Source organism: Myxocyprinus asiaticus, chromosome 38 (genome assembly GCF_019703515.2).
Source record: "Myxocyprinus asiaticus isolate MX2 ecotype Aquarium Trade chromosome 38, UBuf_Myxa_2, whole genome shotgun sequence".
Lineage (NCBI taxonomy): Eukaryota > Metazoa > Chordata > Actinopteri > Cypriniformes > Catostomidae > Myxocyprinus > Myxocyprinus asiaticus.
Window position 1 is genome coordinate 29,818,789 of NC_059381.1, and position 64,717 is coordinate 29,883,505.

Sequence of the window (64,717 nt, forward strand, 5' to 3'; positions counted from 1 at the left end):
GCACTTACTTTACATGCACGCACACCATATCCCAAGGGTAAACTCAAAAGTACTGTCAAAAGAACAGTCATTAAACTAACTAAACTAGAATGAAGTTAGCGAACTGTTCACTCTCACTTGTTAAGTTGCATCTGCTCAACGCTCTTGTTCTGTTTTCACTTCAGGCACATGAGGCTGCAGTAACATCAAACAGTCTGATTGGTCAGAATTATCCATCACATCTGAGAATACCTTGGCCTCTTGAACATAATGAGTGAGTTGATACTTTGGCTGTGTCGCATACTTCATCAAGGCTGTCTCGTTTCAGAAAAGCGAGTAGGACACTTCAAATGCGACCTTCTTTCACGGGAATTCGGAGGATGCATGAGGTGCATCCTTGGTGGGCACTCACAACCCACAATACTTTGCTTCAACAGAAACTGTCTGAAACGCTTGGTTTTGGCCTAAGCACCTCCTTACAACTTAACAACGTAAACGCACACTTTTCTGATTGTCTAACATCATGCAGCCCCTCACATTCAGCAAACTCAATCAGAAGAGAATGAACCTCGACATTTTAAAACAAAATTGCAGGGTTTACACATAACACACATCCAACACATTGCATCTGAATATATTAATACATGGCTCCCAAGCACAACTGTTACCACTCAGCACCATAAAATATCAAACAGTCATGACTTTAGAAATATTCATGAATGAAAGGGTTTACTTACATTTTTGAAGTGTTTTTAACTGCCCCATTCTTTAATAACAGTTTCTTTGCCAAGCTTGAATCATATATTGACTGTTCCAAGCAATCCATTCTGACATGAGCCGAAAAAAAATGAACACATCATAGTCCAAAGAATGGTGAAATTACGCACAAACATACTGAAGGCGCACTGAGGTGCACATTGCCGGGAAACACACCAAAACGTTCAAAGACATCCATCGTCAAAGACGTCCTATGTTTATATACACCAACAATTAAAAATAGCACAAATCGGCAAAAGAACATGTCCATGACAGAGGCAGCAGCTGAATGAGAGAATTGCTTCTCCCTTTCAGAGCTGTTACTTGACACCGCATCTTTTAAAAGTGGCGAGATACAGTACATGGCAGCATTCAAAGAGTCTGTGTAGTTCATTTTTATACAGCATAATTAAAAATAGTCCAGATGGGTCCCCTTTGGTGTTATGTTAGGAATAGTTAGCCACACAAGGCCTGCCAACTTTACTTGAACTATGCATCAGTGGGCGAGGCCAAGGCTGCAATGACGCATGTTGTGGGACGTGTAAATACAAATGAGCAATGCTTTGTGACATCACAAACAGACAGATTTCAAAACGAGACGTTGCTCTCTTTAAATTAAGATTTTTAGAAGAATATTTCAGCTCTGCAGATCCATACAATGCAAGTGAATGGGTGCCAAATTTGTAAAGCTCCAAAAAGCACATAAAGGCAGCAAAAAAGTAACCCATATGAATCTAGTGATTAAATCCATGTGTCCATGCGATATGATTGGTTTGGGTGAGAAACAGATCAATATTTAAGTCATTTTTATCATAAATTCTCCTCCCTGCCTAGTAGGGGGCGATATGCATGAAGAATATGAATCACCATTAACAGAAGAAGGAGAATGTGAAAGTGGAGATTTACTGAGCAGGGAGGAGGATTTATAATAAAAAAGGACTTAAATATTTAACTATTTCTCACCCACACCTATCATATAGTTTCTGAGGATATGGATTTAACCACCAGAGTCGTCTTAAGTACTTTTATATTGCCCTTATGTGGATTTTGAAGCTTTAAAATGTTGGCACCCATTCACTTGCATTGTATGGACCTACAAAGCTAAGAAATTCTTCAAAAAATCTTAATTTGTGTTCAGCAGATGAAAGAAAGACATACACATCTTGGATGGCATGAGGGTTAGTAAATGATAAGAGAATTTTCATTTTTGGGTGAACTAAACCTTTAACCTTAAAAATCTCATCTGTTTGGAAGAAAAATTATACTTTCTTTTAGCTCCACGTAGGGGAAGTGACCCAATTAAGCACACCCAAATCTAAGTTTTTACATGTTTTCTTATATAAATATTAACAGCCTTCCAATAAAATGACAAAATTAAGTTACTTTATTTAACTGCAAATGTGAAAAGTCTGGAGTGGGCTTATAAAGAACATGTGTACCATTCAAAGCCACATGTGTTCTTAATAAGCCCACTATGCTTTTAAAAATGTAAATGTTTCACATTTTCCTAAATAAACACCACGATTTTGATTATTTTATTTTTTTTTTTTTTTTGTAGATTTAGACCTCAAACATTATAACCAGTAAATTAAATCTTTAATTTCTGAATCTGGCAGTCCTTATAATTTTGTTCTCTGTCTTTTAATTTTTCTCCCTGCAATGAAAACAGATTCAGTATGTAGTGTTGACAAGGAGTTCAGTTTAATATGAGGTTCAATGGGTTATTTGCTCAGTGGGCTTATTAGGAACAGTAGGGGTCAATGGAAAATAAACCTAAATAATTTAAAGTAGAGTCAATGTAAACACATATATTTTAATGAATAAAAACACTATATTTTACAACATAGAGCATATTTGTTATTGTTGTTTAAACACATAAAATAATTATTCTGCTTTTAGCTTTGGGGAAACAGGCTTTTAAAAGGCACTGTTCCTTATAAGCCCACATGAAAACAAAGTTATATTTCTGGATTATAATTACAGACAGAGCACTAAATCTTGTTTGAGCTCAAGAAGCTTCTTAAATATTTTCATTTAATGTGTTTATCAGCAGTTTTTATTTATTTTCTTTTACTGCATCTATCTTTGTGATCCTCAGGCAGTGTTCTGCACTAGCTCCAGATACTCATCAAATCCATATTTTCAAATACAAAGTATTGCTGTTAAATACAAAGAAAATAAATAATATCAAGTATCATTTGGTTTATTAATATCTTAATTTTACATTTTGTATCATTTCTTGCCTGGTTTGTTCATCTGACTCCAGAAAAATGGCTTTTTTTGAGGTCATCAAAAACAGTGACGTTTTGGAGCAACTTCCAAAATGGCCGCCGAACAGTGGTAGCGCATGATAACTCAAGAACGAAACATTTGATTGGATCCAACTAAAAAGTCAAATGATACCAACAAATGTGTGCATTTCCTTTGCAACCAATTGTTTTCTCCAGCTTTCTGTCTTTTTTATATTTCAAAATAAAACAGTATGTGGGTTTAATTGGGTCACTTCCCCTAGTGGACATTTTACCTTGGAACTGCTGTGATACGTGTAAGGAATCATGTAATATCATTGCAAAAATTTCGCCATAGTGACGTAATTTTCATGAGAACAAGCTTAAATGTTGGAGTGAATCCCCCCTAAATTATCATTCCATTTGTGTTCAGAATACAGGATGTAGGCTACTCCCGAAACTGATAACCATACAGTAGCAGTCCTTATGTGTCTCGCACATGTGAACAAGTAACATGAATGCCACCAGTGAAACCTGTTTGGAGTTTGCAATTTTTTATCAAAGAAATACAGTATTATCCACCAGAGAAATTTTTAATTAACTACCATTGACAAAATCATTGTGTTTTGTCTCTGTTTTCAAAGACAGACTGGATTATACAGTACGAATGAGTAAAGACACATACTTCTGTTTTTGTGTGATTTGCACCAGGAGAAGACAGATACATCTCAAACACATTAAACATGTCATTAACAACAATTTTATGTTAATATGGTTATCATTACCTGAATTTTTAGAAGTTAATTCGGCTGTAAAATGCAGTTGTCACTACTGTAAATAACTAAACTGTGTGTGGCTATAGAAACACCATGAACAATGACATCTAATGGTTAGAATTTAAGCTTTTTACTCTGACATTCCAAGATTTGAAGATCTCTCAGGAACATGAAGGGGTGTTGTGCAGCAAGGAACTATCAATTAGTAATATTTGTTAAAATATATTAGTCAGACCTAAACAGTATTGTGTCACATTAATAAATTAGCAATATTAAAACATCTAGGTCAGTTAATCAACTTTTCATTGGTTGTTTGTTGTTGGCAATGAGTTAAGGGACTGTCCTCATCCAGCTCAGATTTTCTCGAAAAGCTGACAGTCCTCGTTTGTGCTCATTGTTGCCGCACGTTCGTATTTGCTCGCAGTCAAAATAAGAGTATATTTTGAAAGGCAACACGGTCAACTGGGCGCGATACGATATTGAACACAGAAAACCGAAGAATATCTGGGCCTTTAGACTGTTGACAGGGACAAGCAGGGGCGTGAGTGGTTTGGCAACCTTACTAAAGCGATTATTGTTAAGTAATCATTGTCAGAACTGTGAGACACCTAAAATGTGTGTTGTAAGGGAACTTCAGGAGCAGGATTGAGAAACACTGGTGTAGATATAAACTCATATTCACTCTCAGTCTCAGAGACAGGCTCATTGATATTTACAAGGGTAACCTTACTTTACGTTCCTGAAGGCTATCCAATTTCTGTCAGTTCGGAAAAGGGCATATAAATTGTAAGATTCACTTCAACAAATCTTGATTCACTTTTTTCTCTCAGTAGTGACCTGTGCTTTGTCATTCAGGCTGTTCACAGTGTACAGAGGCTGTAGACAGAATTAAGTTTATTGAACACACCAAAGAATGGTATGTCTGTCTCTTGAAATGGCTTGGAAAGCTACATTTCCAACATTAGTGTGGCTATGACCTTATGATCATAACACTGTTTCTCTCCATCCATCTACTACTTCTATCTGTTGGTTCATTATCCATCCATCACACAATATTCTAGGATTCATGAAAGACACAAATAAATTGTTGATTATACTGTTGATTGATCGTGTGGTGATGCAAAAATTATTAGAGACCAGTGGTGTGTTAAAGGGAGCATGACATGAGGAATAACATTTTCCTTGATCTTTTGACATATGTCAATGTACTATAAAAAAACATACTGTAAGTTTCAGAACTCAAAACTTCCTCTTTAATACAAAAACTTCCTCAACTTCCTCCACATTGTGATGTCACACTGTAGTAAACATTTGCATTTGACCGCCTCCACAACAAGGAACAGAATAGCATCTCAGAATGCACAACACGTCGAACCTTGAGGGGAATGGGCTACAACAGCAGAAGACCACACCAGGTTCCACTTCTGTCAGCGAAGAACAGAAAACTGAGGCTGCAGTAGAAATCGAGTTCATCAGACCAGGCTATGTCTTTAATTTTCAAGTTTTGGTGAGCCTTTGCCCGCTGCAGCCTCAGCTTTCTGTTTACAGAAAGTAGAACCCAACTGATGAATCTAAAGTCAAGAATTAATTTTGCTTGTCTGGCACATTAATCAATATTATTTAGATTCTGTGGTGTTGTGGGTGTGGCCGAGCGACGTCTGTTGCGAGTGAGGGATTCATTTCCCGAGGTTACCTGAACCGGACAGATCCACCTCCATTCCTGCTTCGTGTCTGACTCCACTGCTATGTGTCTCTGAGTGATGACGACTAAATTCAGCCGGTGCCAGCCAGACATCACTTCTGTCTATTACGATAGACTTCAGGGGATGAACTGATGCAAACTCCAATCATAAGACATGGGATACTTCATATGCCACTGCCTGAACCTTGGGCTTAGGATAGACCTCACCGAAATGACCTGCTGGTTGAACTGTGATGCACGTCACTGATCTCTGCCTGCATCACATTGGTCTAATGATGGACTACACTCTTAAAATGGAATACATAGACTTTCAATCAATTGCCAACAAAAGCCTTCATCAGCCAACTAAAAAAGGACAATGCATCTATGTGTACTTCTGCAGTTAATCCAGGATGGACTTCAAAGACATTAGTCATTAATCTTACAGTTCATACAAAATCTTTGTGTAAATACTGGTCCTTAACACTTACTTAGTTAACTAATTTTAAACCCCGACTTGCACTACACATAAATAACTAATATTGGCATTATATTCATGCCCCCACGGTGATCCTGGTTTCTCCCAAGGTTATTTTTCTCCATTAACCAACATCTTATGGAGTTTTGTGTTTCTTGCCACAGTCGCCTTCGGTTTGCACACAGGGGTTCTAAATACAATTATTATTTTTTTATTTAATTTTTATACACAATTTACAAACATATTTAATCAAACTACACAATGATGACTCTAAGACATTATAGATATTACAGTTTCATTTTCTATTAATGCATTATTTTCTGTAAAGCTGTTTTGAAATGATGTGTTGTGAAAAGAGCTATACAAATAAAAATTTGACTTGACTTAATGTTTACCACAGACCTTATTTTACTCATAAGTTCAAAATCCCTGTAAGCAGCATTTTTGACTGTCCTCATATGGGATGAATATAGTATCAAAATTATTCACAAATATGTAAACACTTATCCATCATTTTGATAAATGTCATACATGCATCTTACTATCCACACACAAATACCTTTCAACTTTTGTCTGTGAAATTCCAAATTAAATGAATGTGCAGCGATTTGTACAAATAAAGACATATTGTGAATACAGATGTTCCCTTTTGTATAAATGTAACACAATTCGCATGTCTTACCAAAGGAAGACGCTCCAAATTAAACACAAAATGGCCTTGTGAAGCATTGAACGTGCATTTGTGGATCAAGTGATGCGTGCATTCATTGACATGTTTTTGTGTCTATTCTGTTTTATTTATTTGAATTTTGAGACTTTTGTTTAGCTGTTTTTACCATGGCCTACCCACACACAAACAACTACCAGTGAATAAGTCCTAAATTCATCCACAAGTGTGGGCACATCTGCCCACCAATTTGGGAAAAATTCACAAATGTGTGTTATTAACCTTATACAAATGTCTTTTTACTTGTGTCTGTGTAATTTATTATTAAATGAATGTTCACCTATTTGTACAAATAGAGACATACTTGTGAATTGTACAAATAAATCAAATTTTGTGCATGCAACCAAATGAAGATGTTCCAAATGAAACACAAATGGCCTTGTGAAGCATTGAACGTGCATTTGTGGATCAAGTGATACACGTGCATTCATTGACATGTTTTTGTGTCTATTCTCTTTTATTTATTTGAATTTTGAGACTTTTATTTAGCTGTTTTTTACCATGGCCGACCCACACACAAACAACTACCAATGAATATGTCCTAATTTCATCCATAAGTGTGGTTACATCTACCCATCAATTTGGGAAAACTTCACAAATGCGTGTTATTAACCTTAAACAACTGCCTTTTTACTTGTGTCTGTGTAATTTATTATTAAATGAATGTGCAGCTGTATGTACAAATGGAGACATATTTGTGAATATACACTGATCAGCCACAACATTAAAACCACTAACAGATGAAGTGAATAACATTTATTATCTCGTTACAATGGCACCTGTCAAGGGGTGGGATATATTAGGCAGCAAGTGAACAGTAAGTTCTTGAATTTCATGTGTTGGAAGCAGGATAAATGGGCAAGTGTAAGGATCTGAGCGACTTTGACAAGGGCCAAATTGTGTTGGCTAGAAGACTGGGTAAGAGCATTTCCAAAACAGCAGGTCTTGTGGGTTGTTCCCGGTATGCAGTGGTTAGTACCTACCAAAAGTGGTTCATGGAAGGACAATCTCTGCGCGCACGTGCCTCAGCTGCTGTCAATAGACCTTTTTCATACTCTGGGTTTTGAAACGCGGAGGAAAACGTTTGCAGGATAAACTTTGACAGCGGTGAATGGGAGTGAATGGGAGATCACAGCAAATATTATTTACACTTACCCATTTGCTCCAAGACCAAAAGAAAAAATCCACTATTACATTTGAATGACTTTCCAGAAGAGGAAAAAAATAGAGAGCTGTGGATTAAGACAGTAAAATGGGAAAAGATGCCAAATTTACTGTCACAGCAGCTGTAATAGAAACCCCCTCACAGCTGCGGTAATTAATTTTTTTTAAACTAGTTCCAGGGTAATATAACACAAAACACAATGTTATAAATTTACACTCAATATATATAAAATGATCATATAAAAAAATTGCAAGATTTACACTGTTAAAATAGGCGGAAATGCGTTATCAGAGTCTGTGAAAAAGGTCTATTTAATTACCATTGACACCTTCAAGCTTTCCTACAGACTGTTCTCCCGCAAGCACGGAGAGAGAAGTGATTGCAATTACATCAGAAATTAATAAATAACACCTTTGTCAACAGTGCATTTATATCAAGTAGACAATATAGTTACGAAAATGGTTTCCAGTATCTAATGGAAGACAAAAAACAAAACAGTGATTGAGGGCTTTGCTTCAGAATCAAAGCAAATGCTTATATTCAAATAGAAAAGTCTATTTGTGCTTGTATTGAAAAGTGATGCAGAGTAGATAAAACAGATCACATATAATTTGTAATATTTATTTATTTATAAAGTTTTTAATTGTAATGGACATGACAGGCTTCCGTTAGGCTACATTAGGCATCATTTTAAATAAAAAAAGGAACTTGTTATTTTTTCATAAGCTTTTGAATCACTTCCATCAAAATGTGTAGGGTATATTCCATATCATACATATCATTATTGACCATAAATTGTAATAATATTACCATATACTTTGTTGCTTATATCGCCCACCCCATCACATGGAAAAAATATTACATTGTGATATATACTGTTACTGTGATATAGAATTTGGTCATACCGCCCACCCCTACCCAAACACTTGGCACTGTTACATCCTGTCTCAAAGTCAGCTGTTACTTCTTGTGCTCATATAACACAATAAGAGTATCAAAACCTTACTGTATTGTTTAGAATTTTTTATTGAGAGAAATAAAAAGAATTAATGCAGAAGAACAGCAGCACAGCTAGAAGTGCCTTTACAAAACAAGAATCATGATAACAGACATACCATAATTTAAAAATCTTACATTAAGATTTGGTTTCCACGATATGCAAATGTATATACTGTATATCCACGGTTTTCCTGAGCAAACACTGGGCGGCGCCATGATGATTCTAATTGCCTGTTTTGTATTTCTGGTCTCAAGACGCCAAGTAAAAACTGCCAAAAGGAGCGATCCAGAGGGGAACAGCAACCATTTAAGTGTTGATTAGTGTAAAAATAAATTTCAGGCTCGACTTGTGCAGTTGTTGGCTGTCATAACTCAGAATAATTAATGACATCAATGTAACTCACCTCGGATCATCACTTCATGTTATCTACACACTCAGGTGAGGCACGGTCTATAAAAAAATGGTCATCTGTACTCTGAAGTAGCTGCATTTTCTTTACCATTTTTACACACTTAATACCTTAAACATTACATTACCCGCTAAGAATATACGCCGATGCGAGTGAAAACACTGGAGACCAGAAATTGAAAACAGTCGAATCGTGGAACACTTATGCATTCAGGAAAAAGGTGGATAAAAAAAAAACTTTGGTGACAGGATTTGGGCGTCAAGCAACGAGACAAAGTTGAGAAAAGTTCAACTTGATGCAAATGCGATAGCCAATGAGAAAAGACAGTGAAGCTCACTTCATCTGTCTCCTGTGAGATAGTGGAGACAAGTGCAGGAAAGATGGAGTTGTTGTTGTCATCGATTTCACTATTCTATATCATGTTTCTGTAACAACATGGATATAATAAAACAGTGATGCATGGAAAACTGTGTCCGAAATTGTCAGCATTCTGAGTGAGTTTGATTGATACATTAAAAGATCGATCTTTGTGTTGATATAATGCATTGAGTATTGATGCAGTTTATAACACTTTCCCGTCCAGAATGCTCATTTTTAGCAGCAAGTAAACTGATTTCTTATCAAATTGGATAATGTACCAGAAGCTGTCGACATTGTTTGTGAGTTAATGCATACATTAATAGATTGTTTGTCTTGTTCATGATAGGATGCATTGAGCACAGCTGCAATTTATATAAAAGCACTCTCCCCTACAGAATGTTCATTATTAGAGGCAAAACAAATGATTCCTTGTCAAATAAGAATGATATATTTGTTTTACTGGCAATCTAGCTCATCTGTGATCAGATTTTCTGAAGCTATGGCCAGTTGTGCATCCAACCAATAACGTTAGAGCGACAACAGTAGGAATGCCCACAAGTGACAAGAAACTACAGAGACTAGCAACAAATTCGCTGACAGTGTGAACAGGGCAAAAAGGCAAGAGGGAGAGAGAGTGACACGAGAGCGAGGGAATTCCCCACATTTTGAAAGTGAAACATGTGAGAATGATTAAAATTGTGCTCAATCCCGCGCTATATAAGCTAGTTAAGGTTATCATAACACTACTGTAAGAGATTGTTTCCTCAGTGGATAAACACAAATCACACAAATTACCTATTTTGGATTAGAAATGGCAATTTGCGCAGAAAGGTGACAAGTTTGCATCCCTGAAACATGCGAACAAGAGAAATGTGGAAAAAGTAGATGAATTCTTAAGTATATCATCCGCAAATTAACTGTAGTATTGAAAGTGGAAAATAAAATCTTAGTAAAACAAAATAGTGATATTAATGTCCTAATGCAAATGTTAACACACCCTTTAAATGTACACAACCACAAACAATTGCTCAATGTCATTGTTTAAATGTTTGTCAACAATTTTCTATATGTTTTCATTCATGTGCATTTTTGTTATTCTCTACTAGTTTCAGTACATCTTTGGTGGAAGAAGAGCTGTGAAGAGTTGTTAATTCTCCTTAGCTCATCTTTCTTCTGTTGATGCTGCTGGTCGACTGATCTCCTCTCACAGTTACACAGCGCAGTTTGATCAAATGGCTGAAGTACTGTTTCCATGTCAGGATGAACAACAGGCTGTTGCATATGTCTGTAAAAGGACACGACTGTAACGATGCTGGCACTGGCAATGATGATGACGAAGTGTAGAGAACCAAAGTGCAGTTTATTTACAAACGTGATAACCTATAACCCTAACTACAAACATGAAACATAAAACATAAACATGAACTTGACTATGACTTGACTATAAGCAAGACTTGACTTGAACCAACCTTACATCAACATTCACATTCAATACTTGACAAGCAGACAATGCAAACATGAGGGCTTAAATACAAGACATGGGAGAACGTCCTGATTACTTGCGTAACCTCTGTTCCCTGATGGAGGGAACGAGACATTGTGTCGATTTAGTGACACTAGGTGTCACTCTTGGGAGCCCGAGACACCTCTGGTCTTTGATAAAAGGCCAATGAAAATTGGCGAGTGGTATTTGCATGCCACTCCCCCGGACATACGGGTATAAAAGGAGCTGGTATGCAACCACTCATTCAGGTTTTATGCTGAGGAGCTGAGACAAGGTCCGGCCATTTCAGCGGGTGGTTCAGCGTTGTGGCAGGAGGGATACAACATCTCATTCCCTCCATCAGGGAACGGAGGTTACGCAAGTAACCAGGACGTTCCCTAACTGTCACTCACTCGACTTTGTGCGATGTAGTGACACTAGGGGTCCCGCCGCAACTGGCTGAACTGTGTTACGTGAACTAGCGGTGTGTGATGGGCAGACCACTGTGTGCCTCGTAGCCAGTGCACCAGGCCAACACGTAACCTCCCCCAACAAGGTTATGAATGTCGAACGGCCCTTTGGGGACAAGTCGACTACCCAAAAGATAGAGACAGGCTAACCCAGTCGTGGCCTCTTTTCCCCCTTCTTTTTTTCCACTCCCTAAAAAAGAAGAGGGATTATCCGACTGGGCCACCAGGTCTAGTCGGGGGGTGTCCCTCCCAAGGGGAGGACACCGCGGAGACTACACCTTGCCCAAAGAGAGGGGGGGATATTTAAGTGGAAAATACATCACATGGTCTTGCCGACCATGTGGAGAGTCTCATGGCAGATCCTACCCAATGGGGGAGGAGTTGCTACAAACATGGAGACTGTGGCAGAGGGGGCTCTGCCCAAGGAAGACGCAGTTTGCCAACAGGGAAACTAATTAGCGGAAGATATACATTGCATGGGGTTACCTTACAGGGAACCGCCACATGCGGAGCACCTGCCCCAGAACAGGGCTCTTAGTTAGCACATGTACTGGGCCGGCAGCGAGTCTTTCCAAAAACTCGACTGCCACAGGGCTCGGAGGAAGTCAACCAGGGAACATAGTTTGTGAACACTACTGGGAATTAATGGCGCACGTCTTAAGCTCAGAGGAGGTGAAAGGCGCTATGTGCAAGCAATACACCCAGCCGGCTATCCCGGGCTTATCCGCTTGTATTGCGTGCCACTACCTGGGATGAAACCGGTTCCACCCGGAGGTTGCAGAACCTTGCAAAGGTGTTGAGTGTTGCCCAGCCCACTGCTCTGCAAATGTCTGTTAGAGAGGCACTCCTGGCCAGGGCCCAGGAGGCCACTATACCCCTGGTAGAATGGGCTCGTAGCCCTACCGGGGGCGGCATGTCCTGGGCATGATATGCCATAGCTATGGCGTCAATGAGCCAGTGGGCGATCCTCTGCTTGGAGACAGCACTTCCTTTCCGCTGTGCACCAAAGCAGACAAAGAGCTGCTCAGAGATCCTAAGCTCTGCGTGCAATCCAAATAGATGCGTAAAGCGCGCACCAGACACAGCAACGACAGGGCTGGGTCTGCCTCCTCCTGAGGCAGCGCTCGCAGGGTCACCACCTGGTCCCTAAAAGGGGTCGTGGGAACCTTGGGCACATAGCCCGGTCAGGGTCTCAGGATCACGTGAGAGTAGCCCAGACCGAACTCCAGACACGTTTCACTGACAGAGAACGCTTGCAGGTCTCCTACCCTCTTGATGGAAGTGAGCGCAGTCAGGAGGGCAGTCTTCAAGAGAGTGCCTTAAGCTCAGCTGACTGCAAAGGCTCAAAGGGGGCTCTCTGTAGACCCTGAAGAACTACAGAGAGGTTCCATGAGGGAACGAGGTGCGGTCTGCAGGGATTCAGCCTCCTGGTGCCTTGCAGGAACCTGATGATCAGGTCATGCTTCCCTAAGGACTTACCATCCACTGTGTCGTGGTGTGCTGATATAGCAGCAATGTACACCTTCAAGGTGGAAGGGGACAGCCGCCCTTCCAACCTCTCCTGCAGGAATCTCTGGGGGTCTTCCTGTCGGGAAGAACACCACTTAGCGAACAGATGCCACTTAAAGGCATACAGGCGCCTCATAGAGGGGGCCCTAGCCTGAGTGACAGTGTCTACCACCGTGGGTGGTAGACCACTTAGGTCTTCCAGGTCCTGTCCAGGGGCCAGACATGGAGATTTCAGAGGTCTGGTCGCGGGTGCCAGATGGTGCCCCGTCCCTGAGAAAGAAGGTCCTTCCTCAGGGGAATTCGCCGGGGGGGGGGGCTGTCGCGAGGAGCGTGAGGTCCGAGAACCATGTCTGGGTGGGCCAGTAGGGTGCTACCAGGACGACCTGCTCCTCGTCCTCCCTGACCTTGCACAGAGTCTGTGCAAGTAGGCTCACTGGGGGAAACGCATATTTGCGTAGGCCAGGAGGCCAGCTGTGTGCCAGCGCGTCTATGCCGAGGGGTGCCTCGGTCAGGGCGTACCAGAGCGGGCAGTGGGAGGATTCTTGGGAGGTGAACAGGTCCACCTGTGCCTGTCAGATCAGCTGGACCACCTGAGGGTGGAGTCTCCACTCTCCCTTGAGGGTAACCTGCCGTGACAGCGCATCTGCTGTAGTGTTGAGGTCACCCGGGATGTGAGTGGCTCACAGTGACTCGAAGTGCTGCTGACTCCAGAGGAGGAGACGGCGGGTGAGTTGTGACATACAACGAGAGCGCAGACCGCCTTGGCGGTTGACATATGCTACTGTTGCCGTGTTGTCTGTCCGAACTAACACGTGCTTGCCCTGGATTAATGGCAGGAACCTCCGCAGGGCGAGCAGAATTGCCAACAACTCAAGGCAGTTGATGTGCCAATGCAGTCGCGGGCCCGTCCATAAGCCGGCGGCTGCGTGCCCGTTGCAAACAGCGCCCCAGCCCATTTTGGAGGCATCTGTCATGACCACGATGTGCCTGGAGACCTGCTCTAGGGGAACACCTGCCCGTAGAAACGAGAGGTCGGTCCAAGGGCTGAAAAGACGGTGACAGACCGGCGTGATGACCACGCGATGTGTCCCGCGGCACCATGCCCATCTCGGGACTCGAGTCAGAAGCCAGTGCTGAAGCGGTCTCATATGCATCAACCCGAGCAGGTGGCCACTGCTGAGGATGCCATATGCCCCAGGAGCCTCTGAAAGAGAGTTTCAGTGGAATCGCTGTTTTCTGTTTGAACGCCTTCAAACAGACCAGCACCGACTGTGCATGCTTGTTCGTGAGGCGTGCTGTCAAAGAGACTGTGTCCATCTCCAAACCAAGGAAAGAGATGCTCTGAACCGGGAGGAGCTTGCTCTTTTCCCAGTTGACCCGAAGCCCTAATCGGCTGAGGTGTGAGAGCACCAAGTCCCTGTGTGCACACAACATGTCCCGAGAGTGAGCTAGGATTAGCCAATCTTGATGCCTGACGCTCGCCAGAATGCATTTTTGCGTCAGCATCTTGAACGGGAGTCTGTGTAAAGCCCGGTTCAGTACTCGCAGGTCCAAGATTGGCCGCAACCCACCGCCTTTTTTCGGTATGATGAAGTAGGTGGCTGTAAAACCCCTTCTTCATCTCATGAAGTGCATGAAGAGCTGACAAGGTCGTGGGAGGCACTTTTTACTGCCCAGTCCCAGTCTTTCAGCTTCCCCGCCCTCACTACCCTCGATGGTGGGGCGGCCAAGGGCTATTCGGCAATCCCCCCGGTGGATAAAGGCACTCATGGTGCACCTATGCCTGCAGAGCGCCGCAACCTGGCGCGGGTGTCCAAAGCTCCCGTCCAAGGCCTGTAGGTTTACTTAATCTCTGACGGCCGTGAGACAAGCCGGTGGACTCATCCGGAAGCCCAATCGGGGCAGACGAGCGTGCTGGGGAATGGGAGGTCCGTGGGGGGATACCCGGCGGAGGTGGTCCCATTGGGGTCCCCAAATCGCCCCCAGTGCTAGCCGCGCTGGCCTCATACCCGTGGGTAGAAGGACTGAGGCGGGGAGCCTCTGGGGTGGCTTGCTTTCTTACGAAGGTAAGCCGTGACCACATCGTTGCCATGGACATGTTCTCGCAATGAGTACGTGACCCATCCCCGAACGCTGTCTCTGCGTGAGCAGTGCCCAGACACAAAAGACAGTGATCGTGACCATCAGAAGGCAAGAGATAACGAGCGCAACCAGGAATAACACACAAAGGAAAGGCATCTTTAAAAAGACGCGTCTTTAAAAAGACGTTCCCGTGTGTGCCACTCTTTTAGAGAAATATACTCTTATTTCTGCCAAAGCGCCCAGGGGCATTCTCTGCAGTGCACCAGTGCAGAGGAGGGAGAAGCCGCTGAAATGCGCTGTCAGATCCAGCAGAGGTGAATGAACAGTCGTGGGAATTCAGCTCAGTGAGCATGACCGTTCTGCTATGGTTGCATACTAGCTCCTTTTATACCCGTATGTCCGGGGGAGTGGCATGCAAATACCACTCGCCAATTTTCATTGGCCTTTTATCAAAGACCAGAGGTGACTCGGGCTCCCAAGTGTGACCCCTAGTGTCACTACATCGACACAATGTCGAGTGAGTGACAGATAGGGAACATAAACCAATTAACAAACAGAACTCTAACAAGATATTTAAAAAATAAATCAATGAAAACATGACACATGAACATGGAGGGAAAACATGAAATCACATGACAAGGGAAACAGGAACTAAACATTTCAAAATAAAAGACATGAATCAACAAAATACACATGACATATCCCCCCCACTAAGGGGCGGCTCCCGACGCCCCAACACATAAAGAAAACACAAAAAACATTACAAAGTTCCAAAGTTCTGTAGGGAGCTGGAGGGGGGGTGTCTTGAGGCGTGGGGCGTGCCGTGGCGAGAAAGGGCGAGGGGCATGGGACCAGGGCAATGTCCGTGGGTGGTGGAGCCATGAGAGGCTCGAGGGGTGGAGCCATGGAACTTGGTGCCAGGAGAGTTGTGAAGACTCAAAGGGCCAGGGTGGAGCCAATGGCAGGGAGGACCAAGGCGGTGCTGGAGGCTCGGAGGAGCAAGGTGGAGCTGGGGGATCGGAAGACTGAGGTGGAGCCAGTGGGACTGAGGACCAAGGTGGAGCCGTAGGGAAGGAGGTCCCTGGTGGAGCTGACAGATTGGAGGGACGAGGTGCAGCCAGAGGATCGGAGAGCCAAGGCGGAGCCAGGAGACCGACAGACCAAGGAGGAGCCGGAGGGACGAGGGACCCCGGCAAAGCCAACAGGCTGAAGGACCGCAGTGGAGCCGAGGAAACGCAGAGCTGAGGCAATGTCGAGGGACCCACAGGCCAAGGCGAAATCCAGGGCTCAAAGGGTCCATGTGGGGTTGGAGGGCCGACGTGACATGGATCAGGCTGAGGTGTTGCTGTGATGTGGCATGGAGCAGGCTGAGGCGTTGCTGTGACGTGGCATGGAGCAGGCTGAGGCGTTGCTGTGACGTGGCATGGAGCAGGCTGAGGCGTTGCTGTGACGTGGCATGGAGCAGGCTGAGGCGTTGCTGTGACGTGGCATGGTGCAGGCTGAGGCGTTGCTGTGACGTGGCATGGAGCAAAAGATGGTGCTAGCTCAGCGACCACGACTAGGAAATCTGGCTCGGTGGCGGCCATGTCGTGGAACTCAGGCTCGGCGGCGGCCATGTCGAGGAACTCAGGCTCGGCGGCGGCCATGTCGAGGAACTCAGGCTCGGCGGCGGCCATGTCGTGGAACTCAGGCTCGGCATCTGCCTCCCCCACAGTGAACGTTGAACCGATGATCTGTAGGGCGAGGTTGATATATTGAGCCAGGCTGAGGGAACTGCGACCACCAGGCATCAAGGAGGAGATCGGTTCACTCTAACCCACCCTAAAAATGTCCTTGAGGGCGACCACATTAAAATCCACCTGGCTGGCCAGAGCGCAAAAGTCCTCTTCGTACTCCTCCAGGGGACAATTCCCCTGACTTAGCCGTTGAGTCGAACTGCTGGGTTCATAGTTCGGTCAAGTATTCTGTAACATTGCTGGCTGCTGGCAATGATGATGATGATGATGAAGTGTAGAGAACCCAAGTGCAGTTTATTTACAAACATGATAACATAACCCTAACTACAAACGTGAAACATAAAATATAAACATGAACTTGACTATGACTTGACTATAAGCAAGACTTGACTTGAACCAACCTTACATCTACATTCACATTCAATACTTGACAAACAGACAATGCAAACATGAGGGCTTAAATACAAGACATGGGAGAACATAAACCAGTGAACAAACAGAACTCTAACAAGATAATTAAACAATAAACCAATGAAAACATGACACATAAACATGGAGGGAAAACATGAAATCACATGACAAGGGAAACAGGAACTAAACATTTAAAAATAAAAAGACATGAATCAACAAAATACACATGACAACGACACACATGCTGTTGGTACCTTGACTAAAAATAAATTGAGAAGGCAATTAAAAATGTAGATCAAAAAATTAATTAATTTTTAGCATCAACTGATATGCAACAACAATTAACTTGTAAATTTTTAGGAGTTTTACAAATGTAGTAAAACATGGTTGTAACTGCAGAAATTGCTAAAAAAATAAATAAAAAACATTTAAAAAAAAGTTATTTTAATTAGTTAATATAATTTAATGAAATGCAACAAGCATGTATTTTTAAGTGTGACTTAAAGAGTCCAAATATTTTTGGAGGCACTGTATATTGTAAACCTCAATCAATTGTTCAGCCTTAATTGTTTAATTGTAAATGATAAATCCTTACCTGAAATACTGAGTAGTAGTAGCAGTAGAGTCTGTTATGCTGAAGTAGATCTCTTATCAGTGATTGTCCTGTCTTAGCCATGGTCTCTGCCTCCACATCATTGTTCTGAGTATATTTAACCTTGAAAGTCGAGTTACATATGTGCATGGGTTTTTAGTTTTGCATATCCTGAAGGCACTAATATAGGGATAATATGAATAATATGGGATAATATGCCCTGTGAAATCTACAGTTATGTGGTTACTAAGTGTGGCTGGGGACAGTTTTGTACATAAGCCCAATTAATCTTCTCAGTAAGGGTCAGAAAGGTTCCTCTTCACAGGTAGGTAGTATACACCTGGTTTCAAATGTGTGTAAAAGTTTTCATAGTATGGCGAATCCTGTTTTAGGACCAAGCTGTTGCCCAGCATCAGGTAAGGAAACATGTAAGCAGCTACTGTTCCATCCACATTCACCTTGTCATGACACAGCACAGACACAGAAGAAGGGTTGAACCCAATAACAGGAGCTTTATTGATGAAGATCTTTAGGGAAGTCAAATGTTATAGGAGAGATCGGTAACTTAACTTCGATGACAGAGTTAGTGTTTGCAGGGAGTTTGCAGAAGGAGAGCCAATCCAGGAAGTCAGAGAATGAAGATGAGTCCTTGGGATCGCAGAGATGAGGAACATTGGGTGAACAACTGGAGCTTCACGTAGGTAGAGACAGTAGGAAGAGCAGTTAAGTCTGCTGTAAGTAAGAGTGATCCTTGCAGAGACTAGCCGAGGATGGAGTGGCGGGGTGAGGATTTATAGAGGTGATGTGATTGAGTGCTGGATTGGGCTCAGGTATGAGTGATTAGTGCTTCAGGGAGAGAGAGCGGAGTGTGGGGTGAGAGAGGGAGTCCTGTGTGGATGTGACATCAATCATTAACTATTCTGAAGTAATTGGAACTATATAGTTCTTTTCCATTGGCCATTTATGTATATTAACTGGCATATGACACTGTGATGATACACATTATAATTAGGAAACATCTTACAATATGCCTAATTTACGTTAAAAAATAATGCCAGTGTTTGCACTGAAAATAGTTACAATGACTATTTAACTATGACACAGTGCTATTTCAGCACATTCAGCACCTGGTTAATCTGGATTAGTGGTGGTTTGTGAATAAGAAGCAATATATTGTGCTGACCATGAGAAAAAGTGGCGTTATAGTAAAGCAAAAAGCCAGGTAGCTAGATAGTCAGACAGACAGACTGTCACACAGATATTCAGATAAACCGTCAGATAGTAAGATAGATAGATAAATATATACTGGATATACTGTATAAAGAAAGAGAGAGAGAGAGAGAGAGAGAGAGAGAGAGAGCAGCTTAAAGAAATATTCCGAGTTCAGTATAAATGAAGCTCAATTGACAGCATTTGTGGTATAATGTTGAATACCACCTTTTCTTAAATAAAAAAGCAAAACTCTTGGTTACAGTGAGGCACTTACAATGGAAGTGAATGGGGCCAACTGTTGGAGGGTTCAAAGGCAGAAATGTGAAACTTATAATATTATAAAATCACTTACATTAATTCCTCTGTTAAAACTCATGTATTATTTGAGCTGTAAAGTTGTTTAAATCTTAGGGTTTGTTGACATTACATCGTCATGGCAACGAAGTTGTAAAATTGACTATAACTTCACACAGAAAAGGTACGTGATTTTATCACACTAGAATAATGTTAAAGTGCACCTATTATGATTTTTAAACGTGCCTAATTTTGTTTTAAAGGTCTCATACAATAGATTTACATGCATCCAAGGTTAAAAAACACTTTAATTTGCTCATAATTTAAATCGCAGCATCACCTTTTTTTCCCAGTGTCAAAAACGACTCCTTCCACGATCCATTCTAAAGGATTCATTCTAAACGCTTCCTTTCAGAGAGACTACTCTGCTCTGATTGGTCAGATGTCCCAGTCTGTTGTGATTGGTCTACCGCTTACAGCGTGTGTCGGAAAGGAAACGGCCACTACCATATCCGAGTTTCAGCTCCGTATGAAAAAATGTCTGTTTTACCATACCAATTTGAGCCCGAGTCCGATAGTGATACATCGGAAGATCAACCCGAACCACCATCGCAAGCACGACGAGAACAGGACGTTTCTCTGTGGTAAGTTCTGACAATAACGTGAGTTAGCCGGTTAGCAGAGGCTAACAGCTAACAGGCTAACAGCCTGCAATGGCTGTACATGTAAACAGACCAGAGGCGGGTTTTTTGTTAACAAATTACGTAGGTTAGTACAGGAAGTAAGTCTGGAATTACTAACGACTCGTTTCAGCTGTTCAGAATCGGTTCTTTCTTTTGGGTGTCAATAACTTTTTTACATTCACAAACAGCCATATAACACACTACATGAAAGGTAATATTTGAAAAACCATAATAGGTGCTCTTTAACAAGCATATTTTTAATGTCTTGAGGCTATACTTTTGAAATTGTGAATATTTTAACATTTATTGATTGGCCCCATTTACTTCCACTGTAAGTGCCTCACCACATTTTTGCTGTTTTTAAAGAAAAGGAGGAACAAGTCGAAATTAATTTTTCGTGGTGATCAATATTATGCCACAAATACTGTTGATTGAGCTTAACTTGTATTGAACCCAGAATATTTCTTTAATGACACCACTTAATTTGACATGTTTTCTTTCATATTCTTACCTGAAGAGACATTGATGTTTCCTCCATGTGAATCTACAGTCTGAATGTAGAAGCATCTGACAGGCAGCACAACATCAGGATTCAGTCCAGGACCCCACACAAGACATTTACTCGGATTAATCTCAGATTCCTGGCAAACCCCTGGATTTAGTGCTGCAATAATGATCACAGTGAACGCAATATTTGGAAAATGTCGGTAAACGTGTATAATGTGAGAGATCTGAGAGATCATTTTATCCATCCTATTTTTTTCCTCTCATTTGCAGCAGCAGCTAGATAGAAAACACACTAAATTACAGCAAAACATTGGGGGTCTGGGTAGCTCAGCGAATATTGACGCTGACTAACACCCCTGGAGTCGTGAGTTCGAATCCAGGGCGTGCTGAGTGACTCCAGCCAGGTCTCCTAAGCAACCAAATTGGCCCAGTTGCTAGGGAGGGCAGAGTCACATGGGGTAACATCCTTGTGGTCACGATTAGTGGTTCTTGCTCTCAATGGGGCACATGGTGGATCGCGAAGAGTAGCATGAGCCTCCACATGCTGGGAGTCTCCGTGGTGTCATGCAAAGCAAGTCATGTGATAAGATGCGTGGATTGATGGTCTCAGAAGCGGAGGCAACTGAGACTTGTCCTCCGCCACCCGGATTGAGGACCTACTAAGATGTCGGAATTGGGCATTCCAAATTGTGAGAAAAATGGATAAAAAAAAATACATAAAAAAATTTACAGCAAAACATTAATACAGAACTGCTAAAAATCTATGGACACTATTGATAAAGAGGTTTTGATGCATTTTCTCGTTGTATAGACCAGGAGTTATTGAATTTACATGAAAAATAATACATTCAGAAATGGATAACTGGGTGGATTTTGAGCGTGGTGCTGTGCTGCACTTCAAAAATAAATCCGGACGAGTTTCAATAACCGTTCAATAACAAAAGTTCTGGATATGTTCATCATTTTATTGGCTGCATCTTTCTCCTTCATAAGACCGTACGCAAAGATTTTGATTCAAATCAGCATCAATTAAATGTGGTATGGCAAATACTACTATGTATAAAGACTTATTTAACTAATATATTATTTGTGATGTGTGGCGAATGTGCTAAAATGTCATGAAAATTACAATGTAAAACAAAATAATACTACACACAGGCTTTATTTTCTTTATGCAAATATTTAACCCAATTTTCTTGACAGGCTTTATGAGAGTCACATGTGTTTTGAATTTTTATTTGATAAAATATCAAATATCTCATGAATAGCATAAGAAATAAGTGTACTGTTTCACCTGTCGTTTTTTCATAGATATAAACTCACCTTTTTACAAGCTGAGCTACTACACAACTGAAAAAGTTCTCAAACATTACAAGAATTACAAGCAAGTCTTTATTCATTATACATTGTTAAATAATTAACTGTAGCAAAACAAATATTGTTTCAAATTCAAGTAAATATAACTGAACACTATATCACATACAAAGACACAAAGACATTCCTTCGTCATCATTCACATTGAAGTTTTAAACAGCAACTTACAATACAATGCACAAATCACGTAAATGGCAATTACTCAGGACAGGTAGTTTAGAAAACATGACACTTGCTATGTCAGGCCTCAAATTTCCAGAAGCCCATAGACATCAACAAAACAATCAATTCAAGACATCTTTTTATACAGAATAATTGTATCCCTTCCAGTCTGAGTAGAGACGTCGTGTTTCTACCACCCAGTCAACAAACTGACTGACACGAGTATACACTCCAGGCCGCTGAGGTTGTCCACAGCCTTTCCCAAAAGATGTCACTCCCACAAGAACCCAATGATCGTCCTCTTCACACATCAGTGGACCTCCAGAATCCCCCTGTTATTTATGACACAAAATAAGACAATACAGTCATATTTTTTATTTTATTTTTTACAAACAAATTACCCTTTATAAAGACATCTATTTTTAGTATAAGAATATACAACGAAAGAATCTCAGATCATTGCCATTTAATCAGAAAAATAATTTGTTTGTTATCAGACTAATCTTATCATCAAAATTAACAAAAAAGACATGTATTCACTGTTATAAGAATGTTATATACATGTGATAATAATTTATATATATATATATAGAGAGAGAGAGAGAGAGAGAGAGAGAGAGAGAGAGAATCTGAAAACAATACTGTATATATGATACTAAACAAATCACATATTCAATATACATGTATATACATTATATATATATATATATATATATATATATATATATATATATATACACTGTATATAATGTATATATTGAATATGTGTGTTTTGTTTTGTTTTTTTGTATCATATATATATTAGATTTTGTTAAGTTGTATTAAAGGAAATATTAAGTGTGGAGACAGGAAACAGGATGGGAAAAAGGGGGACAATAGGCAGAATCGAACCCAGGTTGCCCGCACAAAAAAAGCACATTCTCACCGACGTAACACCCCACACCACTGCAGCGACACTAGTGGGCGCAGTTTGTCAAAATGTACACACCTGACAGGAGTCCACTCCACCTTCAGCATATCCTGCACACACCATCCGCTCTGTAATGTTGTATTCAGGCAGCCATTTTTGACACTGTGTGTTGTTTAAAAGGGGCAAAACAGCCTGCTGTAACACATTAGCTACTGAGCCTGAGGATCACAACACACAAACACACACACTAAAAAAGTGTCTCCATACACAACCATACAAAAATATCAGCATAATGTTTAATGTTTAGAATTAAAGTTAGATAAAGTAAATGAGAATGCACAAATGTGTATCTGACCATCTTCAGCCAATTTTCCCCAACCAGCAATAAAGCACTTCCTCCCTACTCCAAACTGTTCTCCAGAATCTGGTAGGCAAATGGGCTGAATGTAGTCTGGAAGATAATAATCCATTAATATGTTTTAAATGTTTGGCAGACACTTCCTTGGTAGTACCCATTTCCTGTAAGATTTAATTTCTAATTACGTACTTGTGAAGTTGGCTGGTGTCTGTAAATGAATTAGGGCAATGTCAGATTCCTTTGTCCTCCTGTTATAGCGCTTGTTCATAATAATCTGATCTACCGAATGGACTTGTCTCTCAGAGTCATCAGTCCCAAACTGAGTGTGAAGACCCAAAACAGCTGCCCAGTTTGACAGGTACACATTCATTCTATAGGATCAAAACATTAACATTTAGTCTCACTGCATTTTCTTTATTTTATTCCTTATTGTCTAAAATATAATTACAGTGAAAGCAGTCTATTGAGAATACTGAGCAGCACTCACCCAAAAACACAGTGAGCAGCTGTAACCAACCATTCCCTGTCAATCAATGAGGCCCCGCAGACGTGACGACCCTGCCATCGCAGAGACACAATCCATGGCCACGCCCCTTCCTGGGCATCCTGTCCTCCCACCACCTTGCCTGCTATCTGTCCCATCTCTTTGTCCTTGTTTGTCTCATTTTTTAAGGGCACCTTACGGAAACCACATGCTACAACACATGGCGTAATGTAAACAAAAACAAACAAACAACAAAACTTTAATGTTTAATTTTTAATGAGGACTCTGATTTTAAACTTACGATGGTTGTTACAGTGTAGTGATGTAATCTTCTCACTGAGACATTTGTCACTGTGAAAAAAACACACAAAAGGATTTGAAATAAAGATGTTATAGGATCCCCTTCTATTTACATGCAGAAGTTTTTGTTATATATTTCTGTGTCTTCACGTAAATATAATTTCCAAATTTTTAAAATTATTTCATATTTGAACATTGTTACAAGAATCCTTTTATGTATGTATGTATTTTTTATAGTATACATTTTAATAACAATTTTCGGTAACACTTTACAACAAGGTTCTATTTGTTTACATTAGTTAACATTAGTTCCCTATCTGTCACTCACTCGACGTTGGTGTCGATGTAGTGACACTAGGGGTCACTCTTGGGAGCCCGAGACACCTCTGGTCTTTGATAAAAGGCCAATGAAAATTGGCGTGTGGTAATTGCATGCCACTCCCCCGAACATACGGATATAAAAGGAGCTGGTATGCAACCACTCATTCAGATTTTCTCTTCGGAGCCGAACGGTCATGCTCACTGAGCTGAATATTACTGTTCATTCACCTCTGCTGGATCTGACAGCGCATTTCAGCGGCTTCTCCCCACTATGCACTTGTGCAATGCAGAGAATGCCCCTGGGAGCTTCGGCAGAAAAACTAGAGAGTATGTTTTCTGAAAGAGCATTTTTCCCCTCTAAAAGAGTATATATTTCTCTAAAAGAGCGCACGCACGGAACGTCTTTTTAAAGACACATCTTTTTAAAGATGCTTTTCCGATTGTGTGTTATTCCTGGTTGTGCTCGTTATCTCTCGCCTTCTAACGGTCACGATCACTGTCTTTCGTGTCTGGGCACTGCTCACGCGGAGACAGCGTTCGTGGATGGTCATGTTCTCATTGCGAGAATATGTCCATGGCAATGTTGCGGTCGCGGCTCGCCTTCGTAAGAAAGCGAGCCACCCCAGAGGCTCCCGCCTCGGTCCTTTTACCCACGGGTTTGAGGCTAGCGCGGCTAGCACTGGGGACGATTTGGGGACCCCAATGGGACCGCCTCCGCTGGGTATCCCCCCGCGGACCTCCCATTCCCCAGGCTTCCGGGTGAGTCCGCCGGCTCGTCTCACGGCGAGTTCGACCTCTTATTCGGAGCCTGCGAAAGTGATGAGCTCTCGAGCGCAGCATCGGAGAGCGGGCTCGTCCAGTCAGAAGCCTCAGCTGGGCTCCTCCCTTCAGGGTCGATCGCCCAGTCACAGGCTGACGCGGAGATGACGACATGCTTTCCCGGGCAGCTGCGAGCGTCAAATAGAGTGGATTTCACCGCTCTTCCCTGAACCCTCGCGGCTCGGTGATTGGTTCCTGGGCTCGCGGCACCGCTCAAAGCCACGCCCTGCCCCGTTCCTTTCTTTCCGGAAGTGCATGAAGAGCTGACAAGGTCGCGGGAGGCAATTTTTACTGCCCGGTCCCGATCTTTTCAGCTTCCCCGCTCTCACTACCCTCGATGGTGGGGCGGCCAAGGGTTATTTGGCAATTCCCCAGTGGATAAAGGCGCTCGCGGTGCACCTATGCCCGCAGAGCGCCGCCACCTGGCGCGGGTGCCCAAAGCCCCCGTCCAAGGCCTGTAGGTTTACGTCGTCTCTGACGGCCAAGGCCTACAGTGCCACTGGACAAGCCGCCTCCGCCCTGCACGCCATGGCTCTCCTGCAAGTCCGCCAAGGCGCTAAAGGAACTGCACGAGGGTAGTTCCGCCCCGGGATTGATGCAGGAACTGCGCTCGGCGACCGACCTCGCTCTCCAAGCGACGGAGGTCACGCCGCGGTCTCTCGGGCGGACGATGGCCACACTAGTGGTCCAGGAGCGCCACCTTTGGCTCAACCTGGTCGAGATGGGTGAGGCCAACAAGACACGATTCCTTGCTGCCCCCATTTCCCAGGCGGGCCTATTCGGCGACACCGTCGAGGACTTTGCCCAGCAGTTCTCGATGGTAGAGCAGTAGATGGATGCTAGCTGGCATATCCTGCCCCGGCGCTGCTCAAGATCCCGCACCCCATCTACTCATCGCCAAGGGTGTCCCCCTGCGGTGACTGCACTGGCTCCGCCGCAGCCCGCCCCTTCGGCCTGGCCCCGGCGTGGAGCCCACCGCAGGAAGCAGACGCCACCCATCTCGCAGCCGCCCAGAACTCGTGAAAGGCAAACCACTCCATTTGGCAGGTTGGCGCTCCAGCGGTGGTCTCCCACCCTGGGCACCCAGCTGTGGCACAAATCCGCCCCCTATGTGACAGTCTCCACGGTCACGAGGACAGGCCTCTTCCTCCCCCATCCCAGGCTGTTCCGGGGGTGGTCACAAGGAGCCAGGTAAGTGCTTCGATGTCCTCAGACTCAGCACAGCCACGACGTGGTGTGGCACCTCGAGCTCCGCCCCGCCGCGAGGCCCCACCTGCCAGTACATCCGATGACGTTGTCCCTTTGGTCCCCCTTGCGCGGAACTTGGACGCATGGCTTGCGCCTTCCAATCCGTCACAAGGGCTGGTCCGGACCGCACGATTCACTTCGCTGGGCATCCGCCCAGGTTCAGCGGTGTCCACTTCACCTTGGTGAAAGACGAAAACGCTGCTACCTTGCATGGAGATCGCTACCCTCCTACGGAAGGACACGATAGAACCTGTTCCTCCAGCCGAGACGAAGAAAGGGTTTTACAGCCCCTACTTCATTGTACCGAAAAAAGGCGGTGGGTTGCGGCCAATCTTGGACCTGCGAGTACTGAACCGGGCTTTACACAGACTCCCGTTCAAGATGCTGACGCAAAGACGCATTCTAGGATGTGTACTTTCACGTCTCGATCCTTCCTCAACACAGACCCTTCCTGCGGTACGCGTTCAAGGGTCAGGCATATCGGTACAAAGTCCTCCCTTTCGGCCTGTCCCTGTCTCCTCGCGTCTTTATGAAGATCGCAGAGGCTGCCCTTGCCCCGTTAAGGGAGGTGGGCATTCGCATTCTCAACTATCTCGACGACTGGCTAATCTTAGCTCACTCTCGAGACGTGTTATGCGCACACAGGGACCTGGTGCTCTCACACCTTAGCCGACTAGGGCTTCAGGTCAACTGGGAAAAGAGCAAGCTCCTCCCAGTTCAGAGCATCTCTTTTCTCGGTTTGGAGTTGGACTCAGTCTCCTTGATGGCGCGCCTTATGAACGAGCGCGCCCAGTCAGTGCTGGCCTGTTTGAAGGTGTTCAAACAGAAAACAGCGGTTCCACTGAAACTTTTTCAGAGGCTCCTGGGGCATATGGCATCCTCGGCGGTGGCCACCCCGCTCGGGTTGATGCATATGAGGCCACTTCAGCACTGGCTCCAGACTCGAGTCCCGAGACAGGCATGGCGCCACGGGACACACCGCGTGGCCATTACGTCAGTCTGTCACCGTCTTTTCAGCCCTTGGACCGACCTCTCATTTCTACAAGCAGGTGTTCCCCTAGAACTGGTCTCCAGGCGCGTCGTGGTCACGACAGATGCCTCCAAAACGGGCTGGGGCGCTGTTGGCAACGGGCACGCAGCCGCCGGCCTCTGGATGGGTCCGCGGCTGTGTTGGCACATCAACTGCCTCGAGTTACTGGCAATTCTGCTCGCCCTGCGGAGGTTCCGGCCGTTGATCCAGGGCAAGCACGTGCTAGTTCGGACAGACAGCATGGCAGTGGTAGCATATGTCAACCGCCAAGGCAGTCTGCGCTCCCACTGTATGTCACAACTCGCCCGCCGTCTCCTCCAACAGAGTCAGCAGCACCTCAAGTCGCTGCAAGCCACTCACATCCCAGGCAACCTCAACACTTCGGTGGACACGCCGTCACAACAGGTTACCCTCAAGGGAGAGTGGAGACTCCACCTTCAAGTGGTCCAGCTGATTTGGAGTCGATTCGACAGGCACAGGTGCACCTGTTCACCTCCCAAGAATCCTCCCCACTGCCTGCTCTGGTACGCCCTGACCGAGGCCTTCCTCGGCATAGACGCGCTGGCACACAGCTGGTCCCCTGGCATTCGCAAATATGCATTTTCCCCCAGTGAGCCTGCTTGCACAGACCCTGTGCAAGGTCAGGGAGGACGAGGAGAAGGTCGTCCTGGTAAGCACCCTACTGGCCCGCCCAGACATGGTGCTCGGACCTCACGCTCCTCGTGACAGCTCCCCCGGGGCAAATTCCCCTGAGGAAGGACCTTCTTTCTCAGGGAAGGGGCACCATCCGGCACCCGCGCCCAGACCTCTGGAATCTCCATGTCTGGCTCCTGGACGGGACGCGGAAGACCTAAGCTGTCTCCCACCTGCGATGGTAGACACGTTCACTCAGGCTAGGGCTCCCTCTACGAGGTGCCTGTATGCCTTTTAAGTGGCGTCTGTTCACTAAGTGGTGTTCTTCCCGTCAGGAAGACCCCCAGAGATGTGCAGTCAGATCAGTGCTTTCCATCCTGCAGGAGAGTTTGGAAGGGAGGCTGTCCCCTTCCACCTTGAAGGTGTACATTGCTGCCATAGCAGCACACCACGACGCAGTTGACGGTAAGTCCTTAAGGAAGCATGATCTGATCATCAGGTTCCTAAGAGGCACCAGGAGGCTGAATCCCTCCAGGCCGCGCCTCGTTCCCTAAGCAGACCTCTGTAGTTCTCAGGGTCTACAGAGAGCCCCCTTTGAGCCTTTGCAGTCAGCCGAGCTTAAGGCACTCTCCTTGAAGACTGCCCTCCTGACTGCGCTCACTTCCATCAAGAGGGTAGGTGACCTGCAAGCGTTCTCTGTCAGCGAAACGTGCCTGGAGTTCGGTCTAGGTTACTATCACGTGATCTTGAGACCCTGACCGGGCTATGTGCCCAAGGTTCCCACCACCCCTTTAGGGACTAGGTGGTGAACCTGCAAGTGCTGCCTCAGGAGGAGGCAGACCCAGCCCTGTCGTCGCTGTGTCCGGTGCGTGCTTTACGCATCTATTTGGATTGCACGCAGAGCTTTAGAATCTCTGAGCAGCTCTTTGTCTGCTTTTGGTGCACAGTGGAAAGGAAGCGCTGTCTCCAAGCAGAGGATCGCCCACTGGCTCATTGACGCCATAACTATGGCATATCTCGCCCAAAACATGCCGCCCCCTGTAGGGCTACGAGCCCATTCTACCCGTGGTGTAGCGGCTTCTTGGGCCCTGGCCAGAGGTGCCTCTCTAACAGACATTTGCAGAGCAGCGGGCTGGGCAACACCCAACACCTTTGCAAGGTTCTACAACCTCCGGGTGGAACCGGTTTCGTCCCAAGTAGTGGCACGCAACACAAGCGGATAAGCCCGGGATAGCCGGCCGGGTGTATCGCTTGCACATAGCGCCTTCCACCTCCTTTTGAGCTGAAGACGTGCACTGTTAATTCCCAGTAGTGTTCACAAAAGTTGTTCCCTGGTTGACTTCCTCCAAGCCCTGTGGCAGTCGAGTTTTCGGAGAGACTCGCTGCCGGCCCAGTCCACGCACTAACTAAGAGCCCGGTTCTGGGGTAGGTGCTCCACATGTGGCGGTTCCCTGTAAGGCTAACCCCATGCGATCTATATCTTCCGCTAATTCATTTCCCTGCTGGCAAACTGCGTCTTCCTTGGGCAGAGCCCCTCTGCCCCAGTCTCCATGTTGTAGTAACTCCTCCCCCATTGGGCAGGATCTACCTTGAAGGCTCTCCACATGGTTGGAAAGACCATGTGATGTATTCTTCCACTTAAATATCCCCCCCTCTCTTGGGGCGAGGTGTGGTCTCCACAGTGTCCTCCCCTTGGGAGGGACAGCCCCCGACTAGTCCTGGCGGCCCAGTCGGATAATCCCCCTTCTTTTTTAGGGAGTGGAAAAAGAGAAGAGGAAAGAGGCCACAACTGGGTTAAGCCTGTCTCTATCTTTGGGTAGTCGACTTGTCCCCAAAAAGGGCCGTTCGACACTCATAACTGTGTTGGGGGAGGTTACGTGTCGACCTGGTGTGCTGGCTATGAGGCACACAGCAAGTCTGCCCACCACACACCGCCAGTTCACGTAACACAGTTCAGCCTTGTGGCGTTTTGTATAGGGACCCCTAGTGTCACTACATCGACACCAACGTCGAGTGAATGACAGATAGGAAACGTCATGGTTACTGGTGTAACCTCCATTCCCTGATGGAGGGAACGAGACGTTGGTCTCTCCTGCCACAACGCTGAACTACCCTCTGAAATGGCCGGACCTTATATCGGCTCCTCAGCGGAAAACCTGAATGAGTGGTTGCATACCAGCTCCTTTTATACCCGTATGTTCGGGGGAGTGGCATGCAAATACCACTCGCCAATTTTCATTGGCCTTTTATCAAAAAGGCTCCCAAGAGTGACCCCTAGTGTCACTACATCGACACCAACATCTCGTTCCCTCCATCAGGGAACGGAGGTTACACCAGTAACCATGACGTTAACATGAACTAACAATGAATAATATTTTTACAGCATTTATTAATCTTGATTAATGTTTATTTCAACATATAGTAATACATTTAATCAAAAGTTGTATTTGTTAACATAAGTTAATGCACTATGAACTAACATGAACTAACAATAAACAATTGTATTTTTATTAACTAACATTAACAAAGATTAATAAATGCTGTAAACATATATTATTCATTGATAGTTCATGATACCTAATGCATTAACTAACGTTAATGAGTGGAACCTTATTGTAGAGTGTTACCCAATTGTCTGTGGTAGCTACAGATATTTTCAATATATCTGATATGTCAACAACATTTGTGAATATTTATATCTACTGCTATTAAACTGTAATTTACCTGGGCTTCAAATCCAACATGCCATTGGCATTTAGAGCTACAGTAGTAAAGGGAGCATCTCCATCCATAGCGTTAGAGAATGAGGCATTTCCTGATCTAGATAAATCAACAAATGTGACATTAAACTTTTCATCATCCTTTCATTACTTTAGTATGACGGACTAAACTAGTCTACGAGGTGAATGCTTACCTGTAGCCCAAGTAGTGGCAAAAGAAGTCAGATAGCTGAGATGTCCAGTTCTGAGCACACACCGTGTAAAGGTTATTCTGGACCTGAAGTCTCAGTCGTTCGGCTCCAGTGAGATTATGTTTTATTATATGCACTAAAATACAACAGGGCCTATGTCAACAGCACAATTTGATTAAAATGGCTGTAAGCCATATGTTTGTTTGGTAGAAACCCATATCATGCTATAAACTTGTTTAAAGGAATAGTTCACCCAAAAATAAAAATAAAAATCTGTAATCATTTACTAACCCTCATGTCGCTCCAAACCCATGTGACTTTCATTCTTATGCGGAATACAAAAGGAGATGATTTAATAAATGTTCTGGTCCGTCTTTTTAACACAATGTCAGTGGATAGTGCCTCACTTTAAAGCTTAAAAAGTATAATAATATTGTAGTCCATAACATTCATGCATCATGTAGGCATACTATAGGTAAAGGTAAAAACAATGCCAAACAAGTAATTCTTCAGGAAAATTTTGACGTCCATTTCAATTTGACATCCAGTCTTTTTAAAGTTTTAAAATGAAGCACTATCCATTTCCACTGAATTGAAAAGATGGACCGTGACATTTATTAAAACATATTTGTCTTCCAAATGAGAAGTCATAAAGGTTTGGAACGATATGAGGGTGAGTAAAATATTTACTGTTTTATTGCTTTAACCTGACAATTTACCACAGTCAGCTTCATCTGAGCCATCAGAGCAGTTTTCTTCCCCGTCACACACACTGGCGATGGACACACACACTCCTGTGCTGCACTGAAACTGCCCAGTCGGACATGGATCTACAAATTGATTGAATTTTTGAACTTATAATAGCAGACTGTCTCCATGTTCCCATACTGTGGCATTTCATGAATAGCAGAAAACATACCTGGTTGACCCAGGTGAAGACCTGTGCTGAAGTTGGCTAGAAAGCCTTTGTCATTCCTCGATGAGTCAGTGAAGAGCATGACATTCATCTGAGAGGTTTTGGAGAAAAGGTCCGGAAAAGAACGATCCCCAGTTAGGACACCTTTGAGGATGAAAACATGCGTTACTCTGAACACTGAACAAAATAATAGCCAAACCATTAACTGCCATTTTTTGTTCTCTTTCTCTCCCTTTGGCATCTTTAAGAAATGTAAATGTTTGTGCCCATTCCAAGCAGACTTACCTAACAACTCTGAATAGGGCTCCACTCCATCTCGAACTTCCAATATGTCAGTAGATGCTTCCAAAGCAACATCTTGGAAATGCAACTGGATAGTCTGTCCTTCCATAGCATGTAAAGTCCACATACCTAAAGACAAGGCAAAGGTGTAATTTCCCCTTTCACTATTAGAATCTTTCAATAAATTGTTCAGAATTTCCTAATGTTTAAGACCCAAGCTGACAGCATCTTACTATTAGAATGTAGTACTTACACGATGCATCATTCCCATAGCCATTGGGGTAATTTGGAGAGCTGAATGTTGAATTTGATTCATAAAGGTCAAAGGGTCCCCCACAATCAGCTGTTATGTCAAAGAAACAATAGTCATTGCAGAAACTAAAGAAAAAAAATAGCACAATCCTCTTCATATGATAACGGTTATTATTTAACTTGTAAGTTGTAATGTTGACTTGTGGGTTAATGTTCGCTAAATCTGCCAATTTTGTCAAGGGTGTCATCTGAACTGTTATTAACTTGAAATTATTTGTATATTGTATCTGGTGCTTGACTGAGCTTACTGTGACATTTATGACATTATTACAAAATGAGCATTAATACAAAATATAAAATAAATTATAGAAAAGGCCAGGACAGTTCTTACTGTGTATTTTGGGAATTTGGATACTGATTAAGGAACTGAATATATAAAAAAGGAAATATGCCCAATTATTTTTAGTCATCATGTTGCTTGAAGTTAAATTTCATTAACTTTAAAAAGAAACTACTTTACTCAAATAAAAATGACATACCAAAACAATCTTACATACATTTGTTAATCTGTAAATTACATCTTGCCTTACTTGGAATGGGAGGGAGAGTGATGGGTGGGGGGACCAGTGTTGGGTCAGGGAGGCCATCCGAACAAGAGCCAGGCACTATACTGATGTCATCCAGAGCAATATCATTCAGAAAGCCCGCCTTCTTCTGCGCTTCAAAGATTACCTGAGAGACAAACAAAAATGTTCTAATCATCAATGATTCTTCAATTTTAACAGTGTAAATCGTTACTTAAAGGTTTTGAACTTTAAGCCAGTAGAATTGTATTTGAACTGACCACAGCATCTGTTGTGTAGTTTAGTGTGACTTGGCCATAGTTCCAGTTGTCCCCATAGTTCCCTTCTTTCCAGAAGAGGAGAGTGGATGCTGACCCTTCCTCCACCAGGACCGCTAAACGCCAAACCTCTTCCCCAAACATATGATACCTTAAAGAGCACAGACACACTCATCAAATGCTTACAGGTGAGCTAATGTCATGTAGCCTACTTGACAGAGCTCTAATATAGGCATAATATCATCGTTGCCCATTTCAGTTTACATTTGTGGCACTTTCCATGAACACGGCACACTTTGGTGTCCCATGACTTATTTAAAAGCATTAGAGCCACAAATTCTTTTTTTTTTAGAACTAAAACTATTATCTAACATAATGTTAACAGCATGAAAAGTAGAATTTTTTGAATGTTAGATTTTTTTTATAGATATGATGTTGTTTTTTTAATGTTTGTTGCTAGAAAATAACAAAATCAAATGAATTATGGATTTAAACTCTATTTAGAAATACATTTCAACACAAATTTTGGCAACAGGGTTGAAATAAAATGCAAATCTCATGTGAAATGAATGTAAAATAAAAAGCTCATATGATTTTTAGTTTGACTTCCTGAGGGCAATGATCTACATTTCCTAAATATTAAGAACTTCTTTCATTGAACATTTGTTTAAAAAAATTCTTTTTTTTTTTTTACTTTATTTTAAAGAGCTTCAGGCCCTACTTTGTATCCTATAGAGCGTAACAGTCTAGTTCCGGAAGTACAAATCTCATTACATTTTTTCCAAAGCAAACTGATTTTCAGTGATAACTTATAAACCTTTAAAGACACACCTATCATGAGCTCCTAGGTTGTTCATCGATAGAATATGCCTTTGTTGAAGCCATCTCTCCATGTTATTTCAACACACAAATTGTGTTTAATAGTGGAATTCCTGGTGAACAACTACACTACCCATGATCCTGAAGAGAGCTCTACCAATCAGAGAACTGTGGCCAACAAAGCCCGCCAAAAAAAGTCCAGCAGTGACCACCCACTTCCATGACACACTGTGAATGATACAATCAGCCTAAACCCTCAGTCTACATATATATTTGTATATATTGGGATATTTTGAGGTAAACTTATAATCAACAACCTAAAATCAACAGTTTTATATATTTTCAAAGTTTTTATTCAATTACGTCATTCGCATTGCTTCATGGGATTGTAGTTCATGCCCTTGTAAAAGAGCCCATTGTACAAAGGAGCCTCAGTTTGTTCCTGAGAGGCAGCAGATGCCTTTACCCCACCCCCACCCTAATCATTCCCTGTGTCTCAATCAGCTCCTTAGCTCCCTACTGTATGTCATGAGTCAGTATATTGTGAACATGAATACGGGCACTGGTAAGGGTACTGATCCAGTGAACACTGGGACACTTATGACTCCATCACCTGCGACACGTTAACGAGCTCACGCATTCAAGCACAGCTGTTATTAATCAACACCATCGCTGTATAAATGACACTATCATTCATTTTCCTTGGAGATATTCAAACATACAGTGTTATTATAACAGATAAATGGCATAAATAAAGAAATGAAAATATATAGGAGTGTATTTTAAACCTACTTTTAACAACTCAAGTATTTAAAAGATTGTTTCACTTTCATGGTAATTATGAATGAAAGACATTACAAACAATATCTCTTTTAAAGAGAAAATAAGGCTTGGACTTCATAGTTTGACACTTGTGCTCGTCATCTAACCACTTGAGAGACTTCAGAAGACATGGCGACATTTCCGTTAAGGGAACATGGTGAGCAACGATGCTCTCTGGTTTTAACGGTGCATTGTGGGATTTTTTAGGGAGCGAACATTTCAGTGCACCGGAATGATTTTTGCTAATGAGCCCTAAAAATGGCCGACTCACTGATCAGTGCCCTGACTACTGATCTAGGGAACTGATTGAGACGCACCCCTAACCATCTGGAACCTGTAAGGTTGGGTACACTGCAAGGAACAACCAGAGGCACCTTTCTCCTATCGCATGTAAAAGAAGGTAAGTACACAGTCTTATACTTTTGTCTTTTTTTTACAATTTTCAAATACTTTTTTTGCTTCAAATCAAAGTATGTATTGTTGTGATTCACCTCGGAACTGGTTGGTTTGGTTCATTGCTTACCACTCTTTTATGAAGGATTTTATTACAAGTCTATGGAAAAAATGAATGGGAAAAATACTTCGGAACCCAGATGGAAAAAGTTGGCAGACACTCTTGTGACTCATTTTGAAAAAAATGTGCACAAATAACAAATGTTTCCAAAAAGTACTTTTGATTAAAAAGTAAGTACAAGGATTTAATGAATAATGGCCTGAAAATAAGTACCATGAAAAACTAACCAGAATCGTAGACAGATAGATTCATTTACAGGAGCCAGAGGGACACTGTAGATACGGAATGTCTTATCCCAGCTTCCAGGGCTCCGAGGTGTCACAATGTAGTACCCTATGAGATGAAAAATCAATGTCAGATGTATCATGTATGTATAAGCAAAAACATTTTGAATCATTTTAAAGTAATTAAACAGTAAATCAATTAATTGACTGTTTTGGTTTATAGTATAATATTACATTTTATATATATATTATATATATATATATATATATATATATATATATATATATATATATATATAGTATATACAGTGTATTAGGGATGCACCAATATGAAATTTCTTTGGCCGATACAGATACCAATATTAACAAAAACTATTGCTAAAACTATTGAAAATAGAATGCACAATTTTATGTAATTATATGCAAATTGCTAGATTTCAAAGTCCTACATTTGTTGAATCTTTTTTGTTTACAGAAGTTGGATTACTGAATGGCACCTGATTGGTTGCCCATTGTGTGATCAAAGCTTGGGCCAGTGTCGGGTGGAAGAGTAGAGCCTCGTACTCTTAACCAGTCGCCATCATCCTCCTGTTCTTGCCTCCATAGACAGAAGTCCTCTTCAAATGTACAGTTTATCTTGTCTTCATCTGACAAAGAACATATACTTCAATCAACACAATAGCAAATTATTAGATCTTAAAATTAATTTTAATACATTTGAACACATGGCCGGGTCTATGGGTGGGGGTGGGGGGGTTGCGGGATGTTGCAACTGATAATACCCACTAGAAAGTTGACTGATTTTTTCTGCCCTGTAACTAGCATTGAAGCCTTGAAAGTTGTTGATGAAGTCTGCATAAAATTCAACAGTGGCCTCATGAGATAGAAGCCAGATGTTTCCAGGTGATGTGCCTGAGAGAGAGTCTAAGAGAGAAAATATTCACAGATTTACAGATTTTTAAAAAGTCAAAATTCACAACCAGAAATCTCTTTGAAAATTACGGGCAATAGTGTTTATCATTGAACTTGCATGTTAATTTTTTCGTAGGTCCAGTGCCCTCATACAGGTCCAGAACATCAATATCTTCCTCCGTATAGAAACTATGAAAAGCAATTTTTATGGCTAAGCCTTCGTTCACTCTGTGGATGAAATGAAAAACTGTGTAAGGCAGGGACATCTCAGATTATTTGTTTCTGAATAACGAAATAGTTTGAAGCACCATAGTACCGTATGATCCAGCGGCAGGCTGTGTTACTGTCATAATCCAGGGGGAAGTTTTTAGAGTGGAAGGATCCAGTCAGACCAAGCAGAAGAAACTGTCCATCACACACTGTTGCTGTGGAGCATAAAGGACATATAATGTACATCCAGGGGCGCAAAAATGGGGTATGCAACATACGCAACACATACGGGCGCCGCACAATAGGGCGCCAAAACCATACTTTTTAAATCTTCTTTAATACCTTACAAATAACCAAAAGCACAATTTTAAACAATAATGAATGTATTTAATTTAACTTTTATTTGATTAAATTGTATTTAACTTAAAATTTGCTTAGCATTTTAAATGGGTTCAAATATGCATTTTTATTTATTTTATTTTATCAAGAGGTACCTTCATAGCTACCAATCACCCTCTATCTACCAACATTGCTCTGACTATCACATGACAAAAATGGTCAGAGGGGGAATATGTTCTAGCTTGCTGTGCAGAACAGAAAACGTAAGATTGAAAATGAAAAACAGTGCAATAAAATGAAGAAAACAATGCCCAAGTGGATAAAGAGAGTTTGGTAGTCTTATTTTATCACTTTATCACTGAAAATCTAGAACAAAGGCTTGAAGTTAACAGACATTTAACGTTGCCGAGATGTACATATGGCCAGTGCTGGGCAGATTGTTTGTGAATTGTAATCAGGCACTGATTACAAAGTACATGACAAAAAAATGCAATCAGTAACGTAATCTCATAGATTATATTTTTGGGGTAAATTAATCTGATTCCATTTAGATTACATTTGGATTACTTTCAACCTAAATCTATTTTATTTTATGTCACATGCATTTGAGTAGGATAATCATTTTAACATTAAAGTACATAGAGGAAGAAATGTATTCCATTCTTTGAACTGTTGTGTACCCTGTGGAGAGGACCCTTAGAGATGGCATCCACTAAATACTTTGAAGCAATTAAGTTCAATGTGTGAGCTGCATGCCATTGGTGAGGTAGTAAGAAATAATTGTTTTTTTTAAAAAAAACCATATCTATTTAATTTTAAGTGCATAAAACAATAAAATCATTACATGAACAAACAGTAATGAACCTGAAATCAACAGCAATGACATTGCTAGGTCAAAGCTAACAGCTCAAATTTCTGACACACTTATGTACTTTTAACCCTTACTGCTTATTAACAGTACATTACCTATTCCTTAGCTGATATGCATATCTTACTGTTGTAATGTAAAAAGGACCTCATGCTTAAAATGTTCATCTATTAGACTATTGCGCCTCGGGGTAAGAATATGATGATATTGATATGAAAATGATCAGTAATTATTAACAATTTACAGCCATTGCCTTGTTAATATATAAACATGTAATCTATAAAAAAGTAACTGTAGTCAGATTATGAGTATTTTAAAATGTAATTTAATTCGATTACAAGTTCTTGTAATCTTGTGATTTTTGTAATCTGATTACATAATCCAGATTACATGTAATCCGTCACTATTAAAATCAAAATCAAATCACTTTTATTGTCACACAACCATATACACAACTGCAATAGTGTGTGAAATTCTTGGGTGCAGTTCCGAGCAACATAGCAGTCATGACAGTGATAAGACATATACCAATTTACAATAAACATCAGATTTACACAACACAATTTAAAATCTAATATACACATAATTACACACAACACAATATACAAATAATAACATACAATGTACAGTATACAATACACACAATACAGAATACACATTATACAATAAAAAATAGTATATATAGTATATATAAAATGTACAGTAGGTTGTGTTGTACTGTATTGACATTCAGCCTGTCGGTTGATAGTCAGTTGCCAGTGTGTTGTTAAGAGAGAATATAATTTATGACAGTCCAGTGTGAGATAATAAGATTATGAGATTAATAAAGTGCAGTGCTGATGTATATTGATCGTGAAAGATCAAGAGTTAAAAAGTCTGATTGCTTGGGGGAAGAAGCTGTCATGAAGTCAGCTGGTGCAGGTCCTGATGCTGCGATTCCACCTGCCTGATGGTAGCAGTGAGAGCAGCCCGTGGTTTGGGTGGCTGGAGTCTCTGATGATCCTCCGAGCCTTTTTTCACACACCGCCTGGTACAGATGTCCTGGAGGGAGGGAAGCTCACGTCCGATGATGTGTCTGGCAGTTCACACCACACTTTGCAGGGCTTTGCGGTTGTGGGCGGTGCTATTGCCGTACCAGGCGGAGATGCAGCCAGACAGGATGCTCTCTACAGTGCTGGTGTAGAACCATGTGAGGATGTGGCGGTTCATTCCAAACTTCCTCAGTCGTCTCAGGAAGAAGAGGCGCTGATGAGCCTTCTTCACAACGGCCTCAGTGTGGACAGACCATGTGAGTTCCTCAGTGATGTGGACACCGAGTAACTTGAAGCTGCTTACTCTCTCCACTGGTGCTCCATTGATGGTGATGGGGCTGTGTTCTCTTTCTCTCCTCCTGAAGTCCACCACAAGCTCCTTTGTCTTGCTGACATTGAGGGAGAGGTTGTGCTCCTGACACCTGCGTGTCAGAGTGTGCACCTCCTCTCTGTAGGCTGTTTCATCATTGTCAGTGATCAGACCTACCACCGTCGTATCATCAGCAAACTTAATGATGGCATTGGAGCTGTGTGTTGCCACACAGTCATGTGTGTACAGGGAATACAGCCCTGTGGGGCTCCAGTGTTGAGGGTCAGTGATCCAGCTGCACAGTCCAGGATCCAGCTGCACAGCGAGCTGTTTAAGCCCAGAGCCCGGAGTTTCATATAAAGCTTGGAGGGTACTATGGTGTTCAATGCTGAGCTGTAGTCTACAAACAGCATTCTCACATAAGTGTTCCTTTTTTCCAGGTGGGAGAGAGCAGTGTGTAGTGTAGATGGAATGGCATCATCAGTGGGACAGTTGTTGCGGTAAGCAAACTGCAATGGTCCAGTGAGGGAGGCAGCACAGAGCAAATGTAATCTCTGATTAGTCTCTCAAAGCATTTGCTGATGATGGGGGTCAGAGCAACAGGACGCCAGTCATTTAAGCAAGTGATTTTGGATTGCTTTGGTACAGGCACAATGGTGGATGTTTTAAAGCATGTGGGGACTACAGACAAAGAGAGGGAAAGGTTGAAAATGTCCGTAAAAACACCAGCCAGTTGGTTCGCTTACGCTCTGATGACACGGCCCAGAATGCCGTCTGGACCCGCGGCTTTATGGATATTCACCCGTCGGAAGGATCGGGTTACATCCGCTACAGAGACGGAGAGTGAACTAACCTCTTTAGCTTCGGCCGCGAGAGCTCTCTCGCAAAAGTATTTAGCTCGTCTGGGAAAGAGGCAGCGGTGTTCACAGCGGAGTTTTTATTCCCTTTAAAGTCCGTGATGATGTTAATTCCCTGCCACATGCTTCTAGAGTTGGTGGTGTTAAACTGTCCTTCAGTCTTGTTCTTGTACTGGTGTTTTTCTGCTCTGATAGTTTTTCGGATGGCATAACTGGCTTGTTTACGCTCCTCCATGTTCCCAGAATTAAAAGCGGAGGTCTGCGCATTAAATGCAGCGCGAACATCGCTATTAATCCAAGGTTTCTGGTTCGGGTAGATCCGTGTCGTTTCTAGTGTCCCCATACTTCAAATCGCTTAAAAAACATATTAAACGATGTTTTTTTTTTTTTTTTATGTAAAATGCAGATTTTTTTTGTGAAGGTTAGGTTTAGGGGAGGGTTAGGGGATAGAATCTATAGTTCGTACAGTATAAAAATCATTATGTCTACCAACATATGTGTGTGTGTGTGTGTGTGTGTGTGTGTATGTGTGTGTATTTGGTGGGGACGCCAACATTGATGTTGCATACCCCTCAGCATGTGTGTAGTTGCACCCCTGTTTACATCTATAATTTTAGAAATACACTGGCTCCTTTGGTTCAAGATTTGCTAACATGCTACAAGACATCGTTTAGGACATACTAACCCATACTGATCAACTACTGATCTGAATATTGGGGGGATATATACCCTTCATTACGTCTTTATCTATGGAGTTTTAATGTGCATGATGTTGTTTATCTCCACAGAGATAATGTGCTATAGGATAAGGTAAAGAGCTATTAGATCTTTAACTTTAAAGTTGCAGGTTCGAACCCTGGAAGAGGCAATATTGTACATGAATTGTCACCACTGCACCCTTGAGTACGGCACTTAATTCTATTTTAAAGGAGTATTTTGCATTCAATACAAGTTAAGCTCAATCGACAGCATTTGTGGCATAATATTGATTACCGCAAAAATGTATTTTGTCTTGCCCCTCCAAAAATCTGTGTTACAGTGAGGCACATATAATTGAAGTGAATGGGGCCAATCTGTAAACGTTAAAATACTCACTATTTCAAAAGTATAGCCACAAGATGTAAACAATATGCATGTTAACATGATTTTAAGGTGATAATATCACTTACTTACCTTTTCTGTGTAAAGTTATAGCCAATTTTACAACTTTATTGCTATGACGATATAATGTCAACAAACCCTAATATGACTATAAAAATTACAATTTAAACAACTTTACTGCTCAAATAATACATGTGTTCTAACAGAAGAATTAATGTAAGTGCTTTTTTAAAATTATAAGCTTCACATTTCTGCCTTTAAGCCCTCCAAAAATTGGCCCCATTGACATTCAACATTATGCCTCAAATGTTGTCGATTGAGCTTAGCATGTATTGAACCCAGAATATTCCTTTAAGTTTATCTATTTATATCCATAAATGAATCGTCATAACAAAATAAAGGCAAAACATTTTCTGTCAACTTAAAAAAACAGTGTTCAAATACAATAAATGTTCAAAAATGTCAAAAGTTAGAGCATGTGACTCAACACTGTACTTACCACATACATTCTGAGTCTCATCTGAGCCATCTGGACAGTTTTGTATTCCATCACAGAACTGAGTTTGAGGAACACATGTTGTGCCATCAGCACATGCCTTCTGTCCCTCTGGACACTTCACTGTAGTGGCTGATTAAAGATGCACAACTATTATCAATCTAGACAAGTAAAGGAACATTGCTTTTTAACCAAAACGGGGCTCAACAATAAGAATGGCCCGCTGACATTGTCACTAAATTTTACATTCGTTGGGCACGTAAATAAGTTCTAATGCTTTGTAAACTTAAACGTGAATTTCTGTGACGTAATAAACATTGTTGTTGATTTATTGAATATCAAATTCTGCAATAAACTTGTCACCAAACTTGTCTCGCTGGCTAACATACAGTAGATATAAAAAAAAATAATATATATATATAACATTTAATGGAACAAATATTATTTGTTAACTTCTGCTAATTCATCCAAAGCAACTTCCAATGTATCATTACATTATAAAACATAATTCACCTGGTTTTGTTGTAGATGGTCTCTGTGTTATAGTTTCTTTATCTGAAGGCACATATTAGAAAATTATATTATATATGTAAATAAACTAATCAGTTCACAAATATTATGTCTTAGACTACCATTCTGATCCTAAGACAAAATCCGTTTTAGAGAAATCTACAGACATCTACAATCACTATTGATGATGTTACCTGTGACCTGCACACTGCTGGTGTCAATCACGAGTCCTTCATCAGATCCAGCTTCACCCTGCTCCAAACACTCTACTAACTGTTCCTGAGCTGTGTTTAAATGCACAACACCACTGAAGAGAAGTTCAAAGTGTACAACCACACTGCCCTCACTAAGAGAGACCAAAAAAAATTGTGGTTCATTTCCTTTTTCTTTTTTTTCACAGATTGGCCAAAATGTCAACACTATTAAGTATAGCACATAAATACTGGAAAGGTGTTGGCAGAATGACTGTAATTGGTGATAAATGCCATTAAAAAATCTGTAGGTACTTCACATTTGGCAATCATTTTAAAGATTTACATTTCTGATTTCCAGTTGCATTGTCTTTAAAAACTAAATGCATGCAAGACCATTTAAAATAGCAAACTGCAATATTATTGCTCTCTTTATAGCTCTGGGACTGGTTGCATAAACAGTCATTAACATAGACTTCGTCTAACAATTAGTCTGACTAGCTAAAGACACAATAGAAAGCCTGTTGCATAAAATAAGCTCACAGTTGTCTTTAGTAAGTCTAATTGGCATTACACTGTGGGGAAAGTAAGACACTGAACAGCTTAAATAAAATGGCCGACAGTGGGTGCTCAAAATTTTCCTTTGCTGGAGAATATTTGCTTATTAGAAGAATGCAGTGCTTCAAATTCTCTTTGACACCAATAGGGCAATTAATGCCCTGTGATTCGTAAGCGAGGGCGATCGCATCAACGATCCAGTGAGAGAGCTTTTGTTTGGAGACGGACATTCGTTTTGTCTGTCCTCCATAACAAATAAAGAGCTTATCCGACAGCCTAAACTGATGGGTGTGCTCAACATATGTATGCAACATTTGCATAGATTGCTCTTCATCTGAATTAAATGGTGGGGGAAAGGAGGCTTGCAAATGGACCACCTGAGCCTGAAGGGCATTGATAAAAATTTAGGCACGTAGCCTTTTCTAGGTTTAATGGTGGCTTTTAACAGATCTGGACCAAACTCCAGGCATGAGCTCAGTTGACAGTGCCTGCATGTCACCCACCCGTTTAAATGAGGCCAAAACCAATAGGAGTGTGGTCTTTAAGGAAAGCACCCGCAGCTCAACAGATTCCAGTGGCTCAAACAGGGAGATTGTGAGTGCCTTCAGCACCAGATTCAAGTCCCAAGTCGGCACCATAGCAGGGTGAGGGAGGTTCAAATGCCTCGCTCCCCTAAGGAATGACTAGATTATGTTTGCCTAATGAAGAGCCAGCCTCCAGGCCATGGTATGCTGAGATAGTCGCTATGTAAACCTTGAGTGTTGATGGGGTAAGACCAGCGTCCAGCCACTCTTAAAGGGATGTCAAAATCTCAGCTATAGGGCAATTCACTGGGGCTTTACCACGTGTAGAGCACCAATTTGCAAACACATGCCATTTAAGTGCATACAGGCGTCTCGTGGACGGTGCTCTAGCCTGTAAAATGGTATTCATCATCGACTGAGGCAATTCTGGCTCGTCCAGTGTGCTCCGTTCAGGGGCCACACATGTGGGTTCCACAGCTCTGGCTGGGGATGCTAAATCATGCCTTGTGCTTGAGAGAGAAGGTGTCTCCTCAATTGTATTTCCCATGGAGGGCCGTCTAGTATTTCTATCATACTGAAACCAAGACTGATTGGGCCATTTAGGCACAATTAACAGAACTGTTTCCATGTCCTCTCGGACTTTGCTGATATCAGAATGAAGGAGGCGTACCGGGGGAAACACATGCTTGTGTTTTGCCGGCCATTTGTGAGCCAGCATGTCCATGCCCAGCGGGGCTTGGGACATGGAGTACAAGAGGGGACAGTGGCCGTTCTCCATGGAGGCGAATAGGTCGACTTCCACTTTGCTGAATATTTCCCAAATCCTCATCACTGTTTGAGGATGAAGTCTCCATTCCCCTGATAATACTCCCTGATGTGACAACAGATCCACTTCTAAATTCAGATGGCCTGGGACATGTGTGGCACACAATGAGAGGAGATGACGCCATCTCCATTGGAGGAGGCATTGTGTCATGCTCATTAATTGTGGCAATCGGAGTCTGCCCTGGCGATTTATGTATGCCATTTCTATTGTGTGTTCCGGACGAATCAGAAAGTGGTGATTCACGATATCAGTATGAAAAGCTCTCAAAGCTAGAAAGACAGCCAGTAGTTCTTGGCAGTTGATGTGTCATGGCAGTTTCGCACCTGTCCAGGTGCCAAAAGTCGCCGTCCATCGCACACCGTGCCCCAACTTGTGTTGGATGCACCTGTTGTTGCCACTTTTCTACTGAAAATTTGACCCAGCATAACACCCTGTTGGTAGAAGGCCAGCGCTGTCCATGGTGCTAGAGCAGCCAGACAGCAGCGAGTCACCATAATGCGCATGTGCACGAGGCTCCAGGTACGATGTGGAACATGCCGCTTGAGCCAGTACTGGAGAGGTCTCATGTGTAACAGACCTAATGGTATGACTGCGGAAGCTGCCGCAATAAAACCCAGCATTCTCTGAAATGACTTCTTTAGCAATGTTTTCCCCAGTTTGAACTAAGACACAGAAGAATGGTCTGTATGCGCTCGTTCGTGATACATAGTATCACATAGTCAAGATGAACCCCTAAAACGGAGCTTTGCCGGCTGGGGAAAAGTGTTATTTTCACCCAGCTGACATTCAGACCAAGATTTTTCAAATGGCAAAGCAGTAAGTCTCTGCGTTTGTTCAAAAGTGCCTCTCATTGGGCTAGTAATAGCCAATTGTCGAGGTAATTCAAAATACACACACACCATTCATTTTGAATGGGGCAAGTGCCGCATTGATACACTTCATGAATCTCTGGGAGCCAGAGACAGACCGAAAGGAAGGACTTTGAATTAATATGCATTTTCTTCAACCGCTGAATTTCAAAAATCACCTGTGACACAGTGCAATTGGTACATGAAAGTATACGTCCTTCAGATCTATTGACGCCAACCAGTCCTGAGGACGGATATGCGATAAGATCAGTTTCTGAGTTATAATTTTGAATGGGAGCTTTGCAAGTGTGCGATTGAAGTGTCTCAGATCTTAAATAGGCAGAAGCCCACCGTCTTTCTTCGGAACAAGAAAATAATGGCTGTAAACCCTGCTGTGTGTTTTGCAATCTGGGACACTATCAAGTTTTTTGTGAGGAGACTGTGTATATCTGCGCACAACACCGGCGAGGTGGCTGGCGTACAAACTGAATCGTATAACCATGCTCGATTGTTTTTAACACCCAGTCTGACACGCCCGTGAGGGCTCGCTACGTGTATGCGCAGCGTGACAGCAGGCTTTTTGATTCACTTGCTATAAGAGATCGAGCGCTGCTCACCATAGGGAAGTGGTTGAGCATAGTTTGTGGGGTGTATGATATGTGAAGAGGAAATGGCCCTTTTTCTGAGATTGTTTGAGCGTCCCGTATTTGTACAACAGCGCTTTTTTTCTCTTTTGTGAGAACAACCTCTGTTTGAGTAATACACACAGAAGCAACAATGTCCCGTTCCCAATGACCAGTATTGGAGAAGAGGGGAGAAACACTGTGCTCCTCGAATCGAGCCTTCTTCGGCTCTGGGCCGTGAATAACGGTGAGATCTAGGCTCCTCTTCATGGGGCTGGGCATGTCAGGAACATTTCTGCTGCCCAGCCGGGGGGTTTTCATCACCGCATTTTTCGCGCTGGGATGGCGGATGGTGCTTACGATTGGGCCATGGTTTGTGTGGCTTCACAGATGGCTCAGCAGTAGCTTTTGGCTGTGCTGGGGCAGCGAGAAATAGATTCTTTGCTGGGTGCTGACCAGAATTAGATCGGGAGAGTGCCGGGAAAGGGAAATGAGGCCACACGCTCCAATAGAGGGCTGGAGCTCATCATGCGCATATTGCACAGGTGAGGACGTTAGATCGGAAGTTCGGGGGGCTCACAGGGCTTGCGCCAGAACGAGATCCTCCTCTAATTATTCCAGCTCAACCTTAATGTCCCGCCGTGCCTCCTCATGTGGTCCCTCGGGACTGAACACAGAAGAGGCGGGTGAAAGGGCACGAAAGGCTGAAAAAAGGTTGATCCTAGAGTGCAACGTCTGGATATTCATGCCCTCGAAGTGAGGGCAGTCTGTCCCCATAAGAGCTGCTTATGCGTGGGTGCGGCCCAGCCAGTGAACACAGCTCTCGTGCTCAACATATGGCAGGATGTGCCATTCGCATAGGAAACACTTGCGGAACGACATCTTTAAAAAGACACGTATCAAGCAAATGGCTCTTTTAGTTAATATTGTAAATATAAAAAGGATACAGCAACTCCAGACAGAGCGCTGTGGGAAGCAGTACAGGCGACGAGTCATCCTGTTCGCATCTTGCTGAGAAGTTCCATCTGCTGTAAGTGTATATTGACGTTGAAGCAGAAGGGTTCCAAGACGAAGACGAAGTTCATAGTCTTGAAGGAAGAAAATTCTGAAGAAATGGTGATTGAGCGCCCGCTTATATAGGCCAACTGCGTGCCTGAAGGGGTGGGCTCAGACGCCATTGCCAATCAGAGGACTGGCATTATTGAATAAGGGTTTTAACTAGGTCATCTAGAAGGACTTCCCCATAGTGCTTACAGCAATGTCGAGTGAACTGAATTGAAAGGGAACTGTGGATAGGTCTGCAGTCTTACATTTTTGTCTTAAATTAGAACAATCTAAGTTTTTAAGCAACTGACTGAAAAAGTAAAGACCAACATTTTAGACAACTAACTTGTAAGACTAGTCTAAAACAGTTTTATGCAACCGGCCCCTGGTGCTTTAATAGATTAAGTCTTACCTGAATTCATTCACTTTGCAATTTTTAAATTGCTCCTGAAGGGAACTGCGCCTGTAGGCTTTATTTATCTACAAACAGGCAACAAAGCACAGAGAACACAAAGATACACAGTAAACCCTAATAAGTAAGTGAAACTCAAAATATTTGAGGGAATCAGTTAAATAATTTTAAGTTAATAGAACTTTTAGATTTTAATTTTGTACTAAATATGTTAATTGCTCTTAACTTGAAATATTTAGTAAGATAACGTCTTGGTTACTGATGTAACCTCTGTTCCCTGATGGAGGGAACGAGACGTTGTGTCGATGTAGTGACACTAGGGGTTTGATCTTGAGAGCCCCAATCACCTTTGCTTAAAATAGAAAAGGCCAATGAGAATTGGCGAGTGGAATTTGCATGCCACTCTCTGCCCCGGACATACGGGTATAAAAGGAGATGGCATGCACCACTCATTCAGATTTATGCTGAGGAGCCGATAGAGAGTCCCGGCCATGTCAGCGGCCAGTTCAGCACCGCGGCAGGAGGGACACAATGTCTCATTCCCGCCATCAGGGAACATAGGTTACATCAGTAACCAAGACGTTCCCTGTCTGTCACTCACTCGATGTTGTGTTAATGTAGTGACACTAGGTACGGAACCGTGCTGAACCATGTCACAAGGTACGGAAGAGTGGGCACGGGCAAGCTGCTGCGTGCCTCGCAGCGAGCGCTCAACCACTTCGTGACCTTCCAGCAAGTTAGGTAAGGTGTCTCCCTAGTCCCGTTAAGGGGGGAGGATGCACTTACCCAAGGAGGCTACCGGCGGAGCCTTACCTGATTGCTGTTAAGCAATTTCTGCCAATCACTTTCTAGAATAGCGCTGGGAAGTGCTCTTCCCTCTCCAGGAGGGAGGGCACTATGGAGACCACATCCTACCGGAGGGAGGTTAACATGTGGAGAATGCCTAACATGGACTCACCAACGGGGAAGTTCACATATGGAATGTTACCACCCGAAGACGCTATCTATAGAGAGGGTACGCAACGACAGTGGCCGAGGCAGAGAAAGCTCTGGTGAGGGGAAACACTGGGTTCACCTACAGGGAAACCGAACAGTGAAAACTCATCATACGGGATTACCAAGGGGAATCACCACGTATGGAGCACTGAGCCTGAGCACACGGGCTCACCTGAAAAGGGGCATACCACGAGTACTGGCCTGGTGCCGTAACTCCTCCGCTGAGTTCATCACTGAACAGTGCTTAAGAATTAAAGAGGCGTCCGGGGTTCACCGGATACGGGGAACTGTTTTGGACAAAAGGCACACATTATCACCTTTGAAAAAGGGGAAAGGCGCAATGCAAGCGATACACCCAACTGGCTGCCCGGCATACCTGCTGTTACCATGTAACACTCGGGTCGAAACCGGCTCTCTGCGTAGGTTGTAAAACCTCGCAAAGGTATTAGGTGAAGCCCAACTCGCAGCTCTGCATATGTCTGCTAGAGAGGCCCCCTTTGCCAGTGCCCAGGAGGATGCCACACCTCTAGTGGAGTGCGCCCGGACTCCCAAGGGGCACAGCAATCCTGCAATTGGTATGCAAGGAAAATGGCATCCACAATCCAATGGGCCAACCTCTGCTTGGAGACAGCTTTCCCCTTCTGCTGCCCTCCAAAGCAGACAAAGAGCTGCTCTGAGCATCTAAACCTCTGCGTGTGGTCCAGATAGATTCACAGGGCATGAACTGGACACAGCAACGACAAGACTGGGTCTTCCTCCTCTGAAAGGAGTGCTTGCAGGTTCACCACCTTTCCCGAAAAGGGGTAGTGGGAACTTTAGGCACGTAACTGGGCCGGGGTCTCAAGATTACGTGAGAGTGTGCCGGCCCGGACTCCCAAGGGGCACAGCATGTCCTGCAATTGGTATGCAAGGAAAATGGCATCCACAATCCAATGGGCCAACCTCTGCTTGGAGACAGCTTTCCCGTTCTGCTGCCCACCAAAGCAGACAAAGAGCTGCTCCGAGCATCTAAAGTTCTGCGTGCAGTCCAGATAGATTCGCTGGGCACGAACTGGACACAGCAACGACAAGGCCGGGTCTTCCTCCTCTGAAGGGAGCGCTTGCAGTGCTGAAGCGGTCTCATATGCATCAACCCGAGGGGGAGAACCGGCGCCGAGGATGCCATATGCCCTAGGAGCCTCTGAAATTTTTTCACTAGTGCCGCTACCTTCTGCCTGAAGGTCTTCAGCACTGACTGAGCATGTTCGTTTGTAAGACGTGCCTTGAGAGTGACCAAGTTTAACTCCATACCGAGAAAAGAGATGCTCTGCACAGTTGACCTGAAGCCCGAGTCGGTCGAGGTGCTGAAGCTCAAGGTCTCTGTGTGCACACAATAGATCTTGTGATTGAGCTAGGATTAGCCAGTTGTCAAGATAATTGAGAATACGTATGCCCTTCTCCCTCAGCAGGCCAGGGCAGCCTCTGCGACCTTGGTAAAGACGTGAGGGGACAAGGACAGACCGAAGGGGAGGACCATGTACTGGTATGCTCGTCCCTCGAAGGCAATCCGAAGAAAGGGTCTGTGTCGAGGAAGGATCGATACGTGAAAGTACGCGTCAATCAGGTGGATGGCCGCGAACCAATCCTGATGTTGTACTGACGCCAGGATGCGCTTCTGCATTAACATCCTGAACGGAAGCCTGTGTAAGGCTTTGTTCAAGGCACGCAGATCCAAGATTGGGTGTGATCCTTCCCCTCTCTTGGGCACAATAAAATAAGGGCTGTAAAAGCCCTTGCACAGCTCAGCTACGGGGACGTGCTCTATTGCTCCCTTCGCCAGAAGGGTGGCAACCTCCGCACCTTCGCCCCGCACCGTAGTGGAGAGGATGCCACTGAACCTGGGCGGGCGTGGTTCGCGGCAAGGCAGAGCAGGCACCCCACCTGGATGACAGCCCAGGGGGGACGTGCTGCTCTGCAAGCCCGCAACGGTGGCCGGTGACTGGGGCGGGCGAGCGAACCCAGAGACCAGCACAATTGGTAACACTATGCTTTGAACGGCATAGCAATTGTTCAATGAGTAAAGCAAAATAGAACATTCTTAATTTTTAAACTCAAGCTCCATTATCCACCATAATGGTAACCTCCAAAACTCCAACATAACAGAAACTCTTCTAAATAACACACTAACAGATCTCCCCCTTTACATTCATCTTGCACAAAGACACATTATATAACACTTAATTTTAACCTTAACTATATTGCCAATGAACATCTCATAAAGATTTCCAAATAAAAATCTAGAAAATGTATTTAAAAAAAAAAAAAATAGCCCATTCACCTGCTGCTCAGTGTCATAAGCCAGTGCTTTAAACTGTACACTGCTTTTGTTGAGGAGTTCCTCTGTGAAAATGGTTCCATTTGAAATTACAAGCGTCCCAGCAAACTCTGAGCCTGTTTCTCCTCCTTCAACCTCTTTAGCTAAAATGAAACAAAATCTCAGCTGACCATAAAGAGGAACATTTTTACACACTATTTTGGTAGAGGTGAAAAGTCTCAAGGTGAAATTAACCGGTAACACTTAAAAAGTTTGTATTAATTTACATTAGTTAAATCAATAGTTAACATGAACTAACAATGAACACTAATTCATTTAGCTTAATTTCAACATATAGTACTACCTTTTTACATTAAAAGTTTTATGTGTTAATATTAGTTAATACAAAATAACCTATAAATGAACAAAGAACAATAGTATTTTGATAAATTAGCATTAATCAAAATTAATAAATAATGTAAAAAATTGTGTTTTATTAATTCATGATACCTAATGCATTAGTAGTTAATGTTAACAAATACAACCTTATTGTAGTGTTACTAATTAACAAATGATGATCACTTCAGAACATTATATACAGTAAATACAGTATATAGATATACTCTATATACACTACCGGTCAAAAGTTTTGAAACACTTGACTGAAATGTTTCTCATGATCTTAAAAATCTTTTGATCTGAAGGCATATGCTTAAATGTTTGAAATTAGTTTTGTAGACAAAAATATAATTGTGCCACCATATTCATTTATTTCATTATAAAACTAAAATGTAATAAAAAAAAAAAAAGTTTTTGAAATTGATGACTTGGACCAAATAATAAAGAAAAGCAGCCAATAAGTGCCCAGCATAGATGGGAACTCCTTCAATACTGTTTAAAAAGCATCCCAGGGTGATACCTCAAGAAGTTGGTTGAGAAAATGTCAAGAGTACATGTCTGCAAATTCTAGGCAAAGGGTGACTACTTTGAAGATGCTAAAATATAACACAGTTTGGATTTATTTTGGATTTTGTATGTATGATATAATCTAACTTTTTTTAACCAACATCACGTTTTTATGTACAAAGAGGCAATTTTAAATCACCTTTGCCTTCACTAGCTCATTTTTAAATGATCCTGTGTTCTGACAAATTAATTTTTAAAACTAAAAATATATAATGTATTCTCTCATTAAATTTGGTCATGAAACTGCATGCATAATAACAATGCATAATTGTTATTTATTTTTTATTTTTTTATATTAATGAAATTGAAATGCGTAAATCTTAAAAAATAAATAAATAAATATATTGTGCAAGTCACACAGCAGAACATCTCTACTTCCCAAAAGTATTCATTGTTAACTACCCATATATCATTATTAATCATGTAAATAATTGAAATGGAGAGAAAATAAGAGTTTCATACCATTTTTGTCTAGTGCAAGCCAAGAGATGACAATAAGTCCCACACATACCACAAACAGCATGAAAATCAGTGTCAAGAGCAGTACTTCCACGGATGACAAACGACAACCTCTTCTAGACATTATTTAGACAAATGACTTACTCCTGTAGACTTATGCTTTTCCTCAAAAGTTTTAACTTTAAATTGGCTGTAGTCTACTTTAGTCTCTAATTGTCTGGATCATGTTTGTAATGACGAATCTTTTTCACGCTACTATAAAAGTGAGAAGACTCAGTGTTTTCCAAAGCTTCTGTCATCCCTCTCTCCCCTTCTGATTGTTATATAGCCTGGCAATAAATTTTTATTGAGCAACAACTTATATTGTTGATTGGCATTATTGAGTACCATTTTATCAGCATTTCCATAAGGTGTAAAACCAAGGGAGTAGGCAATACTGTAAGATGCTTAGCAAAGCTGTAAATTAAAGTTGAAAACAAAAAAGCCTGTTTCCATCAGTTTCAAAGACTGATACCTCCAGATTTCCAGAGTTCAACTGTATTCCAGTAGGAGAGATCAATATATGGCTGTGAAATGTTTTAATCTTGAACACTAAATTGTTAGTAGCGTATAGCTATTGTGTCTTATCATGCAGCTACACTCAAGAGAGGGAGAGGCTTTCGCTGTCCTAGCTACAACATGCTATTCCAGGAAGTGAACTTTTGTTATTGCCCTCAGAAATTATATTGTCATTCAATATAAAATATTTTAGCTTTTATACCCCCCTAAATCTGTCATTGTGCAAGACTAATTGGTCAATTAATCATTTTGTTATTGATGTTTGAGTTGCTGCTACTAAAAGAGATACAAAGTCCTACTGAACATTAATGAAAGACAAGATTTATTAGCAAGTCAGAAATAAATATTTCCGATAATATGATTTGTGATTATATACAGTATTTCATGAAACTGTAAGATGCTTTTGATGGCTTTATTAGATGAGATCATGCACAGATATTAATGCTTAACATCTTACAATCTGAATCAGTATGAACAAAACAGCCATTGGAATATATTATATATATATATATATATATATATATATATATATATATATATATATATATATATATATATATTGTCTGGGAGGTTTCAGAATGTGTGTACAAATCTATCTGAAAATAAAAAGTACAGATTTAATAGTCAGTATGAAGTTAAGGCTATATATTCAAACTTCTCATTTTTAAAGGTGAAGTGTGCAGTTTCTGTGCCTTTGGTAGCACCAAATGTAATTGCAAAAATAATGATTATGTTTCAACACTCCCCTCATCTTCCACTGGTTGCCCAAACTAAAAGTGCCGCCCTGAAATGACGGAATTGGTTGAGTCAAACTTGCTGTGTCTGGCTGGTTGGCATAATTAAACAAACAGAGCAATATTTTGAAAGTGCCATAGAGCCATATTACTTACACTTTTGGGGGGAAATCAACCTACCAATGGCTTACTTTTAGGTTTCTCTGCATATTAAGCTGGAATAAGGGAATGAATTTTAAGATGAAAAAAAAAAAAGAATCACACACTTCATCTTAATGTGAATCGGATCCAGCAAAATAGGATTTACATTTACGTTTGTTATTGCAATATCACGTTGGTTCTGCTCTAAACTCACATTTGCACAATCCACCGTTGTGCTGGCTGACCTAAAGATAAAGTCATCTAGGTAGGATGTCCATGGTGGATAATCAGAGTTCATCCATTGCTGCAGGGGAGGACGGTACCACACAACTGGTGGTACAATTGAAGGGCACATATCAGGAGCTCTTTTGTGTATCTAACACACACACAAAAAAAAATAAGAAGCATAGAAGCGACACAAAATGACGCGGTTGGTTCAGTAAATAAGCATTTCATGTCGAATAACACTATCGGTTACATTTAGGTGTTAGTTTAGGGTAGGGATGCCATTTTGTTCACCTCTCATTTCTCTTTTTGAACACTATCGGTTAGGTTTATGTGTTGGTTTAAGGTTAGGATGTCTGTTTTGTGCACCTCTCATTTATCTTTTTGAACACTATCTGTCAGGTTTAGGTGTTGGTTTAGGGTTAAGATGTCTGTTTTGTTCACCTCTCATTTATCTTTTTAAACACTATCGGTTAGGTTAGGTTAGGTGTTGGTTAAGGGTAAGGATGTCTGTTTTGTTTGCCTCTCATTTATCTTTTTGAATACATGTTAGGTTTAGGCATTGGTTTAAGTTAAGGATGTTTGTTTTTTTCACCTCTAATTTATGTTTTTGAACATTATCGGTCAGGTTTAGGCGCTGGTTTAGGTTAAGGATGTCTGTTTTGTTCACCTCTCATTTATCTTTTTGAACACTATCGGTTAGGTTTAGGTGTTGGTTAAGGGTAAGGATGTCTGTTTTGTTCACCTCTCATTTATCTTTTTGAACACTATCGGTTAGGTTTAGGTGTTAGTTTAGGGTAAGGATGTCTGTTTTATTCACCTCTCATTTATATTTTTGAACACTATTTGTAAGGTTTAGGTGTTGGTTTAGGGTAAGGATGTCTGTTTTGTTCACCTCTCATTTATCTTTCTGAACACTATCGGACAGGTTTAGGTGTTGGTTGAGGGTAAGGTTGTCTGTTTTATTCACCTCTCATTTATCTTTTTGAACATTATCGTACATGTTTAAGTGTTGGTTTAGGGTAAGGATGTCTGTTTTATTCACCACTCGTTTACATTTTTTAACACTATTGGTAAGGTTTAGGTGTTGGTTTATGGTAAGGATGTCTGTTTTATTCACCTCTCATTTATCTTTTTTAACACTATCGGTTAGGTTTAGGCGTTGGTTTAGGTAAGGATGTCTGTTTTGTTTACCTCTCATTTATCTTTTTGAACACTATTGGTTAGGTTTAGGTGTTGATTTAGTGTAAGGATGTCTGTTTTGTTCACCTCTCATTTATCTTTTAGATCACTATTGGTTAGGTTTAGGTTAAATCTTTAGGTTAGGGAGGTATATTTTACTCATTAAAACATCTATCTGATATTCACCTTAAAAACCTTGTCCGATTACAACATAATTTCACTCGCTTTTGGTGCCCCCCGCTGGACATTTCACTGGGAAACTGCAGTGAAACATGTAATGAAGTACGTTATTTTGGTTTGCAAAAATGTTGCCATTGAGCTCAACAGTGCCCAGGGAGACCGACTCGATCTCGTCATTCACAGTGTGTCATGGAAGTGGACAGTCACTGCAGAGCTCTTTTTAAGTGATGCTCTGATTGGTGGATCTCTCTTTGGGATTATGGTTAGTGTAGATCTTCACCAGGAATTACGCTATTAAATGAGATTTTGTAACAATGAAGTTGAAATAACACAGACTGACAGCTTCAACAGAAGCACAACCAATCGATTAACAACCTCAGCGCTCATGGTAGGTCTGTCTTTAAAGGGTCATGAAACCCTAATACACATTTTTTTAGATGTTTACAGATATATGTTTCTGCAAACTTGCCGCAAAATTACCATTGATTAATTTAATAAATTTTCCATTGTTGCCCAAATTCTGCTGCAGGTTCACCGCTACTGGTGAAGAGCTGCAAACTTCTGGCAAACCTTTGCAGCGAATCACAAGCGCATTTGCATCTGAAAATAATGAGAGGATAATTTGTGGCAAGTTTGCAGCTAGTTTGCCAGACCTCTAGATTTTTTGTAAGGGAGCACTCAATATGTTTACAAATATTAATAAGGGGAAAGTGGTTATTTTTCTGGATTTTTTTTTTAGCTATTTCGTTCTTCCAGTTTAATAATGAAAGTTGAGAGTCACAAAAATGAAGTACATGCGTAAACTCTGAGTTATGATTGGTAGAACAGTACACATCTATGTCAGTAGATCCAGAGCATTTCCTCACATTATTCATGAGAAGGAACGCTTACATCACAGTGCTGCATCATGCATGAGCTGGCATTACAGCAGAGAATTAAAAATACATCAGGATGTGAAAGAACCTCCTGGCCAGCGCAATTCAACAATACTACTTGATGAACAGACATGAGAGTGGACTTTTACACTAAACACTCTGGTGAGATCAAAATCACTTGTCAGAACGGACCACAGTCCATAACTGGACCGGTGTAAGCATTTCTTGGCTGCAGACATGAAACAGCTGTTTGTGAGGGGAGGCTGTTGTTTCGGATGCTGATTCCATTGCGTCTTCTCCGTGTGTTATAGAAGGGATATCATGATGGCTTGTTCAAAAACAGAAAACAATGATGAAAACCGAAAACTGAAAGTCATGACTACTCTCTTTTTTGTATTTTTTCATTGTGCGAACGTTTCTGGGATTTACACCAACATGGTTTATTGCCGTTAAGTCGTCATAACAACGAAGTTGAAATCCTGGACAGACAAGGTTAGTAAGCAATTTTTATCACACTCGTGTTAACATGTTAAAACATATTATGCTTAAGTAATGTGGCTATACTTTTGAAAAACAGTGTGTATTTAATGTTTTGTGCATTGGACCCATTTACTTTCATTGTATGTGCCTTTCTTTTGAAAAAGAGGGATAAGTTGAAATTATTTTTTCCTTGTAAGTATAAATATCTGTAATTTAATGTAAAGTCTCAAAGCAGTGCTGGTTTTGATGGTAGTGTCTGCTCTGAGTGCTGTTCTTACTTCATTCTCAAATGTTTGAACAAAACATCCAAATCTTTTTGCAAACTGTTCTTTTTACTTTTTGTACTAACTGTAAGGCGATAGCCTTAACTCTTCACACTTTTACAGCTCCAAATTCTTTTGTTTTCATCTCCACTAATAATTTGTGATGTTCAACCATCTCTGTTGTGAGTGTGTTTTGGAAATAGCCCTTGACCCCCTCCTGTCCTTGAAGCAGCTGGAGAAGGCAACATGTAACAGAAACTTTGGAGAACAAACTTGCCATAAAAAACAACACTTGTACTATCATAATGCATTTTACAATTACAGTTGCAACTACAAAAAAAAAACAGAATTAGCTTACTACTTAAAAGTGCATGTACTATAACTTTTGTGTAACATTTATTGTAATCTGACACACCTGTTTGCTATCAGTCCATTCTCTATGTTTGCACACCACATGTCATAATCCTGATAGTGGCCACTTAAAAATAGCAAAGGTCTGTTGTTGGGTGCATTCAAAATAACATGTTTGCCTTCCATTCAAAACTGATTTGAATTTAACATACTGAATGTCCATTACAAAGTTACCCACCAATTTTACACTGAAGTTTTAATGGCTGTTCAAACAGCCAGATTCCACTGAGGAGTTCTACTGCATAAGGAACAGCTTCAGCATGCTTATAATAAACACATCCATAAGGTCATCTCAGAATATTTGCACCTTTTTGTCATGGTCCCGGTGAATTCGCCGGTTTGTTCTGTTTGTTTTGTTTTCTCTCCCTCATGTGTCTCAGGTGCTGCCAGCTCGTGTGATCTGTGTTTCCATGGGAACACTGATTGTTTCCATGGGAATGCTGATCATGCCACTAATTAGCGCGCTGACAACACCTGTTCTCCACAGATTCACTGCCTACTTAAACCCTTCTTTGTGTCATGATCTTTGCTAGATTGTTGTTGTGTGTTTATGTAACTCACCTCGCTGTATTGTTTGTGTGTCTGGAGTGCAGTTACCTTCCAATTTGCTGCTGCGCTTGACCTTCTGCCCACACATTCTTCAACGGAGGATTCCTCATGTATCTGCTCCCTACAACCTTGACGCATACACACCTACGAACACACTCTTCACAGAGGATTCCTCACGGATCTGCTCTCTACATGACCACGACGCACACACATCTACAAACACACTCACTGCCTTCCTGCTGCAGTCAGTGCCAGGTTCCCCATGCTTCGCCAGCCCTGTTGTGTTCTAATTTATTGTCAATAAATCCTGTGAACTGTTCCTCTGCTCTTGGGTCTCTTACTTTCTGACAGAACAATCTAGCCAGGATGGACCCAGCAGAGGAATCCTTTCTTCTCTCCACCCTTTCTCAACAGGGAGTTTTACTGGGAGGTCAGCAGGATCAGATCTCCACTTTTAACCGGGCTCTGGAGATAATGGCGTCGCAGCTTGCTGAGCTCACCTCTGTCGTCCAACAACTCCGCCAGCCTCCCGATACCAGTCCCACCCAGGAAGCCCCCTCACTGTTTCCGGCAGTTCCCCACATTTCTGGATACTTTGCGTCTCCTCTCAATCATCCAGCCCCGTTCTCAGGTGAGGCGGGTTCTTGCCGCATCTTAATTTCAATGTTCCTTGTACTTCACATTGCAGCCCTCTGTTCCCATCAGAGAATGCGTCATCACGCTCCTCACCAGAAGGGCCAGAGAATGGGGAACCGCCATGTGGGACAACGAACATCCCTGTTGCGCTTCATTCCAAGCATTCTCTGTGGAGCTCCAAGTGTTCGATCGCTTTGACACATTGTAGATAGATTTGCTTTGTTCTTCTAATGCTTAAAACCTCTAATAAAGTCTCTTTGTAGAATCTGTAGACATACACATTTTAAAGGATTACAATTTTCTTTTGATCATTGATTGAGTGACTAACTCATTTCACACAAGACACTCATTTGTCACCACCTTCTGGAATCACCAGAAATGGTCACTGAATCATTAAATGAATCTGAACCAGTTTTGGTGAATGTAGTCAAAACATTCGAGCCACTTGGATACATTTAAATCCCATAATGTACAAGTACAATTGTCATTACTGTAATTGATTAAATAATTTATTCAGGACCAGCTTGTGCTCAGTCTTTTATTGTCACGTGTGAAACAGAAGCAAGTGCGCCACAAGATGCCCTTTATTTTTGCAACTAATTTTACAATTATTTTGCAGTACTTGAATCCTTAAAATACTACAAATATTAAAAGTAAATAAAACATATATATTAATATAATGCTTATATCATACTTATATATGAATATATACTGTAATATATTAATACTGCATTGTAAGTGTTGGGTGTGTGTGTGTTGCCACACACACACACACACACACACCCTTTTAAATAACTAAGGCTGTTACTTGAAACTAAATTCAGCACTTTTAAAGACCTGCAGAAGCTCTGTGATGGAAACATGTTAACAACAACATACAGGCCTGTTTGGAAACCAAAACAACAATGGGAAGAAATTTAAGGTTTAAGGAGAGCTACATCTCATATACTGAGTAATGTGCTGTTGTAATGTTAGCTATATGTAGGTACTGCTGTTCTCTTTGAGCCCCTACATGTATTTCAATGTCCAACAATCCAACAGGGTTTCTTGGGCATTTCTTTGGTTTGCTGCATGTCTCAGCCGTGCTTATTTCTCCTCTTCCTGTGCAGTCCTCTTGTTGAATGTGTATAGCATGATGGCATGATGACTAAGTTAACTTATCTAATGTTAAAAGATTTCATTGTAACGCTACATGTCCACTTGTTCAATGAGCACTGTTTTAGCGACCATGCCTCCAGACTATTGTGGAATTTTTAGAACTAGATCACGAGAGCTAGCATAGCTCATCCAAAGATGTTGGTGTGACTACAGTACCAATAGGAGCTACGTCAGTACGAAGTTAAATCATCTTCAACTTTTCTAACCATATGGCTAACAAAATGAATGGGAATACGTCAAGTTTATTTTACAAGTGGAAATTAATCTAGCGTTAGAGAAGCTGCTCTGACATGGAGTACAATTAACGTTCAGTAGCGGATCCTGTCATAGGCGATTTAGGCAGGCGCCTAGGGCAGCAACACTATCTGGGGCGGCACGACAGGGTACCTGATTGATCACCCCTGCACAGAGCTCGCAAGATCGCGATGGGAGAAAGGTGCCCCTTATTGTGCCATCCTGCCCCTGGCTTGTGATGGGTGAAAGGTGCCCCAAATATAGGCCACCCCACCCCCGCCCCGAGCTTGCAAGATGGGGAAAGATGCCCCAAGTTGTTCCTGACATGCTACTCAGCCTAAAAGGCTCTAAAATGGTTAGGATTATAGATGTTCATAATGCATTCTTACATTCTGAACAAACATAAGATAACCATAATCAACAGTATATGTACACAGTGACACAAGATCGACTCCTGTATATATAAACGTGATTGCTGGGCAGATTTGACAAAGGAATCAGATCTGAAACTAGGAATTATGCACTAGCAGCAATCTGTAAGTATTCTGCCATTTTGTTTATTTGTTGACTCTATAATTGAATTGTGCAATTTAAGTTCTGTATATATAATGTGCACAGGGGGCCAAAAGTTTGGAATAATGTACAGATTTTGCTGTTTCGGAAGGAAATTGGTACTTTAATTCACCAAAGTGGCATTCAACTGATCACAAAGTATAGTCAGGACATCACTGATGTAAAAAACATCACCATCACTATTTGGAAAAAGTCATTTTTGATCAAATCTAGACAGGCCCCATTTCCAGCAGCCATCATTCCAACACCTTATCCTTGAGTAATCATGTTAAATTGCTAATTTGGTAAATCACTTGCAGTTATATCAAACACAGCTGAAAGCTATTTGGTTCGTTTAATGAAGCTTAACATTGTCTTTGTATTTGTTTTTGAGCCGCCACAGTATGCAATAGACTGGCATGTCTTAAGGTCAATATTAGGTCAAAAATGGCCAAAAAGAAACAGCTTTCTCTAGAAACTTGTCAGTCAATCATTGTTTTGAGGAATGAAGGCTATACAATGCTTGAAATTGCTGCTGAAGATTTCATACAAAGGTAAACTACGGTCTTCAAAGACAAAGGACAACTGGCTCTAACAAGGACAGAAAGAGATGTGGATGGGGTTGGGAAGTTAAGGGGGGTGCCACGTCGGATCTCGCCTAGGGCACCAAGTAAGCCAGAACCGTCACTGCTTGTGTTAAGATTGCAAAAAAAAGTTGTTAAAAGTACGTTTGTACTGTCACGTCACTTCTGTGAACGCAGTGTCTCTTGATTTGAATGTTTTTCATTTTCAATAACTTAGTATAACCAGTAAATTAATTTTTTGTTTAAAAAATTATTATTGTGGCATTCATATGCAAAAATTTACTGTACGCCACGACGGAACCGCCAGCACCGCTGATCGGCACCTGCGCAGTTAACGCTGCACAAGCTCAAAACGCGGCAAACATGACAGACGATCGACCTCCAAAAATAATCTCTTAGAATTGGACCGAATCAATAAAAAAAGATTTGCCAGATGCACAATACACAACGCAAGGGTATCGAACACGACCACCACAACTTCAAATTTCATCCGACATTTCAAGAACCACAAGGAAAGGTAAGTAAATAGTTTCATTATGGATAGATTTCACTAAAATCTAGAAAGAATAATGTGCAAAATTACTGGTCTTTTTTTAAAAATGTTGTCAGTAAATCAAAATAATTATTCACGATTAATCTCATGTTTTGTATTTTTAGCACGATTAATAACATTTTTGAAATTAGTTGACATTTGCCTTTTTACTGGTTTCTTTTAATGATGGAAAACAATATAAACACAGTTTTAATGACACTGTTGTTTATTAGCGGCGTTTCACTCAAGGATGATTTTTCATAATTTTTTAGCTTTTATGATATGATGTTTTTATGATCCTGTTGAGCGTGTTTTCAGCCATGGAGGGATTATTATGCAGTCGATCGTTCACAATTTAGTGAAAAAGTCTTGGCAAACCTTATTTTCTGTAAATGCAACCAGTTTTAGACACAATAATGTAGATTGGATTTTCGTTGCGATTTTGAACATTTTGTGTAACTGAATTATATTTATTTTATTTTATATTATTTTATTTTCAGATATTAATGTAGCACAGATATGTATATAATTCATATGTATGTAAAGATATGTATATAATCTTTTCGGGGAAAAATTAAATATGTAGCCCAAATATTAACTTTTATTTATTTCTATTTGGTAATGTGACTTGACTCGACTTGACTTGCTTGATTTGTCTGCACTGTGACTAGATTTGACTCGGGCTTGATGGTTAAGACTTGAGACTTGACTCGGGCTTGATGGTTGAGACTTGACTCTGCCTTGATGGTTAAGACTTGAGACATGACTCGGGCTTGATGGTTAAGACTTGAGACTTGACTCGGGCTTGATGGTTAAGACTTGAGACTTGACTCAGGCTTGATGGTTAAGACTTGAGACTTGACTTGATACTTAGCAGGACTTGACTTGCTTGATTTGTCTGCACTGTGACTTGAGACTTGACTCGGACTTGATGGTTAAGACTTGAGACTTGACATGGGCTTGATGGTTAAGACTTGAGACTTGACTCGGGCTTGATGGTTAAGACTTGAGACTTGACTCGGACTTGATGGTTAAGAATTGAGACTTGACTCAGGCTTGATGGTTAAGACTTGAGACTTGACTTGATACTTAGCAGGACTCCACTTAACTTGCTTGATTTGTCTGCACTGTGACTTGAGACTTGACTCGGACTTGATGGTTAAGACTTGAGACTTGACTTGATACTTAGCAGGACTCCACTTAACTTGCTTGATTTGTCTGCACTGTGACTTGAGACTTGACTCAGACTTGATGGTTAAGACTTGAGACTTGACATGGGCTTGATGGTTAAGACTTGAGACTTGACTCAGGCTTGATGGTTAAGACTTGAGACTTGACTCGGACTTGATGTTTATGACTTGAGACCTGCCTGGACTTGATGGTTAAGACTTGAGACTTGACTCGGACTTGATGGTTAAGAATTGAGACTTGACTCAGGCTTGATGGTTAAGACTTGAGACTTGACTTGATACTTAGCAGGACTCCACTTAACTTGCTTGATTTGTCTGCACTGTGACTTGAGACTTGACTCAGACTTGATGGTTAAGACTTGAGACTTGACTCGGGCTTGATGGTTAAGACTTGAGACTTGCTTGTGACTTGCCCCCACCTCTGATAATTACATTACATTAACATTATTACAAACATTATGACAGTGTACTCAACGAATATTTGTAATGTAATATCAGATTTCAAGAGGACAAAAGCATTGTTTTTTGTTTGAACAGTGCACTTGTTATTATTGCAGGACACTTCAGTGTTTGCTGAGATAAGCTCACCTGCAGAAATATCACAAACAGAATCTTCTCCGTCACACAGCTGTGGATGTTTCCCACTAATATGGTCTTCTAAAGATCACAGTCTTTTTCAACCATTCTTTGATTTTAAAAAAATAATAAAAATAAATTTGAATGTTTAGAAATACATTTTGTTGTTAGTCGGCATTCGCTCTATTTGAAAAGATGGTTTGGTATATCGTAATGAATAACTGAATTGCTACAGTGTAGTGCTGCTTTAGTCCAGCAGATGACGCCAGAGGACAGTTTTTACAATTTTGTAAAATCGTCCAAAAAAAAAAAAAAAAAAAAACCACAATTATTTAGCCCCAAAAAGAGGTCACACCCATTACAGCAGTGATGAATAAAGTAAGTTAGTTCTGAGAAAAGGTCTAATATCATTTGTTTGCAGAGACCACTTGGTTTGATATTTTGTTTCTAATATAATAAATACTTCCACTAAAAATAAGATAAAATGTAAATAAATTAAAATTAATACATTTATTTTATATAAATGTATTTCTTATATTTATTATCTCAAAATTATTCCACTTTCTGGAATAAAATAAAATGAGAAATAAAATAAAATTGTTATTTATTATTTCATCATATATATGTATTAACATTTAAAAAATATAAAATTATTCCACTTTATGGAATAAAATAAAATAAGAAATAAATATTATTACATTTATGATATGTAAATATATTTATTACATGTACAGTATTATTAATTATCTCATCAAATAAATAAATGCATTACAATTTTAAAAAATACAAAATTATAAAAAAATATAACATATTTATAATGTTATAATATACACTATAGGTCAAACGTTTTGAAACACTCATTCTTTATTGTAATTTTTTTTTCTTCACATTTTAGAATAATAGTAAAGTCATTAAAACTATGGAATAACAAATGGAACTATGGGAATTATGTTGTGACTAAACAAAATCCAAAATAAATCCAAACTGTGTTATATTTTAGCATCTTCAAAGTAGTCACCCTTTGCCTAGAATTTGCAGACATGTACTCTTGACATTTTCTCAACCAACTTCTTGAGGTATCACCCTGGGATGCTTTTTAAACAGTATTGAAGGAGTTCCCATCTATGTTGGGCACTTATTGGCTGCTTTTCTTTATTATTTGGTCCAAGTCATCAATTTCAAAAACTTTTTATTTTTAATTAAATGTTAGTTTTATAATGAAATAAATGAATATGGTGGCACAATTATATTTTTGTCTACAAAACTAATTTCAAACATTTAAGCATACGCCTTCAGATCAAAAGATTTTTAAGATCATGAGAAACATTTCAGTCAAGTGTTTCAAAACTTTTGACCGGTAGTGTATAGATAATTATTCCATTATCTGGAAAAAAAATAAAATAAATAAAATGTGTTATGTATTATCTCATCACTTAAATGTATTAAATTTGAAAAATATACACAATTGTGCAAAGTATAAGATACAGTATATAACAATTATTACTTTTTAATTGCTATAAACAGA

The 64,717-nt window shown here is 41.4% G+C and overlaps 1 protein-coding gene across 1 annotated transcript; it reads right to left on the minus strand.

The window, feature by feature from the left end:
• Nucleotides 1-21,767: 21,767 nt before the first annotated feature.
• LOC127429025 (enteropeptidase-like) lies at nt 21,768-52,338 on the minus strand. The gene is made up of 25 exons (XM_051677756.1): nt 52,136-52,338; nt 50,732-50,871; nt 47,419-47,486; nt 42,587-42,738; nt 42,396-42,437; nt 41,886-42,014; nt 36,987-37,095; nt 36,789-36,898; nt 36,545-36,682; nt 36,256-36,405; nt 35,762-35,867; nt 33,383-33,530; nt 33,129-33,270; nt 32,540-32,629; nt 32,290-32,415; nt 32,008-32,148; nt 31,808-31,918; nt 31,092-31,224; nt 30,902-30,997; nt 24,128-24,177; nt 23,830-24,037; nt 23,532-23,713; nt 23,340-23,435; nt 23,063-23,202; nt 21,768-22,406 (listed from the first exon to the last, which is right to left on the minus strand). Exons 1-25 carry the CDS (start codon nt 52,254-52,256, stop codon nt 22,215-22,217), a joined length of 3,120 nt encoding a protein of 1,039 aa, XP_051533716.1. The 5' UTR covers nt 52,257-52,338; the 3' UTR covers nt 21,768-22,214.
• Nucleotides 52,339-64,717: the final 12,379 nt, after the last annotated feature.

Excerpts from the sequence above, each read along its gene's own strand:
- LOC127429025 (XM_051677756.1), bottom strand. The coding sequence starts at position 52,256 with ATGTCTAGAAGAGGTTGTCGTTTGTCATCCGTGGAAGTACTGCTCTTG. Across the intron at positions 37,096-41,885 it reads TGAGACTCAGAATGTATGTG|CAACAGTGTGTGATGGACAG; the intron begins GTAAGTACAGTG and ends TATGCTCCACAG. Across the intron at positions 31,225-31,807 it reads CTCAGATGAAGCTGACTGTG|TGCATATAATAAAACATAAT; the intron begins GTAAATTGTCAG and ends GTTGTATTTTAG.